This window comes from Vombatus ursinus, unplaced genomic scaffold (assembly GCF_900497805.2).
Source record: "Vombatus ursinus unplaced genomic scaffold, bare-nosed wombat genome assembly UNPS02015175.1, whole genome shotgun sequence".
Classification (NCBI taxonomy): domain Eukaryota; kingdom Metazoa; phylum Chordata; class Mammalia; order Diprotodontia; family Vombatidae; genus Vombatus; species Vombatus ursinus.
In genome coordinates, this window is record NW_020954953.1 from 8,765,343 (window position 1) to 8,832,583 (window position 67,241).

At 39.4% G+C, this 67,241-nt stretch overlaps 1 protein-coding gene across 1 annotated transcript; it reads right to left on the minus strand.

Annotated features, from left to right (window-relative positions):
- Positions 1-1,508: 1,508 nt before the first annotated feature.
- Positions 1,509-44,183, minus strand: LOC114031497 (solute carrier family 22 member 2-like). The gene is made up of 11 exons (XM_027846596.1): positions 43,773-44,183; positions 42,445-42,548; positions 32,880-33,034; positions 27,954-28,122; positions 20,660-20,774; positions 16,344-16,450; positions 11,227-11,441; positions 9,480-9,588; positions 7,674-7,786; positions 4,949-5,048; positions 1,509-2,675 (listed from the first exon to the last, which is right to left on the minus strand). Exons 1-11 carry the CDS (start codon positions 44,181-44,183, stop codon positions 2,618-2,620), a joined length of 1,656 nt encoding a protein of 551 aa, XP_027702397.1. The 3' UTR covers positions 1,509-2,617.
- Between the last annotated feature and the right edge of the window lie 23,058 nt (positions 44,184-67,241).

Genomic DNA, 67,241 nt, shown 5'->3' on the forward strand with positions numbered 1-67,241 from the left:
AATTGGGAAGAAGCTTAGAGACCAGCTAATCTAATTTTCCCATTTTACAGCTGAGCAAACTGCAGTTTAGGAAAAGGAGAGCTCTTTCCTTAGAGAGAGAATAATAGAGGCAGAATCTGAACCCAGACCGAATTCTAAATCCAGTCCTCTTTCCACCAAGCCTCACTGCTTGCCTTTGTATATGATGCACATTGTGCTGGTGCTAAGAAGGTGCAAAAGTATGTTTTAAGAAATTTATAGTTAGGAGAGACAGACAGACAGACAGGAAAAGAGGAGGGAGTGGGGAGAAGCAGAGACAGGGCAAGGAAGGAAGGGAGAGAGGGAGAGAAGAGGAGAGGGGACAAGGAGAGAGACAAAGAGACAGAAACAGACAGAGATAGAGAAAGAGAGATAGAGATGGAGAGAAACAGAGAGACACAGAGAGAGACAGAGACAGAGAGAGACAGAGAAAGAAAGAGACAGAGACAGAGATAGAGAGATAGAGACAGAGAGATAGGGAGAAAGACAGAGAGACAGAGAGAGAGAATCTGAATGAAACACAACTCTTATCGACCAGGAAATATAGTTCAGATAATATTATTAAACCTGAGGGCATTAGCTAGCTGGGAGTGACTCTGCTCTCTGATCCTGAGAGACTGGTGCCTGGAACAGAACTCTCTTGGAGGGTAACACCTTTTCTAGCCAAGAAACAAGCAAACTACTACCTGAGGGGAAAAAATGTCTGCATGTTTTTTTTTTCCCCTCCTGTCAGAAGATTTGTTTTTTTCCCCCTCTCTGGTCCTATGACTAGGTGTGTTAAGGTTTCCGTCTTTTTTAAAGAGAGAACAAAGAAACCCTTAGGATTTTGAACGAAAAGAACACAGCGGGGTCCGCTTGTCCAACTGTGAGGAAGATAATGCTCCAGCTAAGGACGCTGGCCGAAGCCAGAAGAAGCAAGCAAAAAGAAATCATACAAGCTATGCCCAATGGAACCAAACCAGTGGAGCTAGTGGAGAAGAATCATCATAATAATAGCCCCAGAATATGTTCATGAGCCTGAAGCATCAGAGACATGAGTTGCCATGTCTACATGTGTTTCTTTCATGTGTATTCCTCTATACGTGCACACAGGCAAAACATGTATCTTATATGTGTCTAGTATTCACTGAGGGGGTGGCGTTTGTGGGAGGATGGAGCCCAGGTATATGGAAGAATCATTGAGCTGCTATTTATTTTCTATTATGCTCTGTTTTTGTTTTTGACTCTCTCAGTTATGAGATCGTAAGCTCATAGAACTAGAGCCGAAAGGCTATTTAGAACCCATGAAGTCCTACTCTCTCATTTTACAGATGAGGAATAATGGATAATAACTGCACCTACCTGACAAGATTGTTGTGAGGCTCAAATAAGATAATATTTACTTTTCAAAAATGCTTAGCACAGTGACTGGCACATAGGAGGCACTATATAAGTGCTTATTCCCTTCCCCCTTTACAGATGAGGAAACTGAGACACAGAGTGAGCGGTTAAGTGATTTACTAAGGATTACAAAGCTAGTTAAGTATCTGAGGCAAGATTTTAACTCATTTTCTTGACTCCCAGTCCTCTACCTACCTTTCTTCCCCTGGCCTTTTATGCTATCCATCCTTTTATGCTATCCAAGTTGCACAAACAACTTGATCTTGTGAGGTATAGAGAAAAGAACCCTAGAATTGGCTTTAGAGGCCCTGGCTTGGAGATATAGCTATGACACTTACTAACACAATTCTGTATCTCAAAGTGGCATTATTGTTATTACTGTTTCAGCCTTGGCCAAACTCAATAGCGTTTTCATCTTAGTCTTGTAGATAAGTATAGAAAACAAGAAACATGTGCCTTTGCAGTTTTCACCAGCTTGTAAAATCTTTACCATCTGTGTACCCTTAATGATGCCATCCTAACAAGCAGCAGCCCAGTCATCACAGCCCCTTTCTGGATCTTTAAAGAAGGACTGTGTTAGCATTGGCACAGAATTGCTCAGTTATCATCCAGTCTGAAGACAAAAGGGAATAACTGATTTCTCCTCAATTCCGTTATTTTGAGTTCCTCTTAACCACACAGTAAGCATTCAAGTAGGCCACAGAAAATAAGCACGGTATTCAGAAATTTCCTCATTCATTGTACAGAAGGGCGTATTCAAAAATGTTTTCAGCCATTGTGGACAATCAGGCAATGACCTTGATATTTTTCTTCAATCAGCAAAACACATTCTCTTCTTTATAAGTTACTGTTTCTTCCCATCTCCCCCCATCACTTTCACTGTTTCCAGGGCACAAGTAACTATGGAGAAAGGGGTCAATAATGGAAATACAAAGGTGGAACAATTCCCATACAAAGTGATGGTCATTATCCTGGGAAAGCTGGGACCTGGAGAGTGCTGTGGGGGGTGGGTGGGGTTGACAGGATATAGCTCCCTAAGCCTTTGGTCCTCTGGGTCAATAGCGTTACAAGTTCTATTAGGATATACATCTAAGATTAGGAGGTATAAAGGGAAGTAAGATTGTATGGGGTTTGTGTTGGGTGAATAATTCTGTTTCCAGGCTTTGGGTCATGAAAAGCAGGTCATAACTGGGGGTGATTTCCTTTCTTCTTAGTTAAGTTAAACTTCTGGTTTCTGGACCTGGAGGTAAATGATTTTCTCTTTAGTTTTTCTTTGTCTGTGGAGACAAAACAAGGTCGAGAGGGAAGAAAGAAATAATGAGGAGATTAGAGATCAAAGGAAAGTCCTCACAACAACGCCAGATGAAAAGGGAGAATGATACAGAATAAGGGTTGGTTAGACTGAACTCCACAATGGATTCTGAGCTGCCATTCTCAAATGAGAAACTCAAAGAAACTGATCAATAGTAAACACAGGAGATTTGTAATTCCTTTCTCATCTAGGCTGCAGGACTGACCCAAAGCCCTTCACCCAGTCCTTTAATACCAAGGGAAACAGATGGGAGTTTATAAACTCCATGTTAGAATAGATTAAAGTCACAGATATGTTCTATTGCCAATAGTTCTTAAAGTAGAAACCAAGTGAAAGTCTCCTGAGATGTTAATTTCCTTCCACCCCAGTCTGAAAAGGGAGGAATTTAATTCAAATAGGCTTTTTAAAATCTGCCTCAGTGATCACCTTAAAGGCATGTCATATTTCAAGAAGTGCAAAAGATGGGTATGGGGTTGAATAACAGCCCTATAATAATCCTAACTTGTAATATCCCACAGATATTATATGCAGAAGAGTTTATTATGGGTCATCGATCAAATTCTCATAACCATCTCTAAGATCTCAAACAGAGCATGCCAATGCCCTTGTGTTTCTGCTTTGGCCATTTCTTTTAGGTATGTCTTTGTTTATATGGTCATGCAAGACTCAAGTTCCCATTTTTGAGAGCAGGAATTCCACTGTAATACTAAAACAAAAACCCTCTGTGTTACTCTTAGGAGAAGTTTCTGTGGATTACTTAAATAGGAATAATTGAAATAAACATGTTTAATATCTGTGCATCATAGTGACCTCCTTGACTGGCACGTACATCCTAATAGACAAAAGATTCTTTAAAAATATTCATCATTTACAGATCATGTGCCATACCTAGAAAGAATTATCAGTTGACTGAAATTCTCACCAAGAGAGGTTAGAAAAAGCTTATGACTTTGTCAGATATCTAAGGTTGGAATGAAACCTTAGAGGTTGTCCCGTTTGGATCTCTGGCTCTACAGATGATGAGATTGAAGCCCAGAGTGGCGAAGTGATTTACCTTAGGTCACTCAGAAAATAGTGTCAAAGTTGGAATTTGAACCCACATTCTCCGGCTTAAAATCCAGCGTTCTTGCTGCTATACCACGCTGCTTTCTGCGAAGTGTTTTGTGTTTGAATTAGCATCGCATAGTGAACAAGTAGACTGGTCTCAGAGTCAGGAATTCCGGTGTTCAAATCTGTCTGACACACACCAGCTAATTCCTCTGGGGAACTTGCTAAGACTATAAATTACAGCTACCCTAATGATCTACATAGGTGGAAGATGTCTCCGCATTGGCAATACCCCAACACTGACAAAATCACAGGTCTAGATTCTCCCCCTCCCCTAATTGCGCTGATTCTTCTTAAAACCTAGAAAAACTTCTTTGGCAACCTACATAGAATCCTTTTCACCATCACCCACCGCCACATATTCCCACCTCAGAGAGAGTCAACCATTATGTTGGGCACAGCTTTCGGCACTTGATGGGAAATAGTATCTTTTGGTATGGGTTATTTCCTATTAAATTTTTTTAATTGGTTGATTTAGATTTCGGGGACTGGTTCAGGTCATTTCAGGCCCACCCTGTTTTGGGCTCACGTTTTTATCAATAACATCTCTCCATCACGTAACAAATTAACAAGAGGCAAAATTAAATGGAGAAAAAAGAACAGAAATTCGATACGAATAGGAAAAAATCAAAAGCGGTGAACTGCAATGTTGGGTCAGGGGTCAAAAAAAACTGCTTTGTAATTTTTAAAAAATGTCAAATTCAAAGTAATATGTATGGAGACTTAGATGCCTAATTTCTTCTTTTGAGAGCCCAGCTGTGGAAACATCTATAAAGACTCTGGAAGTGTTCAAGCAGAGGCTGCATGATGTACCAAGCATCAGGGATGCTCTAGAAAGAATTTCTGAACTGAATGGGAGGTCGGAGTTGGTGACTTTGAAGACCTGTAATCAGATTCTGTGATATTCTCCTTCTAGGCCAGGTTTTAGACCCCTCTATGCTCTCTCAAACAACTGTGTACAGATGGCCCAAAGAGCTAAAAACTAGAGAAAGTCTTGCGTTCTTGGATTTAACCTGGCACATTTGGCCCAGATACACACAATAGAAATGTCTGAGGTACATTCCATCAAGAGGCCTGCTAACAACATTGGATGCAGATTTCCATTTTCCTTTAGAAGCCATGGCACCTTACCTCTGCATATTTTCAACTTCTTCAATGCTCTCAGGTAAGGTCTTCCCTTTGGTCTCAGGTAGCATCAATACCAACACCCCAGCGATTAAGCCAATCATAGCTAGAAGTTAAACATACATAGTCAGAATCCAGGCTACACATGTGAAGTCCCATTTAGGGCTAAATAATGTGTTTTTTTTTTATAATTAGAACTAACTTGATTTTTTAAAATCATCGTACCATATTTATTTACAGATTCTTTTACAACTGCTAGTTACTCTATTTTTTTCATCATAAATATGATACTGATAGCAAAACTATGCATAATAAAAATTCCTTACAGGAAAAAGAAACTCTTGAAAATTGAGTTAGAAGTCATCCTTGGCCAGTAAGTCCATATTATTGTGAATCTTTGATGTTAGAAAAAAACCTTGGTGGCAAAAATGACCAGGAGGTGAACTGTCAAGTAAACGAGTCAACAGCATTTATCAGACACATACTATGTGTAACGTATGGTGCTATAAGGTAAGGATATAAAGAATGACAAAAATGGTCTGTGCTCTCATGGAGTTCAAGTTCTAATGACAGGAGACAACATGCAAACAACTATGTACATATAAGACACATACAGGGTAAATTGGAGATAATCTCAAAGGGACAGCACTAACCTTGAGGGGGACTAGAAAAAGGTGGAATTTTAGCTGAGGTTTAAAGGCAGCCAGGACCAGCCAGGAGGTAGAGTTGAAGGTGTAGGACATTCCAGCCACCAGGGAGAGTCAATGAAAAGAAAGAGAGTTGGGAAGTGAGGTGGCTTGTATAAGGAATGAAAAGAAACCAATGTCACTTAGATCAGGGAGTAGAATGTAAGAAGATTGGAAAAGCAGGAATGGGTCAGGTGGTGAAGGGCTTTAAAAGCCAAACAGAGATCATATTTGATTCTGGAGCTAATAGAAAGCTAGTGGAGTTGACTGAAATGGGCAGGGGAAAGCAGGTTATAGGCTCAAACCTTTGCTTTAGGTAGATCATTTTGACAGCTGAGTGGAGGATGGACTGGAGTGGGGAGAGTCTTGAGACAGGGAAACCAACCAGAGACTATTACAATAATCCAGATGTGAGGTGATGGGGCCTGTACCATTGGTGATGGTAGCATCAGAGGAGACAATCTATCTTGGAAGAGAAATGTTGTGAAGGTAGAACTGGGCTCATACCTCCTCAGTATCCTCTGCCCCTGAGATCCCTCTATTGGAGGACAGAGTGGAGAGCTCCTCCCCAAACCTCTATTTAAGGAGGGGGGCCAGGCCAGCCATTTCTTCATTTCCCACCCAGCTTCACTCCTTTGGAATTCTCCATTGTGTCCCCAAGCTTGGTACCTCCCCCTCCAATTTTTCAGTTTCCTTTTGTGCTTTGTCTTCCCCCATTAGATTGTAAGCTCCTTAAGGACAGGGACTGTTTTTCTTTTTTCATATTTGCATGCTCAGCACTTAGCACAATGTTTGGAATATATTAAGTGTTTACATAAATGTTGACTCACTGATATGGGAGAGTGAGGAGACAAGGATAACACCTAGGTTGCAAGCCTGAGTGAATGGGAGATTGGTGACTCCCTTAACAGTTTATAAAGAAGTAATGAAAAGGGGGCAGCTAGGTGGCGAAGTGGATAGAACACCGGCCCTAGATTCAGGAGGACCTGAGTTCAAGTCTGGCCTCAGACACATAACACTTACTGGCTGTGTGACCCTGGGCAAGTCACTTAACCCCATTGCCCAACAAAAACAAATAAACAAACAAAACAAAAAAAGTAATGAAGAGGGGGAAAGATAATAAGTTCTCTTTTGAAAATGTTGGGATTCAGATGTCTATGTGACTTTCTGCTGGAAATACCTAATAGGTAGTTGTGATATGGGACTGGAGATCAGGAGAGAGGTTAAGGTCTGGAAAATAGATCTGAAAATGATCTTCATGGAGATAATAACTGAATCAACAGGAGCTGATGAGATCCCCAGGTGATCTAGTATGGAGAGAGAAGTGAAAGAGGATCCAGAACAGAGTCTGGGGGAACGCCTCTGGTTAGTGGGTGTGTTCTGGGTGAAGATCCAGAAAAGTCAGAGAACTGCACTATTCTAGAAGGTCACAAGTAAGGAAACATGTTATAATTGAGGGGCAGCATAGAATAGTGATAGAAGAGAGTATGTCTCAATGATATACTTAATACACAGGTACTAAGTTGGAAATTCCAAATTCTGTGCTGGGCTTTTTCAATTATACCACTCTGCCTCTTACACTTCCCCATTTTGCTCCTGTTTCTCTAAAATTTATATTATGTTCATTTTGCCTTGTAAACAATAGGTAGGATTTCCAAAAGGCCAAGAAGAAGATGGCCATAGTATTTTAAGTGTGGTGAACAGTTAATACAAAGGCCCAGAGGTGGGAGACAGAACATTGTGTACAAGGAACAGCAAATAAACCACTTTGACTGGACTTTGGAGGGTGAGGAGGGAGACAATCTTCCTGCTAGCACTTTACCTGTTAGCAGCTCTGAAGAAATGCTTGGTAAGGAAAGATGAAACTACTGACAAAAGGAAAATTTTGAGGTCATTTGGAGATATCATTCTTGTGTTCCCCACTTATCTACTATTAGGAGATAATTACACAATCCTTATTCTCTGATGGAATAACTAAGGTATTTAGAAATTATATTTTGGACAATTTTTTTTTCATTCTGTAAAAAACAAGATTTAACTCTTACCAAAAACCAGTAGGGGGAGTTCATGCCAGAGATCAGTCAACCTGTAGACAAGGAATGGTGTTACCATTCCACCGATATCACACATTGAAGAGCAGACCATTACACCAAGATTCCTAAAAATAGAAAAGTTTTTATAGATCAAAATATGGTAGCTCAAAACCCCCAAACAACATCTCAAAACACCTCAAATATTTTCTTAGGTCCCTAAGACATCTTCTCTTTAGGCAACTGCTAAAAATTTTTCAAAGCAGAAGGAAAATGAAAATGGTTTACTCTCTCATTATATATGATACCTTTTGCTCATAATTTCAAGGGAGAAACAACACAATTTTCCTTGTCAATGAAGGCTCAAAGTATCAAATTTGAAGTCAGGTTGTTTCTCAGTGGTACATCTCCTCTTATCCATTTGTAGTTGTTCATTTGTTCAGTCATGTCTGACTTTTCATGACCCCATGGACCATAGCACACCAAGCTTTCCTATCCTCCAATATCTCCTGAAGTCTGTCCAACTTCATCTTCATTGCTTCCATGACACTATCTATTCATCTCATCCTCTGCTGTCCCTTTCTCCTTTTTCCTTCAATTTTCCCCAATATCAGGGTCTTTTCCATCTTATTATGTGGCCAAAGTATTTAAGGTTCACCTTCAGTATTTGTCCTTTTAATGAGCAGTCTGAATTAATTTCCTTAAGTATTGACTGATTTGATCTCCTTGCTATCCAAGGGACTCTCAAAAGTCTTCTCCAGTATCATAATTTGAAAGTGTTAATTCTGTGGCACTCAGCTTTCCTTATACAGTTAGCATATATCATTATTATATATCATTATTATATAATTATGTATTATATATATACATTATACATCATACATTACTATGTCAGTTACACATTACTAATGGAAAAAACCATAGATTTGATTGTATGGTCCTTTGTTGTCCAGATTGTAGGTAGGTGGCACAGTGGATAGAGAGCCAGGCCTGGGCTCAGGAAAATTCATCTTCATGAGTTCAAATGTGGCCTAAGACACTAGCTATGTGACCCTGGGAAAGTCATTTAACGCTGTTTGTTTCAGCTTCCTCATCTGTAAAATGAGCTGGAGAAGGAAATGGCAAACCACTCCAGTATCTTCGCCAAGAAAACCCTAAAAGAGGTCACAAAGAGTCAGACACGACTGAATAACAACAGCTATATTTGCCATGGCTTTCCTTCCAAGGAACAATTGTCTTTTAATTTCATGGCTACAGTCACCATTTGCAGTAATCTTTGAGCCCACGAACATAAAATCTGATATTGCTTCCATTTCTTCTCCCTCTATTTGCCAGGAAGTGATGGAACCTGTTGCCAAGATCTTAGTTTTTTGATGTTAAGCTTCAAGCCAACTTTTACACTCTCCTTTTTTCACCCTCATCAAGAGGCTTCTTAATTCTTCTAAACTTTCTGCCATCAGAGTACTATCATCTGAATATCTGAGATTGTTGGTATTTCTCCCAGCAACCTTAATTCTGAGGGGCTTTTAATCCATAGGACTTGTCAGTTGATTAGCTCTTTAAACTGATCTTCCCTTTTGTAACTTGGCATTTCCTGAGCAGTTTGAAGCTTATCCCAAACATTCTTGGTTTTCCCTATATGTTCTTTCTATTCAGTCCACAATTTGCATTTGTAAGCTATAGAAGGGTTGACATCAGGGCACTTTGCCCCCATGACCTCTGCCACATAATCAAAAACAACAAAGTCCATGCTGTGTCATTGCATCAATAGGCAAACATTTCTGGTCATTTCATTCTTCATGCTGAGCAAATTCCTCTTACCTGATGAATGTGGGATACAATTCAGCATTGACCAGGCAAACCATTTCATAGGCCATTGTGATCCCCAATCTACCCAGGCATGCAACTGTAATTTTTAGCCACATTAGATCTAGAGGGAAAAGATTTCAACATATAGATTGGAGTAAGAAAAATACTTAGGCGTACTACTATGATACCATATAATCTTACAAATGGCATCTAATAATGAGAGTTTCTATATCTCTGGAATAAGGATGGGAGCAATGATAACTTTTCTAAATAACAGGAAAATATTTCAGAAAATTCTCTGTTCCATTTTGTTCTAATTCAGTCCAAATCAACAAACATTTATTAAGCACCCACTACATGTAGAGCACTTGAGCAATGCTAGTTCCAGGATAGATGACAAAGTTTAATTAACATGGATCCCAGCCTTCATGGAACTTAACATCTCTAGTCACTGTGTGAATTACCAATTAACTTGATAATCTTATAGAATGGTAGTTTTTATTAGGAACTTCTAACAGCACTTCCCTATCTAGGGTACTTATTGGTACCTTGATGGCTCATAAACGAATTGATTGGTCTCAAGTGACCCCTTGGCACCTCATGGAAAATGGACTATCACTATGAAGACTGTCCCCAGAATGAATTGACCCAGACTCTTGGGAGGAAAGTCAACTGTGAGGGGAGCTGTGGCTCACACATACTCATACACGCACATACTTTGGAAAATAATGAAATTTAGAAAAAATTTTTTGATAGATAGTGGCTACTTGAAGTAGTCCAATAAAATTCCATATTGTTCAAATGACCTTCCATTTTCTTTAACTGGGGCCTTTGGTGTTCTACTTTGTGTGTGATCATCACAGTGTGGAAGCTACATAAGGGTAAGAGAATGACCCATTGATTCTATGGTTTTTCAGCATTTTATCTTTTTGAGGCAGTATACAAAGAACATTGGATTTGCCATCAGAAGTCTAGAGTTGGAGTCAGGGAGCTGCCATTTACTGCCTGTGTGACCTTGAGCAAATAACTCCAATTCTGTGAGCCTCAGATGAGAGGGTAGAGAAGATGACCCCGAATGACCCTTCCAATTCTAAATCTATGATCCCATGATTGTATGAGAAGCAGCCTTCTTTTTCAGGGATTCTATCTTGCCTTTGATTTCTTACTTGTTGGAGCATCTGTTTTTAAGTTTTTGATGGGTATTGAATTTCGTGCTTTGTTCTTTACACTGCTTTAACTCCTTATATCTCCTTAATCTCTTAACATTGCTTTCAACTGCTGATTATAGGAATCTAGATTTCTGATTTGTTCTTACCCTGAAAGGGAAGCTACATGGTGCAGTGGACAAAGCACTGGGCTTGGAGTCAGGAAGACTCATCTACATGAGTTCAAATCTTGTCTCAGACACATACTAGCTGTGTGATCCTGGACAAATCTTTTAACTCAGTTTCCTTGTCTGTAAAATGACCTAGAGAAGGAAATGGCAAACCACTCCAGTATCTTTGTCAAGAAAACCCCAAATGGGGTCATGAAGAGTCGGACATAACTGAAAAACACCTGAACAACTCTTATCCTGAATTTATATGATATATTCCTTTGTTATTATTATTATCTCATTATAATATTTTTCACCATTTTCTTCATCATCATCATCTTTATTATTAATAAACATTGGAAAAAGCATCTGCATTGTGTCATCATTTGAAGAAATGAACAAAATGGCCTTTTTGGAAAGCCAAAGAATGACCCTCAAACTCACCATCGGGAAGAAAAGCTGAGATGAGACAGGCTGCCCCAGCCGCCATATTTGATGCAGCCCAAGGGTAGCGGCGGCCAATGCGATCAATGGTGAAGATAATGATAAAAGCAGCTGGGAACTCAACCAGAGCAGAATAGAAGAAATCCAAATAGATATTCCCACCTGCAAGTCCCATGTGCATGATGAGGCCCTGATAAAGCACAGCACTTGTGAACCTTAGCAAAGAAAAGAAGCAGAACAAGGTCAAGCTCTTTTTGATCGTTTCTTCATTACTTTTTGGCGGGCTAGGAAAAACAAAGAAAAAAGCACACATCTAATGACACACACCTCTTATATAGAAAGATGCTTGGCTGAAATTAATACCCTACTTGTTCACTGAAAAACTGATTTGTATATAGGATAGAGAAGGAAAGTTCAGCCCCACCTACCCCCAATCCCATGATAGGTGCTTAAGACAAATGTCTCAGGTAATTTTGTGGTAACAATAATAATTTTGGGCAGCTAGGTGGCACAGTGAATAGAGCACTGGGTCTCAAGTCAGGAAGACTCATCCTGAGTTCAAATGTGACCTCAGACCTCACTAGCTGTGTGACCTCCAGCAAGTCACTTAACCCCGTTTGCCTCAGTTTCCTCATCTGTAAAATGAGCTGGAGAAGGAAATAGCAAAACAAACAGGAAACCTTTTTAGCAAAGCAGTTTCCTAGGCTCAATGATATATTATCTTAGAATTAAAGGAACATAATTGGAAGAGACTGGGGGTTATGTAGTATATGACCCCCTCAACATACAGAGAAGATATGGAGGCCCAGGGAACTGAAGCTATTTACCCACAGCTAAGAAGCAGTAAATTTGAGGTTTGAAGCTAAATCCTCTGACTCCAAAACCTTGCTTTTCCCATTTTACCCAAGGTCTTAACCTGTGGTCTGTTGTTTTAAAAAAGACTTGGGGAGATTTGGAATACTGAAGTCCCGTGCAGCGAAAGGGCCCTCTCCTTTATCTGTTACCTAGGTTGCCAGAAGAGGACACGAGGTTTGGGGCAGAGCCCATAGTCATTGGCCAGGTGTTGGGGATAAGGAAAGGGCCCTGACATTAAGAGGTTCCCTATTTAGTCCTCTGGTTGCTAGGTGGTGCAGTGGATAAAGCACCAGCCCTGGAGTCAGGAAGACTTGAGTTCAAATGTGGCCTCTGACACTTCCTAACTGTATGACCCTGGGCAAATCAACTTAACCCTGTTTGCCTTGGTTTCCTCATCTGTAAAATGAGCTCGAGAGGCAAATGGCAAACCATTCCGGTATCTCTGCCAAGAAATGGAGTCATGAAGAGTCAGACACAACTGAAAAATGGCTAAATAACAATTCAGCCCTTGTTCTTCCTATTCCCAAAGTAACAGACTTGGAAATCAGTTATGGCTACTGAATTGCTGGTCACGGCTTGGAGCTACAGTTCATACAGTTCTGAGAGAACTGTTATGGCTAGAGGAGGAATGCCAGCTGACAACCCTCTAATGCAGGAGCAAACCAAGAGGAAAGGGCAGCAAGCAAGCTTTATGGAGGAGAAGATACTCATGCGGTGCTGTGGTGGTCAGGTAGGATGATGGACACAGGTGTGCTAAGTATGCCCTGCTACACCCTAATATGTCCACAAAATGTAATTTTGTATTTTAAAGGAACATTTAGTTGTAAATTTGAAAAAAATGTTAAATTTCTTCAGTTTAATGAACAAAAATAATGTCCTTTTATGATTGAATATTCAATTAAAGATCACCTTTAAAAAATTCCCTGATGCACACCTTAATGAAATGTGCTGGGTATGCCGATGCAACCTCAACCCTGTGTGGATGCTCTTTCTTAAGATTCCAGACTATCAGTTGAAGAGTTCCTATTGGTCACTAAATAAATAGCACAAAGTTCATTGTTGATTGAGGCACTACTCAATCATCTGTGAAAACTGGAGAAAGCCCTAATACTTCATTTCAATCAATGGCTGAAGTTTCCTCCCAAGTCAAGTCTTTCATAAATAACTATGGAACTTTTTGTTTTCCCCTAACTATTTTTTGGATTTGTCAATGAATCCCAACATGATCCAAAGAAAGAAACAACAGAAAGAAAATGAATTACTCCAAAAACTGAGCTGATCATAAGACATTTTCATCTATCACCTTATTATTGATGTCTCTTCCATTTTACCATTGGGAATTTATTAGATTATAATAACAACTCTATGCTACAGAGCAGTTGTTGATGGTGTATTAGTAGAGGGAACTTCCTCACTAGAAGTTTCCTTTACCAGGTTCAGAACTTCGCCCCCTCCTCCCCCCCCAACTGAAAAGTTTATAGTGCAGGTATCCCTTCCACGTTGTGGGGGTTAAGGGCATGGTGCCCTCATGATCTGGAAAATCTGTTTAGTAATTTGACTCTCTTCATACTAGAGAAGAAATCTGAATTTTTTCTTTTTATTTTATGAGGTGTTTACAGTACTTTATTGTAAAATTTGGGTTAAGTATTTGGTCATAGGCTCTGTGTCATCTGTGGCTTCCACAAAACTCCTCAAAAATTCCCATTTAATTTCTTTTGCTGACCCATGATGTATCAAAACCATGACAGAGAAAACCTCAATGTGGAAGGGATAACTGTATATGCTTTAAAGTTTGCAGAACGCTCAAGTCTTTCTCCCCCCAAAGGCATATTAAACATGAATTATCTCATACGTGACTATCCTGAAAACCAATAGGAGGGTCCTAACACCCAGAAAGAGTATTTCAGAATGCTAAGAGAGGAGAAAGTGGCCCCTTCCACACACGTGCACACAAACACTTCTTTCTTCTCTTCTCCATTCTTCCTCTTTTTCTTCCTTTCCCTTTCCCTCTCCTCTTTTCCTAACCCTCTCCCCTCTCCTTCTAATGTTGTCATGTAATTGAAACTGCAATCAGATACTTTGGGTTTGAATCCTGCCTCTGAGGTCCTTTACTTATATGTTCCAGGCCTCAGTTTCCTTCTCTGTAAAATGAAGCAGCTCCAAGGTCCCTTTGAACACTAGCATTCTATAATTGTAATCAACCAGATCTTTCTTCTAATTTTACCAAATTAATTTCTTTTTTTGGGGGGGGCGCCTATGCAATGGGGTTAAGTGACTTGCCCAGGGTCACACGGCTAGTGAATGTTATGTGTCTGAGGCCAGATTTGAACTTAGGTCCTCCTGACTCCAGGGCTGGTGCTCTATCCACTGTGCCACCTAGCTGCCCCTGCCAAATTAATTTTTACCAATTAATTTCTAATTCTACCAAATTGGAATTTTAGGAAACCAGCAATGGCTGTTATCTATGTCTGTAATTTCCTTCTGTTAATGATATGTGTCTTATTAAACACAGACTAATGCAAACCCATCTTTTTGGTCTAATTGATCACAATAGTATTAATTACACTTTCAAAATACTTAGGCTAAAATAATTTAGTTATCTATCATGTAAAAAGTGAAACTGTGTCATAATTGTTAGGAAATGGAAGGAAGAAATAAACCAGATATCCTCTGTTATCAAAGTCCCAGGAAATCTTTAAAATTCATTTCTGGTGATCTTAGGTTTTATTGGTGAATTTTGAGAATTAAATGAGAAAAGGATAAGTGAGGTGAGGTGAAAGGCCAGGAGGTGGGGGGTTGGAGACCAGCTACCGTTCATTTTATTCTGCCAGGGTATTTTTTTTTTTTTTAATTTCCTGGAGGCTTCTTTGTTTAGTGGATTGAGAAGGCTACAATGCTTCTTACAGGATATGAATGAACTAACGAACAGTTTGGAGGAGCAGTGTTTAATTTTAAAATATTGGAAATAGAAAGTGGGGCCAGGCCTTCGTTAGCTGAGTGATGGATCAATCACCCATGATGACGTATTTCTTTTTTATCTCATGATGCCTTTTCCTTGCTACCTACTCCCTTCTGGACAGCCTGACCCTGCCATCAGTCAGTCATTCAGTTAGCAAGCATTTATTAACAGTAGAAGGACTAGAATTTATGGATACCTTGAAGGACCAAACTGCAGCAATTATTGCACTACATTTTTTTTAATCCATAAGAGAAAGAAAATAGAGATATTTCAAAATAAAATTATAATATGTTTGTAATTGTTTGTATCTAAGTTATATTTGCACAGATAGGAGAAATTATGATAAACTATTAAAAAATTCTTCACATCAATTGACTCTCCTGCTCCTTCTAGTATTCTAGGGGTGGGGAACATTTGGCTTCAGGTCCCATGTGGCCTTCTAGGTCCTCAAGTACGGCCTTTTGACTGAGTCCAACTTCTACAAAACATATCTTTTCATTAAGGGGATTTGTTCTGTGAAGTTTGGAGCCAGTCAAAGGGTCACACTTGAGGACCTAGAGGCAGCATATGGCCTTGAGGCTGCAGGTTCCCCACCACTGTAACACTTACCATGTCCCAGGTGCTGTGCTAAGTGCTAGGGATACAAAGTAAAGCAAAAAAACAGCCCCTACCTTCAATGAGTATACATTCTAATGAGGGAAACAATGTATAAATAATCATTATTTGGTTTGTGCTTTGGGCATGCAAATAACGTCAATATTATCTGAAGTCATAATCAGATGTAATTACAGGGCTTTAAATGAAGTACACATTGCATTTTAAAGCCCATAATTAATCTTCGAATTATCCCTGCCATGACTCCCCTCAGCTATTGTGGACAATTGGGATACAACTGAATAGATCTTTTGCTCTATTATCATGAATAATGTGAGATAAGGGGCAGGGGAAGGCTGTCCTTGGAGTCAGGAAGACTTGGGTTAAAGTCCTCCTTCTGACAGCTACTGGCCATGTGACCACTAAGTCATTTAACCTCTCAGTACCCCAAGCAACTCTGTAACATGATTAAGTTCTTGATGAATGGCTAATGTATATCTGTGAAGGGGGTTTCCATCCAATTGGTCCTCTTCGATAAGGAAGGACCACCATCACCACCACCACCACCAATGCCCTAGGGATATGTTAATTCTCATTGAATTCCCTGCCTGCATGTAAGCACAACGGCAGCAGACTCTATCTCCTCTTCTCCTCACCCCCTACCCCCAAATAGAAAATCATGTGACGAATGCCTCCTGGTACTTCTTACCAGTTGTACATCAAGATCAAAGTATACTTCCTTATCTGAGGAGTTCTGACCAAGTCAATAAAGGAAGGATCCATCTTTTCACTGGCTTCCTCATCAGGTTTAAGGCTCTGAGAATGAAAAGAATAAGTGAATATAGCATAATGGTTAATGTATGATGTTCCTGAGTAACATGAAAGAAATTACATTATGACCTGAGTGAAAAAATGAGGAATGAGGATGGAGACACCTCTCTTTTGTTGTTGTTCAGTTGTTTTCTGTTGTGTCCAAGTCTTCGTGACCCCATTTGGGGTTTTCTTGGCAAAGATACTGGAGTGGTTCCCCATTTCCTTCTCCAGCTCATTTTACAGATGTGGAAACGGAGGCAAACAGAGTTAGATGACTTGTCCAGGATCACACAGCTAGTAAGTGTCCAAGGTGGGATTTGAACTCAGGAAAGACTAATCTTCCTGACTCCAGGCTCAAGCTTTATCCACTGTATCACCTAGCTGCCCTGTTTGTACATAGTTGTTTGCATATCGCCTCATTAGACTGTGAGCTCTTTGAGAGCATGGGCTTTTTTTTGCCTTTGTTTTGTCCCTGGTGCTTAGGTAGTAAATGGCTCATAGTAGGCACTTAGTAAATGCTAGCTGATTGATGGATTGAGGTTTTAAAAAGCAGATGTTGTTTGAATATTTAGTGGGATGGGATGTGCTACACTATCACGCTTCTCTGGAATTGCATCTCCACATAAAGCTTTAAGGTTCGCCAAATACTTTCCTCACAAAGTGAGTGCAAGTGGCGCAAATATTATTATTCCTATGTTACAGATAGGGAAACTGAGGGCCAATAGTTAAGAAGAACCTGAGCTAAGATTCAAACTTAGTGTTCTATGATCCTATGGTTTCAAGTTAACTTTTGCCATGAAACCACACCATTGGTCTCGTATCATAACCAAGAACCCAGAAGCCAGCCACAAAGGCCTCTGAGCAGCTAAAATTGTTGTTACAAACCTATGCCCTAATGCATTAGTGCTCTTCAGATCTTTATGCGAAGCCTATTTGTTCTTATCTTAGAATAAAATAACTTAACAGCTTGGGTTGGTTTTGTTTCTTTGTGTGGTTTTTAACCCACAGCAGACTAGAGTCTGGGGCAGCTAGGTGACACAATGGATTGAGCACTGGGCCTGAAGTAAGGAAGACTTGAGTTCAAATATGGCCTTAGGCACTTACTAGCTATATGACCTTGGGCAAATCACTTAATCCTGTTTGCCTAAATTTCCTCATCTGTAAAATGAACTGGAGAAGGAAATGGCAAACCTCTCCAATATCTTTGCCAAGAAAACCCCAAATGGGGTCCGTACGAAGAGCCAGACATGCCTGAAATGACTGAACAGACTAGAGACAGTGGGAGAGAAAAGGGCTTCGAGTGAGATAACGAGTAAAAAAAAACACAGAAACAATGCTCTGAAGACAGAAGACTTGGATTCCAATCCCTGCTCTGTCACTTACAATGTAAGTGATCTTGGGAATACCATTTAAAGCTCTATGGACCTTGGTTTTCTTCCTCTGTAAAATGGTGGAGAGCACCTTAACCTATGATGCTGTGATGGTGGGTGGGGGGCAGTAGGAATGGCTGTTACAGGCCAGCAGGCTGACAGGAGCAAGGAAACAACAGCCTCATATCTGGTGAGGAAAGAGTAAAATGATAAGAGGCAGACACAGACATATAGGATGAAACCATTTGGTTTGGGGGCAAAATAGACCTCTTGTCTCAGCTGCCTATGAGGATGTCCCTGTACTGTTATACAAAACAATAATTGATGTTCATAATGAATCCCTTAAAGTCATCAAGAAAAGCTGTATGGCAGCTAGACAGATAGAGCAGTGGACATGAGTTTAAATCCAGCCTCTGACACTTAACAGTTATGTGGCCCTGGGTCTATGTCAAACTCTTCCTGACTTAGTTTCCTCATCTGTAAAAATAAATAGCACCTACCTCTCTGGGTGGTTGTGAGAACAGAATGAAATAATATTTGTAAAGGGCTTTGTAAACCTTATGAAACACCACCTAAATATTATTATTAATAATTATTATTAATAATAATAATTCTTACATATACTCCATTTAAAAGATGCAGCATGGATAAAGTGCTGGGTTCAGAAAGAGCTGAGATTGAATCCTGCCTCTGGCATGTACTGGCTGTATGACCCAGGGCATGTCATTGAAGTCAGTCTTTTTGTGCCTTAAGGGACTTATCTATTAAGTTACAGATAGCTTGTGATGGATGGAGATCCCCATACCAATAGAATCACAGATCCTTTGCTTAATTCTGTTTAAGAAGGCCAAGAAATGCGGAATATGTGTGCTATGCTAAGCACTTTATAAATATTATCTCATCTGATCCTCACAATAACTCTGTGAGGTAGGTGCTATTAATTATTACCATTTTACCATTGGGGAAACTGAGGCAGACAAGTTAACCAACTAGCCCAGGGTCACCCAGCTAGTAAGAACAGGTCTTCATTGTCTCTTACTTGGACTATTGCAATAGCTTTTAAACTGCCCTCCCTGTCTCAAGTCTCTCTCCACTCCAATCTATTTACCACTCAGCTACCAAAGTGATTTTCAGGTGGCAGCTACATGGTGGGGTGGATAGAGTCAGTAAGACTTAGACTGAATCCTGCCTCAGATATTTACCAGCTACATGACCTTGCAAGTCATTTAATCTCCATTTGCCTCAGTTTTCTCATATTTAAAATGGGGATAGTAACAGCATCTACTTCTCAAGGTTGTAATGGGAATAAAATGAGAAAATATTTGAAAAGCACTTGTAAACCATAAAGTATTATGTAAATGCACCCTTATATTATCTATTTATAATAATTATTATAATATAATAATGTATTATGTATTAAAAGCATTCTTATTTATTATCATTACTTTTCTATAGCATAACCACGACCATGCTCCCCCTCATTCCCCCTCCATCAGGAACTTCCCCTCATCCCACTTGATAAACTCTAGCAGCTCTCTATTACTTCCATGATTTGATATAAAATCCTGTGTTTGGCATTTAAAATACTTCACAACTCTTCCCATCTTTATGTACTTTACCCCACCTTCAGGCACTCTCTAATCAAAACACACTGTCCTATTTGCTCTTACTTATACAAATGTTCTATCTCCGGACTCTCTGCTTTTGTAGTCACGATCCCCCATGCCAGGCACGTTTCCTCCCTTACCTCCACCTCCACCTTCCAGCTTCCCTGGTTTCCTTCAATACTCAGATCAAATTCTACTTTCTTTGGGGAGGTGGGGGTGGGGAAGGGGGTTTTCCTGGCTTCCCTTACTGTCAGTGCCTTCCTTCTAACATTACTTTTTTTTTTTTAGGCAAACATGGATAAGTGACTTGCCCAGGGTCACACAGCTAATAAGTGTCTGAGGCTGAATTTGAACTCAGATCCACCAGACTCCAGGGCTGGTGCTCTATCCACTGTGCTACCTAGCTGCCCCCTGAGATTGCTCTCCATTTATACCGTATGTACACTTATATGTACACAGTTATTTGCATATGTCTCCCCTATTAGTATGTAGATTAGTCAGTAAGCATTTATTAAGCCCCTACTATGTGCCAGGCACTGGGCAAAGCACCAGAGATATATGTTCTTGGAGAATAGGCTCCATGTGTTTGTCTTTTTTTGGGTCCCCAGTCCCCAGTGCTTAGTACATTGCTTGGCACATAGTAAGCATTTAATAAATGCTTGTTGACTGAGAATTAAACCTGTATGTTTTAACCCTAAGACTCCCATTAAATCACACCTAGAGACCAGTTCACGTAATTATATCTCCTCTGGTCTAGCTCCTAATGAGACACATGGAAACCAGAATGGTTCTACTGGGTCTAGACCTCATCTGTATCTCCATAAATTAATCTCAAGTCTACTGAAAGCCCTGAAATCATTTAGTTATTGGTATAGAATGGGTGATCCTCATATCCAAGCATGTGTCTAGCTTAATTTACCACTCCATAAAATATCCCAAATATCCTGTTCCATGTCACCTAAATGAAAAATGGTAAGCATCTTAGATACGACATAATATGATGGAAAGAGCCCTGGGGACCAAGGTTAAAGTCTTGGATCTGCCCATTAAGTCACTGAGTAACCTTGGCACCAAACTACTTCCCCTTAGTTGCCCCATCTATAAAACGACAGGACTGGATAATAAGACTTTTTATGATTCCATGCCTCCTGGCTTATAACTACCACAACCACCAATTATAACTATTCCTTCCCATCTCCTTTCCCACCTTTTTCTAGGTAAGATACAAAAACTACCTGAAGAGAGGCTGGCAAAGGTTTCTGATTTTTCCTTGCAATGTACTTAATAATTTTCATGGCCTTTGCATTTTTATTTTGAGAGATCAACCACCTGGGAGATTCTGGAACGCACCTACAACAGAGTATAAGAGAAAAGAATTGTTAGGTAGAAAACAAAATAATTAATATCAGTTATTATAACTTCAACCATTATTCCTCCTGACAGAGGAAGTGACATCTGAACTGAGCTTTGAAGGAAGAAGAGGATTCTGAGAAAAGTGGAGATGAAGAGGGAATGCATAAAGAATGGCTTAAGAGATGCACAAAAGCAGGGGATGGAATGTCAAACTGGTGATCAACTAGGTGTCTGTCTACTGAAATGTAAAGTTTAAGAAATGGGAAAGCATATGGATGTGTGTGTGTGTGTGTGTGTGTGTGTGTGTGTGTGTGTGTGTGTGTAGGGGAAGTGGATATGATGCAAGAATCATCTGGAAAGTTAGGTTGAAGATAGCTTATAGAGGATCTTAAAACGGAGAGTCTGAGGCATTTATATTTTAACCTAGAGGCAATAGGGAGCCATTGAACATTTGTGAAGAGGGGAGTAACATGGAAAGACCTGCACCTAAAGAAGAATTTTTTTTTGGTCAGGTGATAGAGAATGGGTCACAGAGGGGAGAGACTGCAAGCAGAGAGGTAGATTAGGGGAATATTACAATAGTCTGAGTGAAAATTGATGAAGTCCTAAATTAGGATCCTAGGCATGTAAGTGGAGAGAAGGGAAGAGAGATGCAAGAAAATACCATAGAGGTGTGACAGACCTTGGAAACTGACCAGATAAAGAAAACAACCTTAACCCTATTCAAATGACTGGGGTTCCAAACCTGGCTCAGTAAGAGGATAGTGATGCCCACAGCAGGAATGAGGATGTTTTTCCTTCTTTTTTTTATCCCTTTAAAAAAATTCTGTATTAAAAAACACCAAATAAAAACAAGTATGAACAGTGTAGGAGGAAACATGAAGCTGTAAATCTCCCTTATACAGAGGTCGTTTTTTTTTTCAGTATGGAATAAATTCAACATGTAACGTTCAAAGTTGTCCTGGTTGGTTGTGATTCCTTTGGGCATTGCTTCTGTTCTCTGCTCATCTGGGGTGATCCTACTCCTTGTCTCTCATCCCCCGTTAAAAAAAAAGAGAGAAAGAAAGAAAAACAAAACTCGTGTAACAAATATGTATAGTCAAACAAAACACATTTCCCTCATTGGCTATATCCAAAAACCTAAATCTTATTTTGCACCTTGAGTCCATCACCTCTCTGTCAGGAGGTAGATAACATGCTGCAACCCCAGGACTCTGAAATCATGGGTGGTCACTACATTGATCAGAGTTCTTAAGTCTTTATCTAATATGCCAAGACAGCCTCTTCAAAAAGTAAGAAGAACTAATTAACAAACTTTCAATTTGGACTCTTTTGGTCTGTGTGACCTTGGCCACCCTATTTAAACTCCCTGGGCCTCAGTTTCTTTTATTGTAAAGGAGAAACTCCTTCCTCTTCATTGCCATGTCCAGACTCTACCTCTCTTCCTTTGCAAATTTATCACTGAATCCATATCCTAGTGGCTGTCTGTTTTCTACTGATACCCAAGACATTCTCCCTCCATTCTCTCTCTCTCTCTCTCTCTCTCTCTCTTTTAGGCAATTGGGGTTAAGTGACTTGCCCAGGATCACACAGCTAGTGTCAAGTGTTTGGTCTGAGGCTGGATTTGAACTCAGGTCCTGCAGACTTCAGGGCCAGTGCTCTATCTACTCTGCCTAGCTGCCCCCTCCCTCAATGATTCAGAGTCTCATGGAAATGGGAGAGATACCATAATTGGAGAAGGGCAAATGTTTGGATTTTCAAAAAAGTGAAGAGAACAGATTGTGCAAATTACAGGCAGTGAACTTGACTTCAGCTCCTGAGGAAATTCTTGAAAGGATAATTAAAGAGATGGTTGGTGAACTATCTAGAGAGGGAAGTGGTAATTACAAACAGAGCATGACTTTGTCAAGGACAGGTCTAACTGCATTTCTTTTTTTGACAGGATTATTAAGCTAGTAGATTGTGGGGAATGCTGTGGCTATACTTTGCCTAGATTTGGAAAGTTTTGAGAAAGTATCTTATCCTATTATCCTATGAATTATAAAGTAATGCAATCACAGACTTATTTTCTGTAAGAAACTCTGCTTTCTAAGGACTTCAGGAACATCAAGCCTCCCCCAGGCTAAGCTGATCAGCTGAAATTTCCACACCATGCAGATTGACTCCATTTTTGATACTCAACCCCTTCTCGGATCCTTCAGTAGCCTCTCCCCTTGATTGGAGGGCTGGAGGGTGTAACAATAACATACTCCCAAACCCTGCCTTTATAGAGGGCTCAAAACTTTTCAGTGGTTCTGCTTGATTTGGACTCCACAAATATCATGCCCCCCTGTTAGATACCTCCTGGTAGCCTCCTATTCCCTTTTCAGCATCCTTTTGTATATTGACTTCCCTCATTAGATCCTAAACTCCTTGAAGGCAAGGACTATCTTTCTTTTTCTTATTTGCATCCCCAGCATTTTTGCACAGTGCCTGGTGGCTGGCATGCACATGGTAGGTGCCTAATAAATGTTTTATTGAATTGAATTTTTGAAGATGGATTCACAACTGGTTGGATGATTGGACCCAAAGAGTGACTGTTCATGGTTCAGTGTCAATGTGATGAGAGTTCTCCAGTGGAATACCCCAGAGATCTGTACTTGGCCCCATGCCAATTTTCTATCAATGACTTGGATAAAGGCACACATAGTATGCTCACCAAATTTGCAGATGACACAAAGCTGGGAGGGACACACTAGATAACAGAGACTGGATCCTAAAGGATCTTGATAAGCATTGGGCTTACTCAAATTAGAACTTCAATGGTGCAAATTTAAAGTTTTGCTCTTGGATACAAAAAAATCCACTCCACAAATATAAGCCAGAAGAGACATGGTTATACAGCAGTTATTTTGCAAAGAATCTGGGGATTTCAGTGAACTGAAAATTCAGTAGGAGGGAGTAATGTGATATGGCCGCCAGAAAAACTAATGAGATCTTGAGCTGCATTAAGAGGGACATAGCTTCCAGAAACAGAGGTGATAATTTCCCTGTACTCTGCTTTGCCAGGTTATAATTGGATCGTTGTGCTCAGTTTGAGGCAGAATGGTTTAACGACTCTGATAAGCAGAGGGTGTACTGAGAAGGCAACCAGGATGGTAGAGTGTTGAGTCCATGTCGTATGAGAATTCATCACAATCTTCTATCACTCTATCTCTCTCTATGCCCTACCATCTCTAAACCTATTCTTTGTCCTTACCATAACCTCCAGTCCCTTGGCATGTCAATCCTTTGCCGGATCATCGTCCCTACCTTACTAGTATATTTGGAAGGACCAAGCTCTACTTTGGCCTTTCACGTTGCCATCTTAATAAGAAGTTCCTAATCTCACATTTTCTTCCAATTCCTTATACAATGTCTGGAAACACATCCAACTTTGTTGTTGTTCAGTTGTTTCAGTCCTGTCTGACTCTGTGACCCCATTTGGGGTTTCCTTGGCAGGGTACAGGAATGGTTTGCCATTTTCTTCTCTAGCTCATTTTGTAGTTGGAGGAAACTGAGGAAACAGGGTTAAGTGACTTGCCCAGGGTCACATAGCTAGTAAAATTTCTGAGGCCAGATTTGAACTCAGGAAGATGAGTCTTCCTGACTCCAGACCCAGCATTCTATCCACTGTGCCACTTAGCTGCCCCTCACCCAACTCTCCTCTACCCTTAAAAAAACCTCTTACTGTATCTTACCAAACCTGCTAGCTGACAATATGTTTGTCTCCTTTGCTTTTAAGCTAAACTCTTTGAAAAAAGCTTGGTGCTTCCATTCTTCTCTTTTCAATCTTTTCTAAGCCTTGTGTAATCTGGTTTCTAATTATATCACTCAACTGAAACCGATCTTGCCAAAGTTATCAGTGACCTAATTCCCAAATCTAACAGTCTTTTCCCCCTGTTTTCATCCTTCTTCACTTCTTGGCAGCATTTGAAACTGCTGACTACCCTCTTCTCCCCAGTGCTCTTTGGGATTTTGTAATACTGTTCTCTCTCCCTAATTCTCCTGCTACCTGTCTGACTACTCTTTCTCGGTCTCCTTTTCTGGATTTACATCTCTGTTATACCCATTAACTGTGGATGTACCCAAAGGTTCAGTTCTTTCTTTCTCTTTCTTTCTTCTTCTCTCTCTTTCTCTCTCCTCTTTTCTTTCTCTTTTCTCTTCTTTCTCTCTCTCCTTTCTCTCTTTCTTTCTCCTCTTTGATCTCTCTCATTTCTTATTTCTCTTTTCTATCTCTCACACACATACTCTCACATCATCATCACTATCAGTTTCTATGAACTTGATTATTATCTTTATGCAGATTCCTACAAGATCTCTATATCCAACCCAGTCTCTCTCTTGAGTTCCATTTCCACATCATGACCTACCTATTACACTTTTCAAATTGGATAGCCTTTAGATATCTCAGCCAGGTGGCTCAGTGAATAGAGTGCTGGGCCTGGATTCAGGAAGACCTGAGTTCAAATCTGGCCTCAGACACTTACTAGCTGTAAGTCACTTGCCCCTGTTTGCCTCAGTTTCCTCACCTGTAAAATGACCTGAAGAAGGAAATGACCAACCACTCCAGGATCTCTGCCAAGAAAACCCCAAATGGAGTCACGAAGAGTCAGATATGACTGAGAAACAACAACGAGAACCATCTTGAACTCAGAGAGTCAAAGATTTAGAGCCAGAAGGGACCTTTGAAGGACTATAATCCAACTTCCTCATTTTTACAGTTAAGGAAGTTGAGGCCCATATAGCTATGTTCTCTGACTCAAAATTTTGTGTTCTTTCCACCTTAGTACCTCAAATACACATACGTATTTGAGTGTTTTTTATTTATTTGTTAGTTTTAAAGATGAAAACCCAAGGGAGTTGGATTAGGAGTAGTTGGAAGTAGGAAAAAGGTGTACGAAGAGAGGCTAAACAAAAGGAAAAGACTAGTATGAAGTCTTACAGAACCTTGTAATCCTGAAGTGTGAACACTTTCCACAGAAGCAAAAGAACCTCTCACCTTACTAATACAATGTTCTGTGGGATCCAGGAGTACATCACATTCTTGAGTGGTATACCATCCTTAGCTCATGGGAAGATGAGGTTACTTGCTCACCATCAAAAGTGCAAGCACTCAAGTGACTGTCTTAAATCTATTTACCACTTGATTCATTGGAACAATCTGATCTGCATAAATTTGTGAAGCAATTTCAATTAAGTGTATGTCAATATGAAAATAGAAGGCAAAAATGGCATGATGGTATCTCTGAAGCTTACCATTATGTGGGCAGCTCCATGCTGTAGTAGATAGAGCACTGGGGCCTAGAGTCTGAAGGACCTGAGTTTAAATTCAGCCTCAGACATTTAGTAGCTGTGTGATACTGGACAAGTCACTTAATCCAATTTGCCTCAGTTTCCTCATCTGTAAGATGAGCTGGAGAAGGAAATGGCAAACACTCCAGTATAATTGCCAAGAAAACTTCAAATAGGGTCATGAAGAGTCAGACACAACTGAACCACAACTACTACTGTATGACCTTGGTCGATTCATTTAAAAGTTCCTGGGCTTGAGTTTCCTTATCTGAAAGTAAAATGACAGTAGATGGAATAGATGATCTCTGAAGGTCCCTTTCAGGTCTAGATCTCTGATTTTAACTTCTGTGTGTGTTTGGGGGTGAATCTGAGGAGATATTTAAGTCTGGGGTGAAGGTAGATTCACTAATTCACCAGGGTATATGAAAGAGAGACACACCCAAAGGATAGGGATGCCTGTCAGGGTGGTAAGGCGGCAGAACTGAAGAAAGGTAAGTATTGGAGGAGATGTTTCAGTGAGAAGAATGAGGCTACTTGAAGTGAGAATGTGCTGTAGTGGAAACAGCGCTGAACTGTGGTCCAGCAATGCCGAATGGAAAACTGCCCAGGTGGCCGAGTGTGGGGAAAATTCTAGTGTTAACGCCAAAATTCCAGTCAGATGTTCAGTGCCCTCTGTGAAATGTGGGTGGAGAAAATTTAGGGAAACAGCCTTATTTCACTGATATTTGAAGTTGTTACTCCCTGGTCCTCTGATTTCATCAGGAAGCTTGCAGGTGAGCAAGCACGAGTGTGCACACACACACACACACACACACTCCCTTTATCGATGCAGATCCATAAATATTGGCAATTTGTGGTCTTAGGCAATTGCCTCAGGGGAGTAGGAGCTTAAGTGACTTACTTAGAGACCAAGTATGTGTCAGTGGTGACATTTGAACTCATGCTTTCATGACTCCAGAGGCCAGCTAAATTTTTCTTTAATTAAGAAAAATGCTTGAATTTTTCTACTTTTTTTTATATGATCAGGAGCCTTCTTTTATATACAACTGGGGTCCCACAGTTGTGGAAAAATCAAATTTAGGTTAGGCAATTATGTGCAGGGGAGCTGCTATGAAAATCAAGACCAGTGTTGGGACCAAGATACCTGAGCTAGGCTGATGATCTTACCATCTCCTTTCCTTATTTACTCTGGACAACCAATAGTATCTGATGCCCCTGGAGTCTCTCTAAGAACTTCTCAAGAGATAACCCTTGAGCATGCCTCTTTGTATATGTGTCACGGACACCTTTAGCAATCTGGTGAAGCCTATGGATTCCTTCTCAAAATACTTTCTTTAAAATTCATGAATAAAGGAAGTGAAAATGTATTTTTTTCTCATCCAAGTTCATGAACATCCTGAAATCTATCCATGGATCCCTTGGGGGTAGGGGTCTGTGTACCCCAGATTAAGAATCCCTATTCTAGATGCTGGAGGGAAAAGCAGAGGAATTGGAGATAGTTGAGTGGTTAGAGGAGGGAGGGAAGTCTTTCTGGAGTGTTCACAACCATGATTGTACTGCTGTCGCTAGGAGCAATTTTCAGTCCTCTCCCCCCACAACGTAGCCGCTACGGCTATTCAGCTTAAGACACCTAACATTTGAATCACTGTGTAAAAGAACATAGAGTCCCAAGGGAAATGATTAGCCAACAGCATGCTTTTTGTCTTCTAGCATGGAATGGGGCTTCCTGCAGCTCAGGATTAGAATATAGTCTTAGCACATTCCTAGCACAGAGCTCCTGAGCTGGAAATGATATGATATGGACCAGATATGATATGAGAAAAATATGAAAATGACCTCCTTTGCATTCCCAGAGGGTCTTACCAATAGTAGAGCAAGAAGCAGAAGTAGGGCAGGGAAACTGTGAGCTGCAGCCATCTCCAAGAAGGTAGAGCATAAGCAATCCCTGCCAGAATCAGGAGGCCCACGGTGAAAGCCATTTGGTAACAAATTCCCACAGTCCTCCGGTACTTCAGGCCGACAAATTCAGTCACTAGAAAACAAAAGCAAATGGCCAGTTTCCAGGGTGATCTGAGACAAAGGCTCACTGACGCATTTTAATAATGAAAGAAATAGAACTCCCCAAACACCCCCTAAATTTTTCCCTTTCTAAGAGCTTTATGAGATCACTTGAGACTCTTGAATCTTTGACGTTCTTTGGCATTTAGGTTCTTCCTAAAATGACAGGAATGATGGAGCTGGGTCTTTAGAACTCTGGCTGATGGGAATGGAAAACCCACTGCAGAACTAGTCCATCCCCATAGAGCCAGAACACCCCTGTCCAGTTTCATCATCCTTGTTCCACTAACTACTGTGACATTTCACTAATTCCCGTGAACTGGTTCCAAGAACACAAGTCAGAATTAGTGAAAAGTTTGAAATATAGAAAATAAATTTTGTAAAGAAATTTAATTTTCTTACTTTTAAATACATGCAATATCTTACAGTAGGCTAAAAAACAAGGTTGTGCCTAAATACATAAGGAAGTTTAGAATGAGCATTAAAACACAGTGTTGTCTAGTGGATAGAGCTGGCGTTTGAGTCCAAAACATTTGGGTTCACTCTGCCTAACACTTAACTGACTGTGGAACCCTGTGGAAACCATTTAGGGTCCAGTGGCCCTAGACCTGTGGTGTCAAACCCAAATAGAAATTAGGGGCCACTCAGCTGCCACTATTGACTTAGAAAACCACATATTAACATTAACTATGTCCTATTGTATTTTTACTTATTCTGTTAACTATTTCCCAATTACATTGGGCTCCCAAGGCTCTGTCGGCACTTATATTTGACACCTCTGCCCTAGGAAACTCCCTCATAAATTGTAAAGCAAATGCTCTTCTGTTTTGGAAGAGGAAGATTTCTCACTGGGAATTCCTTATACCTGAATAAAATCCACAGGTCTGGTTAAAAAAAAAAAAATTAGCATATACATAGTTTGTATCTAAGTACTCAAAAGCAGTTCTTTTAAATTAGTGGAGCATTTCTTTTACCATGATTATATTTGGCACATCTCCCTCACCTCCTTCCTTTTTTTTTTCCTTTGAAAGTACCACAGAGGTAAATCTATGTCTAAGGGAATACAAAATTTAAATCCATGGGGTTCAGATTTATGTTTCTGTAGGGATAGAGCTGAGACCTGTGATTTCATTGGTCTATAGAAAACTTCCTAGATGAGGAAATTCCTACCAGATGATAGCAGAATTTCTCTACAGCTTTTAGGTTTACCCAGGGGTGGGGAATCTGCTGCATCGAGGCCACATGTGGCTCTCTAGGCCCTCAAGGGAGGCCCAAATTAGATTCAGTGAAAAGGTCACACCCCTGGCTAAGACAGCCATTTAGCATTGACTGAGTGATTTGACCAAAGTAACATAGCCAGAATGTGATAGAAGTAGGGTTTGAACCCAGTGCTTCTTGGATTGGAGGCTGGCTATTTATCCACTACCCCACACTACACATGGAATTAGGCATAGTGGCCTTAAAACTAAAAACAAACTGAAATAACTATTCCAGATAGATATTCAATAAGCTACAGAAACTTTTTTTAAAACCTAATTTTAATTTGGAAATTTGTCGCTCTAACACATTTCAAGATGCAACCATCTGCAAACCGAATTAAATTCCACTATTAAAGTTTTGGTAAATTACTTCTAATTATCTCCCAAATGAAGTTTTCATTTTTTTTTGACTAATATACCATCTCCATAAGTCCCTACTGTGTTAAGGAATCTTAATCAGTCAGTCAAGAAACATTTATTAAGCATATACTATGTGCCAGGCACTGTGCTAAATTCTGGGGATATAAAAAGAGGCAAAAGACAGTCCCTGCCCTTAAAGAGCTCACAGTCTAATGGGGGAGACAAAGGGCAAGCAAATACATACAAAGCAAGGTATATACAGGGTAAGTAGGAGATAGTTGAGAGGAAAGGCACTAGAATTAAAAGAGGTTAGGAACGTCTTCTATAGCAAGACGGGATTTTAACTGGGACTTACAGGAAGCCAGGGAGGGCAATAGAGAGAGTTGATGAGGGAGTAGGTTACTGGATCAAGAGGGGTCACATTTTGTTCATGGAACAGCCAGGAGGCCGGTGTCACTAAATTGAAGAGGAGGAGAGGGAAGTAAGTTGCAGAAAGACTGGAAAGTAGGAGGGGGTTAGGATATGAAGAGCTTTGAATGCCAAATGGAGCATTTTATATTTGATCCTGGAGGCAAATAAGGAACCACTGGAGTTTATTGAGGGTGACATAGTTGGACTTGCACTTTAGGAAAGTAATTTTGGTGGCTGAATGGAGGATGGATTGAAATGGGCACAGACTTGTGGTAGGCAGACTCAGCAGCAGGCCATCGCAATAATCCAGGCTTGAGCCAAGTGAAGTAGAATAGAGGGAGAAGAGGACTCAGGACAGAATCCTGAGGGATACCTATGGTTAAAGCCTTTCATCTGGAGAAGGATCCAGCAAAGAATACTAGGAAGGAGTAATCAGATAAGTAGGAGGAGAACCAGGAGAGAGGGTGCCCCTAAAACCTAGAGAGAAGATAGGATCAAGGAGAAGAAGGCCATTAAGTGTCAAAGGCTGCAGAGAGATGGAGAAGGATGAGGACTGAGAAAAGGCAATTGGATTTGGCAAGAAATCATTGGTTACTTTGGAGAGAGAGGTTTTAGTGGAATGATAAAATCAGAATTCAGAGTATAGTGAGTTAAGAAGAGAGTCGGAGGAGAGAAAGTGGATGCATCTATCCTAGACAGCCTTTTCAAGGAGTTTAGCCACAAAGGGCAAAAGAGATAAAGAGTAGAGATAAGAGATAAAGATTGCAAGGGTAGAAGGATCAAGCCAGGGTTTTTTCAGGACAGGTGAGACATGGGCATATTTATTTATGTGCAATGGAGAACAAGCCATTAGATAGACAGAATTTAAAAATAAATGATGGCATGAGAATGATGATGGTGGCAACTCTCCTTTGAGGGAGAGTTTTCTGTCTCCCAACATTCACAGAATGGGTGTTTCCAAAAAGTGATGGATTGAAGGCAGAGGAGGGGTTATTCTTTTGAAACTTTACTTGGGAACTTAAAATTTAAATTTATACTACTGGCTCCTCAATATTAAGGATGAAATACAAAACCAAATGCCTTCCCTTCACCTTGCAAGGTCTCCTCAGCACAATTTTCATCATCAATATGACCAGGTATGTGTGTGTATGTATGCACATACACACAATATACATATACACACATACGTATATATACACATATACTATACACATACATATATACTATACACATATACACATACACATATACACATATACATATGCACACATACAATATATACTATGTGTGTATATGTATATGTATATATATGTGTGTGTGTGTGTATATATATATATATATACACACACACACACACACACACACACACACACACACACCGGGCTATTGTAGGAGGATTAACCAACTTCATTTTTCCAGGTTGTAGTAATTTATAAGATTATGTAATATCCAAAAGTTTGTACCATGCAGAAACTACTTTAATGCAGCTAAGGGGCATGAAATGTTGAGGGGAATTCACAAGAATTAATGCTAAAATAAATTTACTTAATTTCTAATTTAATATTGGCAGTAAATTCTCATAAACTGGCTGGCTTTCTCTCTGAGAACACATAATTCTTAGGTTGGGACAGTGGGATTTTTTTTTTTTAATTTTCCTGGAAGAATCAAAACGTTGCTGCTTTTGGGATTCAACTATTTAAGCTTTTCTTGCTCTGACTGGAGAGTGAACATGACCCAAGTTTTTAGGGCACGGTATAATAGTGAATGATAGAAGGACCTGGCATAATATGGTCTGTGAGGTCACAAGGAGTCAGACACAACTAAATGACTGAACAACAAACAAAATATTATTTCTACTCCTGGCACTATAAGTAGCTGGTTATGTAATCTTGAATTCTGTTGTTCTCAGTTTCTCTGTCTGTAATTTGAGGGATAATTGAGTTTATCAGAAAATATTTTATGTGGAGAAATAAATATAGGGATAGGGACTGCATCTGTGATTTCATTGGTATAAGGAGTACCCAGTGAGAAACTCCATCTACCTATGTAGGTTGGCACCTTCTCAACAACTTACAGTCTTGAGAGAGTTGCCTGGGACACTTAGAGAAGTTAAATGACTTGTTCAGGTGGTCGCAAAGTCAATATTTGTCAGAGATGGGAGTTGAACCTGCCTCCCAGTGTCCAAGGCAAACTCTCTCTCCACTTGACTCATTGCCAAATAAATACAGAGATTTACAAATATAGCCTTCTAGTTCAGAGTTGAATAACAGCCAGGGGTTCCTGTTTTCCTACTATTTTCTCTTCGAATGGGCACAGTAGGCTAAATTCTTCACAAATGTAACACTCTGGGAAACCAAGTACAAAAATTCCAAAGGGCTTCAATAATAAAACGGATGTTTATCAAGACAAGCTTAAGGAGTGATGATCTTTTCTCTCATTTACCTCCTCAATGTGTATGGAATTTTTCTTTATAGAAAGAATACAGAAATTGGTCGAGAGAGCTTGGAAGAAATAATTTTTCTTCCAGGTGGGAAAAAAGCAATTATTTAGAAATTAGAAAGATTTTTGTTTCTTTGTGATCAGTCAAGATATAACCATTCTTCATTTTAGGTTCTTCCAACACTCCCTCCCACCCTTCCAGTTTTATTTTTGAAGGTCATGTTTTTCCTACTCCCACAGCTGTAATCACATGCATTCTTACACAGGATGTAGCCTATCAACCACCCAGACTTGCTGACCAGTCCTTGGATAAATCGGAAGATTAACATCCAGGTGTAGCTTGGAGAAAGGGCCATGAGTACTCCCGAAACACCAGTTATGAGAATTGTAATTAAAAGGCTCAGCTTACGACCAAACCTGGCAAGAAACAGACACATTGAGAAGGCAGAATTAGGCTATGAAAAATATTGAAGAAGCTTAAGAAATGATGCTGGTTAATTATTATTTAAAGAAGCAGGGGACTTCCTGAATGAATATCATCTATTCAAGAGTTTTTCCACGAATACTGAGAAAAACGTTAATTTAGAAAGGCCAAAGTCACCCACTGTATCTTGGACCATTGCCAGCCATCTCGACCTTTGTCTTGCCACTGGATTTTGATGACTTTGGAGGAGTGAGGCTGATGACTTTGTACAGTGCTGCCTCACTTAAATCCAATTCACTTACAAGTCAAGACATCATCCTCCTGATGTTATTGGTCCTCTTCAAAAACAAAAGGTGAACAATAACACCAGCCACAACCCGTATTACTAACCTAATGACCCAAATTCTCCCCGAAAATTGAGCAATGCTACATAAAGTCTTTTTTTCCCTTTTAGAAGTGATTTTCGTTTTTAAAATACATTTTTGACATCTTTTGTTTTTTCAATCACCTACATTTATCACTCTCCCTTATTTCCCCCTTGCCTTACTCCCAATCTCTCCCAATCAGAAGTGGGCTGGTAAATATTTAACAACAGGTTGGGGGGGGGGGAGGTACGATTGTATGTAGGCCACATTTTAAAAGTTTAAACTACAGTATTAACATTTTTTCCATCACTGTCTTAAGTCTAGACCATCAACAAAATAATAAACCAAGTCCGGAATTGTAGTTTTACCAATTTCCAAGTTGTAAATTCGTACACTTAAAATTTAACAATCACTCTGGTTTGAGCAGGTTCCAGCACACTTCTGCTTATGACAAAGAGTAAAAAAGAGGGGGAAAAATTCAGCAAAACTAACCAACATCAAAAATATCTGCTGTTATCTGTATTGTTTCACACTCGTAGGCCCCCAGCTCTGCAAAAAGACGTGTATTTTCGGATTTCTTCTTTAGGGGCAAAGCTTGATCATTACAATTTCCCAGCATTTAGTTTTTATGGTTTTATTTTTTCTGCAGAAACATTCTTTACCACATACCAAGGAATATTTGAAAATAAAATGAAGTTTCCAGAAATCCAATTTACCCAAATAGCCTTTGCCAAGACACAGAAGGCCTGTTGTCTTTTTGGAAGTAAGGAAACCAATGTACAAGAGCCTGGTGATGTTTTTAGTATCACTTTTCTCCTTAACTTTTTCTATAGTTATTTTCTCTCTTTCTTAAGAAATGAATGTAGTAGAAGGAGAGAAAGGCAGATTTCAGCTTCACACAGAAAGAACTTGCTAACAATTAAAAGTATTCAAAAGCAAAATCCCATGGGAGAAAGTGAATTCCTCATTCCTGGAAGCCTTCAAAGCAAAGACTTGATGATTACTTTTCTGGGAAGATGCAGGGGAATTCTTGCTCAGATTTGGGGAATGACTAGTTGAAATCTGAGGTCCCTTCTAATGCAGATTCTGTGATTCTGTAGTTTCTCAGATATGATGAGGGTGGGACTTGATTCTTTCAGATTATCAAGTGAAATATTCTACTGGTGTATATTGGTCTGTCAGAGTTATGGCACTCAAGGTGAATTAGGGCAAGAATCGACTTAAGGGGAGGGAACCTGCCACCTGGAGGCCACATGTGGCCCTCTAGGTCCTCAAGTGCTGCCCTTTGACTAAATCCAAACTTCACAGAACAAACCCCCTTAATAAAAAGATTTGTTCTGTGCTGAGACCATTTTCTCTAAACCCACTAGTAAAGAAAAGACTAATAGCCAATATTTATTGAGCACTTTTCTGGTTTGCAGAGAACTGTCCATTCATTATCTCATTGGCACCCTGGAACAATCCTGTAAAGTAGGGCTGTTATATAGATGCTATTATGTCCATTTTACAGATAAGGAAATTGAGGTAAAGACAGAATAAGTGACTTGTTTGTGATGTCAGAGAGAGAATTTGAAACCATCTTCCTGACTCTAAGTCCAAAACTCTATTCTTTAGTATTCAGGGAAAATGGAGACCTAAATACATCAGTCATCCTTGATTCTCTCCCAATGCTATTTTTTAACATGGTGTGGTATGTTTGTCCCAGGGAGAAAATGGGTTATAAATTTTATTCTATATCCTACAATTTTATATCACACAGTCAATCCCCTTAGACTGGGAACTTTGCTTTTCAGAGAGTTATCTCTTCTCTAAGTGGCTTATAAGTAGGGTTCTTGAGGTCAAGGACTACTTTTACTTATCTTTGCATGTGTATATATACATGCATGTGTTTGTACATGTGTACATAGACACTTGCATGTTTGTATGTATGTATGTATATACATGTATATCTATCTATCTATCTGTCTATCTATCTATCTATCTATCTATCCATCTATATGTCTCTAAATACTGAGCACAGCGCCTGGACCAACATGGGAGCTCAAAAACCATGTGCTTATTGGAAGTAAGAGGACAGCCTACTGTGTAAATAAACCTAACACCTCTTCTGACTTTTAGAGAACCATTTATTCTTTATATTATTATCATGGTCATTATGTAGGTTGTTCTGATTCTGCTCCTTTCAATCTGCATCAGTTCATACAAATCTTTCCATGTTTCTCTGAATCAGATAAATCTTTTCAGATATCACCAATGTGTTGTTTTGTTTTGCTAGACTATGTGTATTTGTTACAAAAGAAGGCTTCTATTTGCAGGCAGGAGATGCTGAGTTAGAAGACAGTGATAAATATGCTAAAATAAGACCAAAAACACACCAATAAAATTTTTTTTAAAGGAACAGAAGACAAAAAGAAACTCAGAAAGGGATAGTTGAACCAAGGGAATAAACATTTATTAAGCACTTACTCTGTGCTAGGCCAGGCCTGTGGCCTTGAGGCTACTTATTGCTCTCTAGTTCCTGGGTAGTGGCCTTTTGACTGAGTCCAAGTTTTACAGAACAAATCCTCTTATTTAGGGGTTTTGTTCTATGAAGTTTGGATTCAGTCAAAGGGCCACACTTGAGGACTTAGAAGGCCACAAGAGGCCTCGAGGCCGCAGGTTCCCCACCCCTGTGCTAGGCACTGTGCTAAGCATTGGAGATCCAAAGAAGAGGAAAAAAACAGTTCTTGCTTTCAAGGAGCTCATAGTTTAATGGGGAAGGAGGGACAGTGATAATATACAAACACTTGTATACAAATAAGATATATACAGCACAAATTGGAAATTATCTCAGAAGGAAAGCACTAAGATTAAAAAGGATTGAAGAAGGGCTTCTGGCAGAAGGTAGAACTTTGGCTGATATTTAAAGGAAGTTAGGGAAGCCAGGAAGCAGAGATGAGAAGGAAGAGAGTTCCAGGCATGGGGAGACAGCCAGTGAAAGTGACTGGAACCTGAGGATGAAATGTTATGTGTGAGGAACAGCAAAGAAGGTGTCACTGGATTACAAGAAGGTGGAAGAAAATTGGAAAGGTAAGAAGAGGCTTGGGGCAGCTAAGTGGCACAATGGGTAGAGCACCAGCCCTGGAGTCAGGAGGACCTGAGTTCAAATCTGGTCTCAGACCAGACACTTGACTCTTAATAGATGTGTGACCCTGGGCAAGTCGTTTAACCCCAAATGCCTCATACGCACACAAAAAAAGAGGTCAGACAGAGGAATTTTGTTATGACCTTGAAAAATTTAATAAAGTATATTTCTTTTTAAAACTTCATTTAGTAGTTCACCCGTTTTCGTATAAAATCCCATTTTTCTTTGTATATTTAAAATATTTGTATTTGTTGCCGATTAAAAAACCCCAAAACTCCAAAGCTGATCAAGACTTTGAGACAGAGTGATCTGGTTTATCCTGCTGTCTCTAAGAAGAATTATATCTAAATTATTTCCATAAAATAAAGATTTGTATTTTATTCTTTAAGATCTGTAGGTTATAAATCTTCAGCCATTCTACTGTCTAGTAGTAGTCACAATTATTATATCTTTTTCCTCAATAATAGCTTGTACTTAAATAGTGCTCTTTACTTATATGAGCTCATTTGCTAGTTAGTTTATACCATTTGCCCCTGCCCCAACTCCTTGTGGGACAGTTAATACAGTAAAATTAATTTTAATTCTGTCCCAGTCCTGAGAACCAGGCCCTAAATAAGTACTCTCACTAAGAGAGATCTGAGGCTTCTAGGGCAAGTCATATTACAGGTCCCTAAATCCTGAATGTTCTTCCAGAAATGAAATCAAGGTAACATGAACAACAGTTATTGTTGTCATTTTTCAGTTGTGTCTGACTCTTTGTGATCCCATTTGGGGTTTTCTTGACAAATATATTGGAGTGGTTTGCTATTTCCTTCTCCAGCTCTTTTTACAGATGAGGAAACTGAGGCAAGCAGATGAGGAAGCTGAGGCAAGCAGGGTCACACAGCTAACATCTGAGGCTAGATTTGAACTCAGGAAGATATGAACAGCAAGGGACACTTTAAAAGGAAAAAAAAACAGAGCCACAAAACAGCTTCAAGGTGTATGTGCGTAAAGGGAGACTGGCTCTGCCTTCATAGTGGTGGAGAAAGGTGGGGACTCTTTCTATGATTATAAAAAAGGCAGTGTGATATAGTAGGTGGAGAGCTGGGCTCAGAGGCAGGAAGACCTAGTTTCCAGTCTGGCCTGTGACATGAACTGACTCCGTGCTTCCAGTCAAACCTCTAAGAATAAAGTTTGCAGAGCTGTCACTAACTATTTTGGTGAAAGGAGTTTCCTCACTGGGAGTTCCATACATGGATGAACTTACAGTTCTGGTCTTGAAAAAAAAAGCCCAAGTTTATGTTGTTTTGGTTTTGTTTTGGTTTGAGTTATCAGATGGCAAAGCTTTCTCCTTCTGTACTCTCCCTGAGTCACTGCCTGGCATTGGTGGGCATAAAGGCCTTCCAAGGCATGGAACGTAGGGATAGGAGCAGTTCCCCCATGTCATTGTGACCTTGAATGATTCTACTTGAGATGGAATTCTTCAACCTTCATAAACTCTCCATTCCTGTCTTGCTATAGTGCTGTGTTTGCTTGAGAAGTAACTAAATTATATAATAAGGGCCATATTGACATTAGGAATCTCAAGCCATTTCCATACAATAGATATGACATGATCTATTTTTCATAATATACTTCCCTTTACAGACACAGATTACAACTCCATAACAATCTTTTAGAGTTTCTGAAACCAAAAACTTCTCTTCTATGTGCCAGGTAATATCAGAACCCAGAGTCCTAGTTTAATCCCTGCTCAACCTAGGGTCAAAGATTTAGGGAATGGAATTACAGAGCTGAACAGGAAAACAAACTGGACTTAAGGGCATCTCCATAAAAAAAAAAAGGGCCTTGGGCTGGGCTAATTACTGCTGTTTATTAACTTCATATGTCTAGAAGTGTTCCTTCGCAAATGAGAAGACCACCCACTGTGCAAATGAAAATTACACAGAGGACTTTTAATTTAGTCATTTTTCATTATGGTAACTCTTTATAATGACCCCTTTTGATGTTTTCTTGACAAAGATACTGGAGTGGTTTGCTACTTCCTTCTCCAGCTCATTTTACAGATGAGGAAACTGAGGAAGACAGGTTTAAGTTGACTTGCCCAGGGTCACATAACTAGTAAGTGTCTGAGGCTAGATCTGAACCCAGGTCTTCCAGACTCCAAGCCAGTACTCTATCCATTGTGCCACCTAGCTGCCCCTTTTCATTTAAATGGGCAGTTTCTATTCCTACTATTGGGCAGTTTCTGTTCCTACCATTTGCTATTAGGCCTTTCATCACAATCAACAAGACTTATTAAGCTCCTACTATGTGCCAAATCCTAACATTCTTGCCTTTGAGAAGCTTGAGAAACACACCTGTTGATGATTTCATTCACAGGTGGGTCAGATCAGTTGAATACAACTGGATCTCACCCTGATAACACAGTCTGAGTCATTACTAACATAGATTAAGTTAAAGCAAGAAATCTATGACTCAGGAATACAACTTCTCACCTTTTTTTTTTTGTTGGTATTAGGTAGGTCCAGAAAATGGTTGTGATCTAGAGCAAATCACTTCACATTCCTGGGCCTCACTTTTCTTATCTGTAAAATGAGGGGATTGAATCACATATTGAACTGCATAACCTGAGATCTCATCCAGCTCTAGGAGGCTCTATAATCCCATTTCTTTTTTTTAGAGAAATCCTAATCTTTTAGAGAAATGGATGAAAGACTAGCAAACTTCTCTACAAAAGAGTTTACATGAAATTTTGTCATATAAAAATCAGATTCCTTCAGATTGGCCTTAACTGTATGACTTGGTTAAGTTAGAAAATGGCATAGATGTGGCAAAAAGAATATGAAAAACCAAAAAAGAACATGAAAAATCCTACTGTTTTAGATCAGCTTTCCCCAAAACAGGAAAAGGGGATGGAGTGGGGATAGAAATGACCTACAAGCATTTGTTAGGAAGTTTACAAGAAAAGAAAATAGAATTCCCAAAACTGTTAGGGGAAGGATTCAATTTAGTTGAATTCAACAAATGCTTATGAAGGGCCTGCTTTATATGTAACGCACTCTGCTGGAGATGGGGTGGGAGAGAATTTAAAGATAAAGTCTAATGGGTAGAACACTGGGCTCAAAGGTGGAAAAACCTGGATTCAAGTCCTACCTTGGACACAGACTAGCTGAGTGACCTTGGGCCAGTTACTTAATCTATCTAAGAGACTAGAAGTTACAGAAAAGGTGCTAACCGCATTGGTAATGGGAATTTCCTCATCAGGGACATCTCCTACACCGGTGAAATCACCGATCTAGTCTTTATTCCTATTCTAATAAGCCATTGTTTAAGGCAAGAGTTTTTAACTTTTTGTGGGTCATGGATCCCTTTGACAGTCTGGTGAGAACTAATACCACTGTGGTTTGTTGCTTATATTTATAATGGAAGGAAATGCTAAATTTCAGTTAGAGGTTGGTGAAAATAAAGATGCAGTATTTCCCCCCATACAAACTCTTGGAGCCTCTGATCCCATGTTGAGATCTGGTTTAAAATGATGAGTCAAACAGTGTAATAAGTAATAGATCACCAGAGGGAAAGAGGGAGGGAGGGAGAGAGAAAATGAATTCAAGCAAAAATGCATACTGAAGTTATGTATGTAAATAGATAATTTGCTTGGGCTTGTGGTTCAGGAACATACAAATTGTCCTATACTATTCATGGGTTATGAGAATTGTTAACTCATTTATATCTGATGGCCTCTAAGTAGTCTATTAACTAAGCTGAGGGGCAAACAGGAACATATCATGTTGATGATTTAACATTCACTTCCCTTTTGCTGATAGAGAAGTAGGGGGGAGGTAGTTGTGAGACTGGCCTTGTCTGTTAGCAAGCAAGAAATTAATTAATTGGTGAATAGGCCGTTGGAAGCCCAGACTCTCATTGTTGGATTCTGGATCTTGAAATGTTAATGGGTCCCTAATGATGCAGGAGGTAATGACCTTGTAATGACCTTCCAAATTTGTCTTCTATTATCCCTTAAGATTAAAAGTCATATATAATTCACTATCTTCTTTGAACACCCGAGTGAACAGAGCCAGAATGGGCACACAGGCAATACTATTATGACGTGATATGAATGCTCTTTGCTAAAATTACCTCCCGCTCTTCCTCACCATGTTGGTTCCTTTTTAGTCAGTCCTCTGTTAAATTGTAAGTATCTCTGAGGGAAGTAACACATTAAGCCCTGTCACCTGTGAATATTTCGGCAGGAATTGTGCTGTAAGATTACCTTTTACAATAGGGAATGGGAAACCAGGCAAATACTCTGATGCTTCTGGGAAGGACAGAGTCAGGTGAGGGCAGTACATGGGGTCAGAGGGCAACATGAGGACAGCACGAAATGTTTTAGAAATGCAAGCACACTCATGAACTAAGAATCTTGGTCAAAACAGGCACCCTTTGAAAATATGATCATATGAAAATTTTGTGGATATATGAAACAAAATTCTGTGTGCTATTCCACTTGGAATATGCAAAAGAAGAAGAAGAAAAAGAAGAAGAAGAAGAAGAAAAGAAAGAAAGAGAAAGAAAGATAGAAAGAAATGGCTGACCCAACCTCCTTGCTGCCAGTATACTTCCATCACCATTATCCTATAGTTCCAAGATGATACATAATTGAAGAGGGAAATAATGCTCTCTTCCGTTTATAGCCTGCTCTCTTAGATCCAAAAGGTCATTAGAGCCTGTGGGATCCTGCCTAATAGTACCATTCATTTTGCTTCTCTTCTGAGGGGGGACCTTTTCATACCTTCCAGACTGATGTTGAAATTATGATAATCAGATTCTTAGTTTTCCTAGAGGAGGCAGAGAATGTTTTCCTCTCACTCTTTAACCTAGATTCTATCACATATCCAATGTGAATCTGGCCCACAGGGCCACTTTGGATGCCCAGGGAGTCTATTAGAGGCTATGAGTGGGTCCAAGCTATCTGGGTGGAAAGTTGAGTAGAGAGAGGGGAAGAACCATGGAGGCTAGCGAGCTGGTGAAAAGGAATAAAGCCATGGCAGGAAGAGCTCCCTAATGCTTAAAACACAACTCTCTTTGCCCCCACTCTTCTAGGAGAGATATCTGTTATTATTCTCAAGACAATTAAGGGAAGATAACTTTGCTTATAATAACTTACATTGACCTAGCACCTAAAAACTTATAAAATATTTATCTCACAACAACCTGGTAGGAAAGGTAGTACAAATGTTATCAACTCCACTTTACAGTTGCAAAAGCTTAGCTCTGAGACTTTAATTGACCTCCCCAGTGTTGAACATCCTCAAAGAATCAGAAATGGGATTTGATCTAGGTCTTCTGACTCAATGATTAATGCTATTTCCACTATGCTTTGCTATAAAAGGAATGTGTTAAACTCAGGAAAATGTGAAGTGTTTTTACTTGGCCATGATTTTGTAGTTAGACTACTACGTACTCAGGGAAAACATGAAATCCAAGGAGTAGACATAAAGACAAAAATAAAAATGTTTGGTATAGTGAATGTTTTTTCTTTTCTTTTTTTTCGCTTGTCTTTATTTCCTCCTTCCTAACTCAATGGGGCCCTTGGAAATCCAAGAGAACCACAAAAAAGTCCAAAAGAATCTTTAATGAATAGAGAATCACCCTTATCCAACATGGGTTAAGTTCAAGTCCTAACTCTGATTCAGACACTGACTGTGTGACCCTGGGCAAGTCACTCAACCCCAGTGTTGCAGATCACTCACTTGCGTATTTTTAGACTTATAATGGAAGATGGTGAGTTTCAGAGGAGTTTTTTCCCAAAGAATTCCTTACACCAATGAAATCATAGATTCAGTTTCTCCAAAAGAACAGGACCATCAATTCTTCTTAAGAGGTTCTATTTCAGAATGCATATTTAAATCCTATGGTATTGAAGACATACCTGTCTGCTATGTAACCGATGCCCACAGAGCCAATAAAAAATCCGACATTCACAATCGATTGAAACAGGTCCAGTTTCCATGAATTGGCACATACCAGGTTAAACTGCAGAGATACATCTTAAGTTAGAAGACAATGAAAAAGAAATCTCACCACTAATACTAGAGGGATTGAGCATTTCATATAGTGCTGAACTTATAGCAAGTGTGTACTCAACATTTGTGAATTTGAATTGGTATGGCTTAAAGGCAATAAACTAGAGGCTTTCTTTCTTCACGCTTTTCTTAAGACAACTGGAAATTTGCAATTGAAACCTGCTCTAGCAACTGTTTTTGGTTAGTTTTATTTGCCTGGTTATTTCTATGTAACAGTCACATTCTATCTTCAGGGATCAGAGCCTCAGAGGTGGAAACGACCTTAGAATCCATCTAATCCAACCTATATCTTTTTCAAGATAAGGAAATTATCTTGAATTTGTCTTTGAATGTGATAGAGATATGTGACTTATCCAGCAAGTCTGCACGATATCAACACAATAGCCAGCAGCTTAAAGCATAAGAGTATGGTAGAATCTTTGAATTGAAAGGACCTTGTGAGGTCAGCAAGCTCATAGGGAGATTTGAAAGTTAACTTCAAATATTTTAAGGATTGTTGTACAAAAACGGGATTTGACATGTTCTGTTGGATCCTATTGGGTAGAACTAGAATCAACTTGTAGAAGTTGCAAAGATGTCAAGAAAAATATTTTCTAACAATTAAAGCTGTTCCAGAGTGCCTGGGTTCCAGAAACAAATACGTCTAGGTGCATCAAGATGAGCCATTAGCCCTGGAGTCAGGAGGACCTGAGTTCAAATCTGGCCTCAGACTAGCTATGTGACCCTGGGCAATTTACTTAACTCTGATTGCCTCTCCAAAAAAAAAAAAAAGATGAGCTGTTAGCTTTTATCTTAAGAAAACACATCATCGGTCATTTGGTTCCATTTCTAGCCTTTTATTTACCTTAACTCCGTGAGAGCTACTTCCAACTAGGCACTTTGTTCTAGGGAGATGTGTGTTCAATGACTCTTGGAAATGTCCCAAACAAGCTAATTGGGCTCAATGCATTTGTTGTAGTATCGTTCATAACTAATTTGTCACAACTCAATACAAGCACACCAAACAATTATTCCTCTGTATATCACAGGTGAGTAATTTGAGCACCTTCACATAGCCCAGATGTATTCATTGTACTTCAGTGAATTGAGTGCCCAGGAATTGAATATATTTACGTCCAACACACAGTCCATGTGTCTCATTTAGCAAGCTCTTGAGGAATTGGCTAAGACTTACCTCAGTGACAATGGAGGAGCCTGGAGTGTCGTATACCCAGCCATCCTGACAGGTGGTAAGAGGGATGTGGCTCCCGTTGCTGGTAAAATTGGCAAAAGGGTCCGTGCAGCTGAGGGCTGTCTGATTCCAGTCCACGTCATATCTCCGGCACTGGCTGATAAAAGCGTCTCCTGGTAACCCCAGGCCTGGCACTGTGTAATTCAGCTCCTCTTCCAAACTCCAGCCACATCGTTTGCTTAGCTCTGAAACTCCAGGGTTCAGGCAGCGGTGATCTGGGGTGAAGCCCAGGAAAACAATCCCCACATAGATGGGGGTGAAGGTGGCAGAAATTAGGGACAAAATAAAAAAGGTTTGTTTCTGGAAGAAGTTAAATTCCCCAATGTGCTCTAGAATGTCATCTACAGTGGGCATTATTCCTGGAGGCAATGCTAGTCCCGCTGGTCTTCTCAGCACTGCTCGAAAATTTTGCTGACAGGCTGTTTAGAGCTCTGCAAAACTTTTGACCAAAAGTCAAAGGGTGACAGTTCATTTACTTTACAAATTGACCAGCCTTTCATCTAGACCTTTACTTTGTGAGAGCCACTTCCAACTGGGCGCTTTGTTTCAGGGAGATGTGTGTTCAGTGATTGTTGGGAAGCCAATCGGGCTGAATGTGTTTGTTGTAATATCATTGGTGGCTTGTTTATCGCTACTTAATACAAACACACCAAACAATTATTCCTCTGTATAACACAGGTGAGTAATCTGAGCACCTTCATAGATCCCAGATCCATTCATTCTATCTCAGGAAAACTGAGTGCCCAGGAATCAAATATATTTAAATCCAATACACAGCTCTTCTCTTCCTCTGTACGAGAAGGTAAACTATATTTCTTTGGCCTTATTACAGAGCAAAATGTTAATAGGTGGTCTGGGGATGAAGCTGTGATATAATTCCAAGTCAGTTTATTAAGATCTCTCTGTGTTTCTTGTTGTACTGGGTGCCCCTCATATGCAACCATGATGCTATTCATGTCGTGTTGGCAGATAAACATCTCCAATTTTGATTTCACTAATGAAAAGTGAGTGTTTGGGGCCTCAACCTGGCATTCTTGTCTCATCCCCATACAATACACTTACCTTTGACCTAAATATTTTTATAAAGACTTTATTGTCAGTGTGTTGGTTTAACGTATTCATTCTACTCTCTACATGTCCTGTACATTTTTGTCCATGTTAGCAGTGAATGTTTAAGTGCTCTGGCAAATGTATCTAAATTCAAGGGAAGTATGTCAGTCTTAGAAAAGGAAACAAACAATCTGTCTGTCTATGTGGGTCAACAACAGAATCCTAAAAGTTATTTTCAAGCTGCCAAAGAGAGTAGGTCGCCTATTGTTTCATCTGCATAATAAGTGCCAGAAATTTAATCAAGTTTTCTTGTGCATTTGTTTTTCCTACAAGAGCATTCCTCCCAACTGCCCCACTTCCATTTTCTCTTCTTCTAAGGTAATAGGAGGCAGTAGGATTGTCAAAATTAATAATGCATTTGCTGGGTCCTACAGCCAATATACATTTATTAAGAGTTTCAGGAACTGTGCTAAAAGCCTAAGAGCTGGGATACAAATACAAGCATAAAGTCTGCCCTCAAGGAGCTTACATTCTAATGTGCAAAGATGGCATATAAAAGGGAGCTGAAAAGAAAGAAGATACCTGTGGTGCAGGGCATGGTGGTGAAGTTTGGAGTAGCACAGGTGAGAGAGGAATAAAGTCTGGGCCTATCCCCAAAATGGAAGCACCAGAAATAGCTTCCAATATAAGAAGGAAGATGACTTGGTAGGGGGATGTTCCAGTGTGAGAAGGCCCTAGGAGGTAAGGGAAGATACAGAGTGGGAAGACTTCTGAGTCATGAGGGCAAAGATTTAAGAGTCACAAGTACAGATCCTATAGACGGGATCATTCTGCTGGATGGTTCTTGGCCAGCAAATATGATCTTTGTCACCACTAGCCCTGTTTGGTATCCAGCACATGAGAAGATATGGTCTGATGTATCTCTGGTCCAAGAAGTTTTGGGTGTTTCTTACTACTAATTGAGGACCTAATCTCAAAGCTTCCTGGGACTTAAGTTGAATATGGTCGGATATGTAGATGTTATATTCATGAATGGGGTGGTATAACCAGACCAAATACGATATATAGTGTCTGAGGCAATGAAATGCCCAGTGTTTGAATCACCTATATTGTGTTGCCATGTGGGGCTCATCAGCCCCATTTGGCACAAAACACGGTGACTTGTTTGCTACAGTGACCTAATTACTTACCCAAATCTCCCCAGATGTGTTTTGCCTTGCATCAGATAAACAGTGTCAATTCTTGAGTTTACATAGATCTCTAAGTGCAGAGGTCTGTTTCATATTCAAAAATGAACATTTTAATCCACACAATAAAATCAAATGCAAAACCAAAACCGTAAAACAGCAAAGGGAAGCAAACTGATTCTTTCAACTATAGGCCAGTCTGCTTTACTTTGACTCATAGCAAAGGTCCAAAACATTATTAAAGGAAAGCTTTGTGAGCATTTAGAAAGGGAAACTCATTATTGTCCTCCTTAATGGAATTATTGATTGTTTTTATGATTTGTTCTTTAACTCACTCGTTCTTTAAGATTAGGTTATTTAATCTCCAATTAGTTTTTAATCTGTTTCTGTGGTATCTTATTAAATATAATTTTTATTGCATTGTGATCTGAAAAGGATATTCTTAATATTTCTGCTTTTAACTATAGAATTTTTATGTCCTAATATATGGCCAATCTTTGTAAAGGTACCATAAACCGCTGGGAAAGAGGTATATTTCTTTTATATGCATATATTTGTTTTCCTTGACTATGCATATTTGTTACAAAGAATTTGTTTTCATTTTTTCTTTTTACAGTAGAAGGGAGGAGAAATAGACTTCTGTTCATTTTAAAAAATATTTGAAATAGAAACATGGGGCAGGTGGTGCTACAGATACAGAATGCTGCATGCACTTTCAGATGAAGTCACTGTTTACTTGCTGTTTACATTCCTGCTTTACTTTATTACAAGAGTCCTCTCACAAAGTGGGAGTAAGTCTATAAATATTTGTAATGTGAAAACAAAACAGATCAATAAAATTTTTAAAAAAAGAAAGAAAAAGGTAAATTCCTTTTCTAGTCTACTTTGTTATGGACATGCTTATTTTATTTCTTAAGTTCAGAATAAAATAAATAAAATATAAAAAGAAAGAAAGGGAAGCTATGATTACTGAGAGCCAGTATGACTTTGTCAAAAACAGCTTACACCAAGTTAACCTCATTTCCTTTTTTAAGAGGGTTTCTTTTTCTTTCTTTTTTAAAATTTTTAATGGTATTTTATTTTTTCCAATTACAAGTAAAGACAATTTTCAACATTCACTTTTTAAAAAAGCTTTTGAGTTCCAAATTTTTCTCCTTCCTTCCCTCTTCACCTCCCTCCCCAAGAAAGCAAGTAATTTGATATAGGTTATACATGTACAATAATGTAAAACATATTTCTACATTAGCCATGATGTAAAAGAAGAAACAGAGCAAAAGGAAAAAAACACAAAAACAAACAAAAAAAGTGAAAATTGTATGCTTCAATCCGCATTCAGACTCCATAAGTATTTCTCTGGATGTGGTTAGCCTTTTCCATCATGAGTCTTTTGGAATTGTCTTGGATCATTGTATTACTGAGAAGAGCTAAGTGTCTCATAATTGAACATCTTAAAATGTTGCTGTTACTGTGTACAATGATCTCCTGGTTCTGCTCACTTCACTCAGCATCAGTTCATGTAACTCTTTCCAGGTTTTTCTGAAAGCATCCTGCTCATCATTTCTTATAGCACAATAGTATTCCATCACAATCATGTACCACAACTTGTTCAGCCATTCCCCAATTGATGGACATCCCTTTAATTTCCAGTTCTTTGCCACCACAAAAAGAGCTGTTTTGGAGGGTTTCTTTACAGATAGATCAGGAGAACACCAATACTATGTGCCTAGATTTTAGCAAGGTGTTTGAAAAAGTCTCTTGTGGTATCTTTGTAACTGGAAAGATATGGGCTAGAATCAGGGGTGGGGAACCTGTGGCCTTGAGGCTGCTTGTGGCCCTCTGAGTCCTCAAGTGCAGCCCTTTGACTAAATCCAAACTTCACAGAACAAATCACCTTAATTACAGGATTTGTTCTGTAAAACTTGTACTTATCAAAAGGCTACACCCAAGGACCTAGAAGGCAACATGTGGCCTCAAGGCCACAGGTTCCCCACCCCTGAACAAGCAGTTGTATTTTGAATTAGTTCAGTGACCAAACCCAAAGAGTTAATGGATCTATATCTCTCTGAAAGGATGTTTCTAGTGGAGTACTTTTGAGATCTGTGTATCCGGCATGGAGTCTATCTGTTCTCTCTGATATTTAGATAAATTCTATTACTTTGGCATTTCTTCAGTGTTTTTATTAGATGACTTGTATGAAGGCATGACAACTTATTCAATTTGTTGATGGCACAAAGCTGGGAGGGATAGCAAAAACAATGAATCAGAGAGTCAGGATTTTTTAGCTCTTGATTGGTCATAATTAAGGTAAAATTTAATAGGTATAAATGTAAAATCCTACAATTAGATTTAAAAATTTACTGCACAAGTCCAGGATGAAGGTGGCATATCTAGACAGCAATTCACAGGAAAAGATTTGGGAGATTTAGCGCAATAGAAGCTCCATATCAGAGGACAATGTGGCAAGACATCCCAAAGAGCCAATATTTTCATAGAAGATCAGTTTAGCCTTTGTTCTTAGAGTTATAGCGTGCAGAACTAGGGAGGTGACCATTTCACTGTACTCTCCCCACTTTCAGATACTGGAATATTATCTTTAGTTCTGGAGAGCACCTTTCGGCCAGACTACAGAGCAAATGCTAACACATGGTCTTTGGACAAAGTTGTCATTCAATTTCAAAGCAATTTGGAGAGAGTTTTATTTTTGTGCTTCTTATTGTTTGTACTGAGTGCACCCTCCATACTAGAACAACGATACTCATTCAGTGTACTGGTGAGTTGAAACCTCTTATCTTTATTTCCCAAGTTTACAATTGTATCAAAAAATGTATACGCATGGGGCTCCATTTTGTCACTGTTCCTTCAGACTTATAGAATGCACTTTCCTATTTGTTTTATAAAGTCTTTAATGTTTTATTGAGGAACTGGCGTAGGTCTAGAGGAAAGTAATTGCATTGGTGAGAAGACCAGAAACAGTGTCATATGAGAATTAGTTAAAGGAGCTGGGAGTGATTAGCCTGGAGAAGAGAAGATTGGGAGTGGGGGAAAGAGGACATAGAACATATTCTTAATAGAAAGGAGAAATTAGATTTATACTGCTTTGTCCCAGAGGGTAGAACTAGGGGCAATGAATAGAATTTGTAAAGAACTAAACTTAGGTTTGATAAAAAGAAAATTTTCCTAATAATTAGAGTTATTTGAGAAATGGAATGGACTGCCCCCCTGGAAGTAGTAGATTCCCCATTGGTCTAGATGACTTCTGAAGTCTCCTTACTCTGAGGACTTATGATTCTATGAAAAAATGGACTAAAAATGTAACTTTTAACTTTTAGAACTGGAAATAATAATAGTGTGCTTTAAAGTTTATAAAGTGCTTTACAAATATCATCTTGTTCTATCTTCACGACAACGCTAGGAGTAGATATTATTATCCTCATTTTATAGATGAGGAAACTGAGGCAAAGAGAGAGGTGAAATGATTAGTTCAGAGTCACATAGCCAGAAAGAATCTGAGGTCAGATTTGAACTCAGGTCTTCCTAACTCCAGATCCATCTCTTTACCCTCTGGCCCATCTGACTGCCTTTAAAGTCAGTGGCCACCAGTTGGAAAATGGCTGAACAAACTGGAGTGGGAACATGAGGAATTCAGAGGAATATGGGAAGACATGTACACTGATAGGAATGAAGCAAGTAGAACCTGTAAACTACACACACACACACACACACACACACACACACACACACACGCAAAGAATAATAAAGTGAAACTAAAGGCTGTGTAATTGTAATGATCAATCTTGGTTCCAGAGAAGAGATGAGAAAATACACCTACATTCATTGGAAAGGTAGGAGACACTGGGCGTGGAATGTTCCATTTGATGTCAGATACAGCTAATATGCTGATTTATTTTCCTGAGCTTTTTCTTTTCTTTTCTTTCTTTTTTTTTTCCACAAGGAAAGGCTCTCTGGATAAGGGAGGAATGTGATATAGAAACAAAAGATATCAACTAAAAAAAGTTTCAACTTTTTAATAAACTTTGCTTTTTAGGTAAATGCCTGGTAAATGATTTTTAAATCCATATAAGTGTTACTATTTAGGATATATGATATTTATTATATTAATGATATATCATATTGTTATAACATAATAATGTTATAAATATTACCATTTCTTAATGCTTTCTAGGACAGCTAGGTGTTTCAGTGAATAGAATGCAGGGCCTGCAGTCAAGAAAACTCATCTTCCTGAATTCAAATCTGGCCTCAGACAGTTACAAGCTGTATGATTGTAGGCAAGTAACCCTGTTTGCCTCAGTTTCCTCTTGTATAAAATGAGCTGGAGAAGGAAATGGCAAACCACCCCAGTATCTTTGCCAAGAAAACCCTAAATGAAGTCATGAAGAGTAGGACATGACTGAATAATGACTGAACAACAACAAAAATGCTTCCTTTAACATCACTATCATTTTGCAATCCCTCTCCTCCCCACTCCCCATGAGCATAATAGAACAAAGAAATACTAAACAAAACAAACACAGTGGCCATAACTGATCATGTATACCACATTCTACACCTATGTTAGATCACCTTCTTTCCAAGAGGAGGAAGATATACATTACTGTCAGTCCTCTGGCATTAATTGATCACTGCATTGATCTATTTTTCTTTCTTTTATTTATTAATATTTTATTTTTTCCCAGTTACATGTAAAAATAATTTTTAGCATTCATCTTTAAAAATTTCGAGTTCCAAATTCTCTCCCTTCCTACCTCTCCCTATCCCATATTGAGAAGGCAAGCAATTTGACATGTGTAATCATGCAAAATATATTTCCATATTAGTCATGTTGTGAAAGAAAGCATATGCCCCCCAAAAAACTCAAGAAAAATAAAGTTTAAAAAAGTATGCTTTGATCTTTATTCAGGCTCCATCAGTTCATTCTCTGGAGGTAGATAGCATTTTTCATCATGAGTCCTTTGGGATTGTCTTAGCTCACTGTATTGCTGAGAATAGCTAAGTGATCCACAGTTGATCATCAAATGATATTGCTGTTACTGTGTACAATGTTCTCCTGGTTCTGCTCACTTTGGTTTGCATCAGTTTGTGTAAGTATTTCCAGGTTTTTCTGAGAGCACTTAGCTCATCGTTTCTTTTTTTTTTTTATTAATTTATTTTGATTTATCATTAATACTTCTATATGCTTTTGAGTTAAAATTTTTCTCCCCCTTCCTCCCCACCACCCTCCCTAAGATGGTGCACAATCTGATATAGGCTATACATTTACATTCATATTAAACATATTTTCACATTAGTGATTAGCTCATCATTTCTTACAGCACAGTAGTATTCCATCACATTCCTATATCACAACTTCTTTAGCCATTACCCAATTGATGGGCATCTCCTCAATTTCCAATTCTTTGCCACCAAAAAATAGCTGCTATACATATTCTTCTATGTGTAGGTTCTTTTCCTTTTTGTTCTTTATCTTTTTGAGATACCACTGATCTATTTTTCAATGTTATTTTCTATGAGAAGACTTAGATCTCTATATCAGTTGTTCTCTTTACTTTGGTCTGTATAATTTTACACCGGTCAAAGGATCATAGGTTCAAAACTCAAGAGCTGGAAAAGTCCTAAAAGACCATCTAGACTTACCCTTTCATTCTACAAATAAACTCAAGTCCTGGATTTTAAATGACTTGCCCAGGGGCCCCACAGGTAGCCAATGTTGGAGGCAATAATTTAATCCACGGCCTCTAACTCCACACCCAATGTTCATAGATTTAGAGATAAAGAGTCAGAAGGGATCTTGGAGACCATGAAGTTCAACTCTTTCATTTTATTGATGAGAAAACTATGGCATACGGGAGATTCAGACATGGGCAGGCTCATGAAGCTGGTAAGCATCTGAAACCAGATCTTTCTGACTCCAAGTCCACCACTCTACCCACTACTCCAGGCTGCTTCTCAAACACGAAGAATGCAATAATCCTTACTCTCAAAGGGCTTACATTTTAATTATGGAATGATATAGTAAAGCAAAAGAGATCAATTTTGTTATGGGACTTTTTAAAGTGCAAAGGACATGTATGTATGACTCAACCCTGTGTACCATCCACTCTTTCTGCTCCCCTGCTTGGGCTGTGAAGTAATTGCTGGAAAAATTCTAAAAACCCTGTTGATTAAGTCCACTGTAGATTAGGGCTACTTAACCTATGCCCTCAACTATGCCCTCAATGCTGATGGAAATATTTTTCTTTTTTTGGTGTTGGCATCCTTTTCCATCCCCTACTGCAGCTGTTACATGCTTTTCCCATTCCCTTTAACCTCCCAGCCCTCTTCTCCCACCCTCCCCATTCTCAGGATATGGCCTTGATTCTCATTTTAATGCAATGATTAAGGCCACCCAACTCAAGGCCCCACAATTTCTCTTAATTTCATCTCATTTTTTTTCTAAATCTTTCATCTACTCTCTCTTTACTCCTTTTTCTAATGGAAAAGTATCCTTCTTCCTTATTGAGGATAAGCATGCTCTTAATTCCATCCCCTCTCATATATTATTCTGATGAATATTTTTCTCTCACACATCTCAATCTCTCCCTCTTCTTTGACTTCTTCTCTATATACAAATGCAATTTACAATTTTATAATTTTTTATCCTAAAAAAGCTTTCTACTCTGTTAGCTGCTAGAATGAGAATCATCTATCCTTTTTACCGTCAAACTTCTTGAAAAAGCCATCTATACTCACAGCCACTATTTTGTCACTATCCACTTATTCCATAATGTCATCATGTTGTAAGAAAAAACATTGGACTTGGTTTTGAATTCTGGCTCAGTGATTTAAGTGGGTGTGTGGGATCTTGAATAATGTAAAACCTCTTTGAGTCCATTTGTTCTCTGTAAAACAGAAATAATTATATTTGTCCTATTGACATCGTGAGGTTGTTGTAAAGTCAACAATTCAACAAGCATTTGTTAAGTACTTACTGTAAGTCAGTGCTAAGTGCTGGGAGTATAACCAGAGGTAACAACAGTCCCTACACTCCAGGAGCTCATTTGTCTAATGGGGAGAAGCAACATGTAATCAACTATGTGCAAATAAGAGATCGTTGTTTTTGTTCAGTCATGTCTGACTCTGTGTGACCCCAGGGACTTTTGTCATGGGGTTTTCTTGGCAAAGATACTGAAGCAGTTTGTCTTTTTCTTCTCCAGTGTGAACCTCTTTTACAGATGAGGAACTGAGGCAAATAGGGGTTAAGTGATTTGCTTAGGGTCACACAGCTAGTAAGTGTCTGAGGCTGGATTTGAACTCAGAGCTTCCTGTTCCAAGTTTAGTGGTTTTTGTTTGTTTGTTTGTTTGTTTGTTTGTTTTTTGCTTTTTGGTGAGGCTATTGGGGTTAAGTGACTTGCCCATGGTCACACAGATAGAGTAAATGTCAAGTATCTGAGGCCATATTTGAACTCAGGTCCTCCTGACTCCAAGGGGGGAGCTCTATCTATTGTACCACCTAGGTGCCCCCCGAAGCCCAGTGTTCTATCCAATGCACCACCTGGCTGCTCCAAATCATATATATGCACCCACAAATACACACACACACATAAATACATATGCACACACATCTGTATCTATATATATTTATACACATAGCTATAGATCTATAGCTATCTATTTATACACATATTGTTGAAGGTCATCTCAGAGGGAAGGCACTAAGACTAGGGATGATTGAGAAAGATTTTTTGCAGAAGGTGGGACTTAAGCTGAGATCTGAAGGAAGCTGGGGAATCCAGGAGGCAGGGATGAGGAGGGAGAGAGTACCAGGCATGGAGGTTTGTGAAAATGCCCAGAGTTGGCAGATGAGGTATTTCTGTGAGACCGGCGAGGAGGCCAGTGTCGCTGGATATCAGGGGAGGTGGTGGGTAGTAAAGTATAAGAAGGCAGGGAAAGTTAGGAATAGGCCAGATTATAAAGGGCTTTAAAAGCTAAACAGAAGATTTTATATTTAATCGTTGAGCTAATAGGGAGCCATCGGACTTTACTGAGTGGGGTATGTATGATATTGTTAGGAAGATACATCCGACAGTGATTATAGGATGGCCTGGAGTCAGAAGAGACTTAAGAGAGACAGACAGACCTACTAGCAGGCAAATGTAGTAATCTAGGCATGAGGTGATAAAGGCCTGCTCAAGGTGATGGCAGTGTCACAGGAGAGGAGGAGGCATATATGAAAAATGTCACAGTAGAAATAATAGTATTTAGCAACTGACTGGATAAAGGGAGTAAGAGAGTGATCCTGGGCTAGTTACTTAATCTCTCTCTGCCTCAGTTTGCTCATCTGCAAAATGGGGATTTCTTAGGATTAAATAAGATGATATTTGTAAAGCATTTTGATCCCATCGTTCCCCCCTAGTCTTCTCTTATCTAGGCCTTTTAATTGTTCAATCACTATTCAGTCATATCCATCTCTTTGTGACCCTATTTGGGGTTTTCTTGGCGAAGATACTAGAGTGGTTTGCTATTTCCTTCTCCAGCTCATTTTACAGATGAGGAAACTGAGGCAAACAGGGTGAAGTGACTTGCTCAGGGTCACACAGCTAGTAAGTATCTGAGGCCATATTAGGGAAGATGAGTCTTCCTGACTCTAGGCCTGGAACTCTATCCGCTGTTCCAACTAGGTGCCCTCTTATCTTAAATAACCTCAATTCATTCAAACATTTCTTGCATAGCATAAATTCAAAGCCCTTTGCCTTCCTGCTTGATCTTTTCTTTATGCTTTCTAGCTTTTCGGTATCTTTCTTAAAATGTGGCCCACCATCATCTTCAATATCATTTCTATAGTGTTTACTATGTGTCAGGCTAAGCACTTTACAATTATCATCTTACCTAGACTTGAACACTGTCCTTCAGCTTGATCTGACCTGAATGGGGCCTTAATACTCTCAGCTCTTTTGCTCTACTCTTCTCACTGGAGAGAAAAGATTCCTTTCTCTGACCAAACTTCTAACTCATTTTGTTTTCCGGATTCAAACCTGGACCACTATATAATTAAGATTATTAGCTCCTTTGCAGAGTGAAGCTCCCAGCTTCACTTTTTTGCAAGAAAACTCTGAAACATTGAAAAAAAATAGTGTCCCCCAAAGTCTTAGTGCAGTTTTAAATTAGGTAGTTTCAGCTTTAAACTGCACTAAGACTTTTGGGACACTCCACATTTTAAAATAGAACATTCCTGAATGACTTTTTAAAGCTATCAAAGCTTAAAACTGTGCTAAGACTTTTGAGTCACCCTATACATAGAAGAAAACAGAAGGAAGTTCAAAAGGGGGCACAGATAAGCAGGATAACACTAGTATGACTGGGTTCAGTTTAATATAATTTTTTTAAAAAAATCAAGCAGCATTTCAAAGAAAGTGAGTTTCACACATAATCCTTTTTGTCTCTGCATTCTCCTGTGCATATTGAAATGATACTTTTTTAAAAAGTCACTCAAATTAATTTTTAAAAATACTTTATAGATATTACCTACTTCTCAAGTCACAAGACTACAGAAATTTAATGAATCATTCTTCTTTTTCACTTTAAGTCAGCGCAGTGTGAAAATTTGAAAATCCCTTCGACAGGATCAGCACAGGTCAAAATCTCATTTTGAATGGTTTATTTCTCATTTAGAGAGGAATGAAAAGGATGCTCAGCAGCAGGGGAACATTCTGATACACAAAGCAACATCTCAGGGGAACTGACCAATGGGATCGTCTTACCAGGGTCATGTTCTAAGATCTCTGTGCTAAATTCCATGAGATGTTTCAGACCCTCAGGACAGTGATAGGATAGGCAATGGTTCTTTGATTTAATTAGTGTAGGGAACTTCTGGGTAAGGAAACTTATGCAGATTATCCCATTCTTTGCAATTGATAGTCTTGGCACTGAAAGGTGAAGTCAACTTACCCATGGTCAAATAGTCAGTATGTATCTGTCAGAGATGAGACTGAAACCCAGGTCTTCCTGGCTATCCACTACACCATGCTGTTCCCCTTGAATAATCCTGTTGAGATCAGTACCATGGAGGGAACCATTTAGCCAAGGAGAAAAGATATCATTTCATACTACTCTCTTTCTGTCAAATTGGACCCCGGGATATTCCTTGCACTGGCCCTCAATCATATCCACTTCTCAGCTTTTCCTCATGCTCTTCCCTCCACTTGGAATGATTCCACTCTTTTCTTCCCCAGACACCAAAACCTAGTGACAATTCTGTGTAATTCCCAATTACCTTCAAGGCTCAGTTTGAATGCTGTCTCATCTAGGAAGTTTTCCCTGATTTCTCCAGGCAGAAATGATTTTTGCCTCTTCTGAATTACAATAGCCTCTTGTAGATCTCTTATTGTATGTTTACCTAGTATTACAAAGTTCATATGTGCCTCATTTCTCCTGTTGGTAGCCTGCCTACTTGTTAAGTATATAGTCATCAATTGAATTAATTAATTTCTTGTCCTCTAGTAGTTTAATGTAAACCATAGCTAGTCCAGGAGTTAAAACGACTATTGGGGAAATAGCTCCTGCGATGTCAGGGCAAGATATCTCTAGGGAACCTTCAAGAGGGTACAGTATTATTACCCTGTCACTATATACAAATGATCATAGACTTTGATGAAGGAAGAATGAATTCCAGAGTGAGTATGTATGAGGGCATTGCCTTAATCACCCTCAGGGAAAAGCAGAAGTGTAAAAGGAAAATAACTGGAAAGGGAAAAGTACTTAGCAATAGAAATGGAATCTATATTAATCTCCTCCACACAGTTCCAGAGAAAGGGTGGGGATATCTTTCTTCCCATCTCCCTTCCCACAATATATATGTCAGATGTGACCTTCCTCCTCTTTCCTTGACCTTTAGTATGCCAAGTCAGAACTTGGTGGGAAGAGTGAACCTTTGGTGGGAAGAGAGGAGGAGATTTATGACGCAGAGTTTGAGTGGGACTAGATCTGTTGCTTGGGCTAGCTGCTTAAAGAGCTAGGGACTTTTCCACTCCTAGTCGTTTTTCCTGTGACCTTTGTACTAGAGTTTTTCCTGCCCCTGGCAAAGAGAGTTGGACGAAACTGAACAACAACGGAGCCAATATATATTAGACATAGAATTTGAATACGTCTTCTAGACCCTGAGTTCAGCTTTCTGTCTACCATATAGAAGATATATCTTGTAAGGATACACTCTGCCAAGCAGAGATGGTGGTAAAAAACACTGGAGACCAATCATAGTAAATGATTAGAGAAGGCAAAGATAAGTCACCAGGTTGCTTACAGTGATTACCTTAGTCAGTATTTCAATACTTTTATCCCAGTATTGAACCATTCTCTATCCCAGAGTGTAGCCCACCAGATTTTTTATTTTTTTTTGCTTTTTGGTGAGGCAATTGGGGTTAAGTGACTTGCCCAGGGTCACACAGCTAGTAAGTGTCAAGTATCTGAGGCCAGATTTGAACTCAGGTCCTCCTGACTCCAAAGCCTGAGCTCTATCCACTGTGCCACTTAGCTGCCCCCCCCATTTTATCTGAACATAGGGTGAAAGACTTCATTTTCTTGCCATATATGCAGGTCAGCAATAGCTAGAAGTACGGTGAAGTAGAAAGAAGGCAAAACCAGGAAACAAGATACCTGGTTTAAATCTCAGCCTAAGGAAACTTTGAGGTTAGTTGAGAGGCATGCTTACAAACACAAAAGCATTACTAGTTTGCTAATCTGATCCAGGTGGTTATTCATCCAAATAATCTGATAACTTAAACATAGGAAGTATTTATCAACCATTTATTTGGGTTCATTCATGATATAAAATAAATATTTACACAAGGATGTGATCAGCTGTAATTCTGATTAAAAGTTTGAAGGCCTGAACTCAAAAAGGGATGAAGATAAGGCAGCTGCTCCGTTTCCTTTTTTTTTTCTCCTCTCCTCTCCTCTCCTCTCTTCTCCTCTCCTCTCCCTCTCTATCCCTTTGTTTCTGGAGTAAAGAGATCAGTGAAAATGAATAATTTCCCATTTTAAGCAATGATTCCTGTATGGAGACAAGTCAGACTTCAGATAGACAAGCAGTTAACAGTGTGAAAATGTGGTTAAACAGTGGTTAAAATCCAAGTTCCTGGATTTTGCTGCTCCCCATTTCATGAAGAACTCAGATTGATGTCTCCCTTGATATTTCTTTCTTCAGGTGGAGGGGCTTTTCTCTAAAAAAGGACTTCATCCTTTTGTTTGTTTGTTTGTTTAGCAGACTGGCAAAACCTATGGACATTGACTGGGAATGTTTTAAAATGCATAATATAAAATACATGTGATTACAAAGGAAAGCAATTATATTGAAATTACAGTTATCAAAATGTATTTTTTAAAAGTTCACAGATTCCATGTTAAGAACTCCTACTGTAGCTGATGAATTAATGATGAGTGGTAAATGTGTCTTTAGTTTCAAGTATTCTGTATGTAGACAGCTAAACATAGTGACTGTAAATAAATTGCAAATAGGCACATTCAACAGTCCGCTGTTGCTGTTTCTTGTACTCTTTAATAATATTGACTATTATTACCCTCTTCCCATTTCTCCACCTCAGGGAAAGTGAATCTCTCTGGAACCACTTGTTAATTCTTTCAAGTGTCCTCCCTATTGACGCATTGTGCGTGTTTGGAAAAAGGTTGTCTTGGAATTTGGGAGTGCTGTCATTTTCCTTTCAATATTTACATTCATTTCTTCTTTTTTTTTTTTGAATCTGAATTTAGCATCACTATATTTCCACGTACAATGCAGAACAGAATTTTTCTACATGCAATGTAAACAGGAGATAGAGCATGTAAAATTACTTTTATATGTAGCTCACTTTTGATTTTGAACATATTATAAATTCACTATGCAACTTTCAAAGTTGTCTTGTTTGTCTGCGTTCCTTTTAGCCGTCTTTCTATTCTCTTCTGTGCATTTTAAAAAGATACTTCAATGACTGTGTATCATTTATTTCCTTTTGTTTTCTTCCTTTTTGGGGGCAACTCTAACCCTAGTCCCCTTCTTCCTCTCACCTGCTTTCTCCAATGGGAAAAAAAATAATAGAAGGAAAGCCTCATAGCAAATATGTATAGGTAAGCAAAACAAATACCATATTGTCTGCATCTGAAAAATCCATAAAATTTGGCCCCCGTTTATATAAATTCTGCCTTTGTAATTGTAGGGATAAAATGACTTGTGCTTATGCCCCCATTCAGAGAGCAAACAGTCTCTAAGAATGGGCTGGGGCGGGGAGGGGGAGACGGAGGAGGAGAAGGGGGAGGGAGCTTGAGCCCAATCCTGCACTAGGAAGGGTCACTCTCTCCTGTGACTCACGTTGCACTTTCACGTCACAAACAAAGGGGTACCAGGAGACGCAAGGACAGGGCCAACCTTAGGTGCTCATGAGAAACAATATTTGTAAATACAGCAAATGAATTCTTGAAAAAATATAATTAAGCAGAAGTAACCAGAGGAAAGGCAGGGATTGCTCATTGTTTGTGGCTGTTGGTTGGTTTTCTTCCCCCCTCTCAGAGTTCTTGCCACCAGAGTGAATGCTCATAATGAAGAAACATTCACATACTTCTTTGCTTGTGCATTTAGAAATAAATTACTTCTTATGGTCCTGAAGAGGGAACTTCTAGTACGGCAGCTGCCACAATCCTGGTGCTGCCATGGGACAACCAACCACCCTCCATTTCCCCCTCTTTTTTTTTGTTTGTTTTTTGCTCTGTGTGTGTGTGTGTGTGAGAGAGACAGTCAGGGTTAAGTGACTTGCCCAGGGTCACCCAGCTAGTATGTGTCAAGTATCTGAGGCCGGATTTGAACTCAGATCCTCCTGACTCCAGAGTTCTATCCACTGAGACACCTAGCTGCCCCTCCTCCCCCATTTTCTTTCAAGTTCCTCAAAACTCTCCATTGTACAGTGCCTAAAAGACCTCTCCTCTTCCATCTGATCATTGATCTCCAGTTAGCGTCCACTCTTCCCGGACTGAAAAGAACTACAAACCCCAGCCAGTGCCTTGCCAGAGATTGTTATATTCACAATGTTATACTTATAATAGAAGTTCATCTTCTAGTTCTATTCCCTTTACTCTGCATCAGTTCATATAAGTCTTTCCAGGTTTCTCTGAAATCATCCCTTTTTGTCATTTCTTATTTTATAATATTATTCCATTACACTGATAAACTATAATTTGTTCAGCTATTCCCTAATTGATGGTTATTCCCTTTTATTTCCAATTCTTTTTTTATAGTAAAAATAATAGGTATAAATATTTTGTGCTTACAGGTCCTTTTCCTCTTTATTTGATTTCTCTGGGGGTATATGCCCAGTGGAGGTATCATTGGATCAAAAGCCCATGCTATGAAACAAATTCACCACTAAGACTTATATGTCTTTTACTTTGTTCTCTGTGTTGACTCTGGAAGACAATGGGGTTCTATAGGGACATTTGTCTCTTCTTTCTCATTAAAATGAAAATACTTTTTCATCATTTAGCCCTTTCTAATTATTTAAATGTAACCACCTTTCCATCTTTTTCTCATTTCTGTTTGTGTTTCAAAGATTCTACCCAATTCTGGTGTTTTCATCAAAATGTTTCAAAATCCTTTATTTTATTAAAGGTAAATTTTCTTTTACTGTATAGGATTATACTTAGTCTTTGTAGTGTAAGATATTCTTGGTTGTAAGCCTTTTTCTTTTGACTTTTTGAATATCACATTCCAAGTTTTTATTCCCTTTATAGTAGTTGCAAGTTGATTTTGTGTGTGGTTCTGACTGTGATTCAGAACTCTTTAATTCTAGTTGTATTTTTTCTTTGACTTGGAAGCTTTAGAAATTGACTATAACATTCCTAGGTGTTTTCAACTTGGAGGTTCTTTCAGGAAGTGATTGATATATTCTTTCAGTTTTTACCTTGTTGTCTCCTAGTTAATCTGGTCAGTTTTCTTTTATGATTTCTTGAAATATAAAACCTAGATTTTTTTGTTTCTTCATAGTTTTCAGTAAATCTGATGATTCTTAAATTCTCTCTCCCAGATCTGTTTCCTAAGTCAGTTATTTTTGATAGAAGGTGCTTTTCATTTTCCTCTCTATTAAAATTTTTTTACTTTGTTTAAATATTTATTGTTATTTCATGGAATGATTGTATTGTGTTTGTTCCATTGTATTTTTTTTTTTCAGGGAGTCTGCTACTTGGGTAAGGTTTCCCAACTTCTGTTCTAAGGTATGTATTTTTCTAATTTTTTTCCTCAAGAGCTCTAATTTCCCTTTTTATCTTTTGCTTCATTGTTTCTTGCTATGCTTGTAGTCTTTGTGAAGACCAAACCATTCTTTTGTCTGAAGTTTTCATTTTATTTGTGGAGTCACTCATCTTCTAGGTTTAACCCCACTACTCCCCTGCCCCATGGGTTTTCTATTAACTTACCATATTTCTTCATTTCTTTGTTTACTCAGATTTCCAGCCTTCAATTTATGGATTAAGACTTTGTGCTAGGTGGCACAGTAGATAGAGTGCTGGGCCTGGAATCAGGGAGACTCCTGTTTCTGAATTCAAGTCTGGCCTCTGACACTTACTAATTGTGTAACCCTGGGCAAGTCACTTAATCCTGTTTCCCTCAGCCTCCTCATTTGTAATGTAAATGAGCTGGAAAAGGAAATGGCAAACCTCCCTAGTATCTCTGCCAAGAAAACCCCAAATGGGGTCACAAAGAGCTGGACGCAACTAAAATGGCTCAACAACAACAATGTACTCTGTTCTCTCTCTTTTAGAGAAGGTAAGCAGGCCGTGATTGGTTCTGTAGTGTCGATACTTCTGAGGTTTTCTACCAAATGATTAGAATTAGGCTCTGATCTCTGTTGGAATTCTTGGCTTCTGGGTCTTTCTCCTGGTGATTTGACATGGATTTTTGACCTTCCTATTCCTAGTATGTATATAGCACTTTAAGATTGGCAAATATTACCACATTTTATCCTCACAACAACCCTGGAAAGTAGGTGCTATTATTATCACCATTTTACAGATCAGGGAATTGAGAAAGACAGATATTAAGTGATTTGTCCAGGATCACATAGTTGCAAGTACATGAGACCAGGTGTGAACTCTATCCACTGCACCACCAAGCTGCCTTCTTCTTGTACAAACCCTCCTGACTGGGGTCCTAACTGACTCCAATCAAATGTCATAGATTACCCTGGTATCAGGCCTCTTACAAGGCTCCTGTGCATTGACCTTGTCTCGCTCCATCTTCGCACCCACTCATAAGCAGGTTGGTTGGGTACTACATCTCTAAGCAATGGCTCCGGCCTCTTGGTGACTCCCAGGCTGTGTGGGCTGTCTAGGTACTCATCCTTTCTCTTGCTATAGCTCCAGTGAAGGCTGCCAGCCACTGTACTGACTTTCTATTTTGTTGTGGGTGTAGTATGAGTGGCTAGGCTTCCTAGAAAGCCTAAGATGAGTGAACACTGTCTGTCCGTGTCTCTCTGTGCAGTGAATGATGGATGTTCGCTCTGTTCCTTGAAGCTCTGACAGGTCAGGGTTGAAATCCCATTGGCTTTAGGTCCCAGTTTCTTATTCCTCTGCCTTGTCTCTGCTTAAAATGACTACAGGCTTCTTGTATAGTTCTGGGTTGAATAGAAGAAATTTTTGTTAAGCCTCTTTTTTTTTTTTTCATTCTTACTCCTGATGAATTTTTAGAACTTTGCTGGAGTGTCTGTGGGAGAGCTGGGCTCTTCTATGACCTTTCATGCTACCATCTTAATCAGAAGTGACCATGTCTCTTTTTAAGGTCTCACAATGTTCCATGACCAAATAGTCTGGCATTTCTTGGCCCTAGGCATCTCAGATTGTGTTAAACTTATAATGTAAATCCATGGGCAAAATCCTTAACTCCTCATGGCACTGTTGTGTAACTCCAAACCTTTACCCAATTTTCATATCAACTCTTGTTTGGATCCAAGTCCAGATTGAACCCTGATGCTTATTTAATCTTGCTGGAAAGCAGAGAAGCAAGCCAGATTACTGGCAGTGTCTTCTTTGACGAGATACTCAGGGAGAAGGAAAGAGAATTGTTGTAAATACTATTTATTGAATGTTGTTTGAGAGAGAAGGGAGGAAAGATAAGAAACCTCAGTCTTAGTGTTTTCATCTAAGTTGTTCTCTGTGTTCTTCAAAGGCTTTGTGGCTTATTTTCCTCTACCAACTACTTGCCAGCTTTCAATGCTATTTTTACAAGGTGACCTGAGGAGGTCAATTCATGTAACATTCCAATGTGTTCATGAGGAGCCTTCAACACTGCTCTGTTCATGTTTGTGCAAACACACCCACATGCGTTGGGACCCAAAGGGGCCATAGAACAACTGATTTTAATTAATTTTAATTAAATAAATTAATTAGAAGTTGTGTAGATTTCAGAGATGTGTGCATGGAGGGGGAGAACCCATATTTTAATCCTATAACAATTATCTTACTCTTTCCGAGCTTGTCTAATCTTTGGGGTCTGGATCAGAGTTGGAAGAAAGTTTGTTGGATAGAAAGAACACTTGTTTGTCTTCAATCCCCTCCTACCTTTTGCTTCATGTTAGGAGCGTAGTAGGAACAATAGACAGTCACTAGAAGATCCTTCCAGCCTGTGAGACTCCTCTACTCCTCTTCTACTTCCTATGGCAGGTGGGTAGCACAGTTGATTTGAGAGCTGGGCCTGGAGTCAGGAGGACCTGAGTTCAAATCTGACCTCAGACACGTCTAGCTCTGTGGCTCTGGGCAAGTCACTTAACCTCTGTCTGCCTCAATTTCTTCAGCTGTAAAATGGGGCTAATAATGGTACCTACTCACAGGGTTAATTTGAGAGTCAAATGAGATAATATTTGTAGAGCATTTAGCATAGTGCCTGTTACATAGTAGGCACTTAATAAATACGTGTTCCCTTCCCTTTCCCTTTGGGATCCTACTCTGCCCAGCTAGCCCCATTCTCTCTCCTGACTCCTCATGGCCAGCCTGTAGCACAACTTGTGTGTGATGGGGATGGGATCTGAACCCCTAAAAGGAAAAGACCATGTCTTTGGGATCTGGACCCCCAAAAAGAAAAACCCTGGACTTTTCCACCTGGCCAAATCTCTGGTGTTCATCTGAGGCTGTAATCCTATCAACTGGTCCTTCACTGCAACTACGCCTAATCTCCCAATTCTGCTCTGTTACCTCCCAATTGCTCCTGGCCACTTCTCACCCTTACTCCTATATAGACTCCATTCTCCCTTGGCCACCTGGGGTGGTCCAGGTCCCTGGTGTTCTGTTCACCCCAGCTTACTGGTCACTCCCATCCAGATCTTCCTTAGACCCCTCCTCCAGCCACCCCAAACTACTTGGCCACTCCTAGATCCCTCCCACAGTCTTTCTGTATATAAGGTCCATCTTGTCTCTATTAAAATGCTCAGATTCTTAAAATCTAGCCACTGCTCAGATTCTTAAGATCTAGACCACTTGCATTAGCGATACAAATGCTTAGATTCCTTAAGAGACTGCCCAATATGACAGATGTTCTACTAAACCTTGTCTTTGGCTGGAAGAAGGCTTGGGTCAAATTCATTAGGGCAAGACCCGCATGTTGTGATTTTGGGGTCCCAGCACCCCTAAGTCCCCAAAACTTAACATGTGTACAGTCTTTTTTAAAATTAATTATATGTATATATATAATATATATAGGTCACATTCTGCATTCTGAGTTGTCTCCCTTCCTCCCAAACAATTCCTTTCTCCCATTAGAGAAGGCCAAAATCTGATATAGATATATATATGGAACCATATAATACATACTTCCATATATCAGTTCTTTCTCTGGAGGTGGATAGCATTTTCTTTTATAAGCCCTTTATAGTTGATTTGAATGATCACATTACTCAGAATAGCTTAGTCATTCAGGGTTACTCTTCAAACAATATTGCTCTTTCTGTATACAACTTTCTCTTGCTTTCGCTCATTTCACTGCATTATTTCATGCAAATATTTCATGAATATTCTTCTAAAATCAACCTGTCTGGTAGGCAGAGCCAAGATGGCGGAGGGAAAGTGGTGACTTGTTTGAGCTCTCCCCCCAAACCCTTCCAAATATCTATAAAAAATGGTTCTAAACAAATTCTAAAGCAGCAGAACCCACAAAAAGACAGAGTGAAACAAATTTCCAGCCAAAGACAGCCTGGATGGTTGATCAGAAAGGTCTATCGCGCCGGGCGGGGAGAGGAGCACAGTTCAGCGTGGGCGCGCAGGCCGCAGCGACCCTGGAGCAGGCCTCAGAGGACTGAATCTCAGGCAGCTGTGGTGGTTTCCAGACTTCTCAACCCATGAACGCCGAAGACAACTTAGAAGGTCAGTGGGAAAAGTCTGTGACTGCGGTGAGAGAAGGAGCTAGATCTCAGCCACAAGTCCTGAGTGTGGCCTCTGGGGCAGCGGCTGCCTTCTGAGCTTCTGGCCCACAGACTGAGGGGGAATCAAGTGGCTGATCAGAGGGGGATTGCAAGGATCTCTTTGCCAGGGCTGAGGCAGGAATCTCTTGCTCTGCCTGTGCTTGGATCTGAGTGCGGTCCTGGGGTGAGGAGGAATGCTGGCGTGGTAGAGCTTGTTGTAGCAGTGGAGAGGAAACACCTCGCCCCTTATCATAGCACCTTGGAAGAACTGAATATTTTCAGGTCCCTAGAAGTATCTCTGAAAACAGCTGTACAAACCCCTGAGGCTTGGGACAGTACATTCTCCACATTGGAAACAGGCTTTTACCTTAACAAAGGTTTAAAACTCAAGTAATTGGCCAGGATCATGAGTAAGCAACGCAAAAAGAGTCAGACTATATTATCTTACTTTGGTGACAAAGGAGATCAAAACATACAACCAGAAGAAGACAACAAAGACAAAGCTCCTACATCCAAAGCCTCCAAGAAAAATATGAATCGGTCCCAGGCCTTGGAAGAGTTCAAAAGGGATTTTGAGAAGCAAGTAAAAGAAGTAGAGGAAAAACTGAGAGTGATGCAAGAAAATCATGAAAAACAAGTCAACAGCTTGCTAAAGGAGACCCAAAAAAATACTGAATAAAATAAGACCTTAAAAAATAGCCTAACCCAAATGGCAAAAGAGGTCCAAAAAGCCAATAAGGAGAAGAATACCCTAAAAAACAAAATTGGCCAAATGAAAAAGGAAGTCCAAAAGATTACTGAAGAAAATACTTCCTTAAAAATTAGAATAGAGCAATTGGAAGCTAGTGACTTTATGAGAAATCAAGACACTGTAAAACAGATCCAAAAGAATGAAAAATTAGAAAACAATGTGAAATATCTCATTGGAAAAACAACTGACCTGGAAAATAGATCCAGGAGAGAGAATTTAAAAATTATTGGACTATCTGAAAGCCATGATCAAAAAAAGAGCCTAGATATCATCTTTCAAGGAATTATCCAGGAAAACTGCCCTGATATTTTAGAACCAGAGGGCAAAATAGAAATTGAAAGAATCCACCGATCACCACCTGAAAGAGATCCCCAAAGGAAAACTCCTAGGAATACTGTAGCCAAATTCCAGAGTTCCCAGGTCAAGGAGAAAATATTACAAGCAGCCAGAAAGAAACAATTCAAGTATTGTGGAAACACAATCAGGATAACACAAGATTTAGCTGCTTCTACATTAAGGGACTGCAGGGCATGGATATAATATTCTGGAGGGCAAAGGAGATAGGATTACAACCAAGAATCACCTACCCAGCAAAACTGAGTATAATCCTTCAGGGGAAAAACTGGTCATTCAGTGAACTAGAGGACTTTCAAGCATTCTTGATGAAAAGACCAGAGCTGAATAGAAAATTTGATTTTCAAATGCAAAACTCAAGTGGAACATGAAGAGGTAAACAGGAAAGAGAAAATCATAAGAGACTTATTAAGGTTGACCTGTTTACATTCCTGCATGGAAAGATGATATTTGTAACTCATGAGACCTTTGTCAATATTAGGGTAGTTGGAGGGAAAAAATTATATGTACATATATATAAATATAGATAGATAGACAGATAGATAGATAGATGGAGGGCACGGGGTGAGTTGAAAATGAAGGGGTCATATCTGGAGAATAAAATTAAGGGGTGAGAGAGGATTATACTAGGAGAAGGAGAAAGGGAGAG

Bases quoted from the DNA above. Each gene is read 5' to 3' on its own strand.
- LOC114031497 (XM_027846596.1), bottom strand. From the start codon at position 44,183: ATGCCCACTGTAGATGACATTCTAGAGCACATTGGGGAATTTAACTTC. The intron at 28,123-32,879 runs GTAAGAATGCAT...TTTGTTTTCTAG, and splicing joins GTTGATAGGCTACATCCTGT to TGACTGAATTTGTCGGCCTG. The intron at 16,451-20,659 runs GTAGTTTTTGTA...TTTCATTCTCAG, and splicing joins CTTTGCCAGCCTCTCTTCAG to AGCCTTAAACCTGATGAGGA.